Source organism: Onychomys torridus, chromosome 6 (genome assembly GCF_903995425.1).
Source record: "Onychomys torridus chromosome 6, mOncTor1.1, whole genome shotgun sequence".
Lineage (NCBI taxonomy): Eukaryota > Metazoa > Chordata > Mammalia > Rodentia > Cricetidae > Onychomys > Onychomys torridus.
The window spans coordinates 59382596-59454684 of NC_050448.1; the positions used below are offsets into that span (position 1 = coordinate 59382596).

At 40.0% G+C, this 72089-nt stretch overlaps 1 protein-coding gene across 1 annotated transcript; it reads left to right on the forward strand.

Moving 5' to 3' along the window:
• The first annotated feature begins 9784 nt into the window (after nucleotides 1-9784).
• Nucleotides 9785-39994, forward strand: Map9 (microtubule associated protein 9). The gene is made up of 14 exons (XM_036189445.1): nucleotides 9785-9959; nucleotides 10712-10862; nucleotides 11595-11679; nucleotides 15064-15387; nucleotides 18242-18462; nucleotides 21356-21449; nucleotides 23960-24210; nucleotides 26174-26244; nucleotides 27562-27730; nucleotides 28463-28552; nucleotides 29738-29899; nucleotides 30029-30174; nucleotides 30343-30475; nucleotides 35885-39994. Exons 2-14 carry the CDS (start codon nucleotides 10788-10790, stop codon nucleotides 36005-36007), a joined length of 1944 nt encoding a protein of 647 aa, XP_036045338.1. The 5' UTR covers nucleotides 9785-9959; nucleotides 10712-10787; the 3' UTR covers nucleotides 36008-39994.
• The last annotated feature ends 32095 nt before the right edge of the window (nucleotides 39995-72089 follow it).

The following is a 72089-nucleotide window of genomic DNA, read 5'->3' on the forward strand; positions in this document are numbered from 1 at the left end:
ATATAAAATACTTTCTCCAGTTTGTGAAGTGTGGCTGACAATTAGCAGAGGAAAGATCTTGGTTAACATAAAATGCTGACATTTATGGAGGAAACTCACTATTGCAGCAATGTAGATGCTGCAGTATGCAGTGGAGTGGAAAGTCTACACACAGTTCTACAGGAAACATTCATTTTCACTCTGTCTGTAACAGAAAAACCTAGCTGGCTGTGAATTGCTTACATGCCATGAGATGAAAAGTGAGGTCGACATCTGGAGCAAATCCAAAGATTAAAAGCCTCACCTTAAAATATTTACTGAAGGGCCAGAAAAGTTCATTCTGAGGCTAAGTAGCCCACATAATAGAAAACTTTTATCAAAGTTTACTCTACATCTGGCTACATCACACGTGTGTATAAAATACTTAAGTTGAATGCATGATGAGGTAGCTCACATCTTTGATGTCACATAAACTATTTGGTGGCTCCTTAGCATTCATCACGGCTTGTTCTAAACATGAAGCACTTTAATTTATGTTACTTTCAGTTCCTATGACCTAGTGTTCCTCAACAGAACTGTGTTCGGTGGTTCCTGTGAGTAATTGTTATAGAAGAAAGTAAGTTCAAAATACTGTCTTTTTACCTACAGATGACGCATTTCCCATCAAATTAGAATGATTTTCCTTCTCTTCATCCTTTAATGTTTAATTTTAGAAATTGAAGGAAAAGGTATTATATTTAAGTTTCTATTGGGTATTTAGCTTTTAATTTATGGATATCTGTAGCATTATTTCTGAAGGGGGAAATAAACTGAATTGCATAAAAAATGAGAAGAAAGTTTAGGAAAGAAATTTTATCTTCTAGAGTATGATAAGGGTACCTAGTTGGTTGATAAATTTAGATAAACACTACTCTTGTGGTATTCATGAATAATGGATAAGATTACAAATGTTTGGAAAGCATTTGTGGTGATAAGTGTAAGGTAATGGATATATACTTTGCTCCACTAATTCTGTGTATAGGATTTTATTCTAAATTCATATGAATTTATATTTATTCAAAAATTCTCATGAAAGCTCAAAACTATCCAAAGGGTAATCAATAATGATCCAAAATGTATGTAATTGTATAGCTATTAAAGGAAGCACAATTCAGTTTTTAATATACAAGGATATTTGAATGAAATAACCAGGTTAGAGAAGAGTATGCCTTATGTAAATATTTTTATGTTTTAAAAAATTTATGGAAAATAATTGTAACTATTAACACTGATTATATTTTTGTTTGGGATAATAAGGAATTGACTTGGCTAAGCTGCTGATGTAAAACTTTTAAAAAGAATTTTAAATGTTTTTTTGCTACATTAAGTAATAAGCAGTTAACTTTATAATATAAAGAAAAATTTGATCATGTCAAAAACATCATGAAGTTATTTAAAATATACAGGGTTTTAATTTTAAGTTTTTAAACATTTAAATCATTTTACTCCCAAGTTGTCCTAATTTTTGCCATCTACATAGGTGCAAATCCTTTGCTGCCATCTTCTGGAGCTTAGTAAGAGTGCATGCCAACAGGTTTCTTTCCCCTTCTAGATAAGGCTTCCCAGAGGAGACAAAGCAGGGATAAGGGCATTCACAAATGAAAGCAATGTGAAATGGAGATTGGCTTCTACAAATGTACTGTGTGAGTCACTTTATCCTATGAATCTACATTTGGCCTTGGACATTCCTTGAACATCCTGAAAATATTGATCTTTCACAAAGTTCCCTGTAGTTAGAGTTTTTCTGCCTGGCCCAGTCAGGACAAATCTCTCTCACCCGCCAGGCCCATAGATGCTCAAAACCAACCAAGTAAACACACAGAAGCTTACATTGTTTAGAAACTGTATGGCCGTGGCACGCTTCTTGTTATCTACTTCTTCTATCTTAAATTGACCCATTTCTATTAATCTATATTTTGCCACATGGCTCATGGCTTACCAGTACCTTACATCTTGTCATGGCAGTAGCTGGTGGTGTCTTTTTCCACCCAGCCTTCCACCTCCCAGAATTCTCTTCTCTCTTGTCCCGCCTATACTTCCTGCCTGGCCACTGGCCAATCAGAACTTTATTTACACAGAGTGTTATCCACAGCAGTTCCCATTTTGCATTGTCTCGGGCTTTCTTCAAAACTGGATTTTATTTCCACAGAAACTTACACACTTTAAAATGCAGAAAAATTAAAAAAGAATAAGCAGAGATACAAATGAGCAGACACTGCTTTCTGTCTCACAGCCAAATCTGACTTCAAGGGAAAGTACACAGGGCAGAAAGGCACTAAGCAACTAGCGAAAGGCCTTGGGGAACTACACACAAGAGAAGGCTGCATTTACACACTAGGAGTGGTAGGCAATCAACAAAGAAACAAAACCCTAGGTCAGCATCTTACACAACACTAATGTGTGCTTGTAAACATGAGAATTTATTAAAATGAAGGTTCCTTAAAACTTCACAATGTTGACTTGCTTTGGGATGTTCTGTATGCTGTGAATGTGTTGCACTGATTGATTGATAAATAAAATGCTGATTGGCCCATATCCAGGCAGGAAGTATAATATAGACAGGATAAGGGGAGAAGAGAATGCTGGCAAGTGGAAGGCTGAGTCAGGAGATGCTGCCAGCCGCCATCACCATGAGAAGCAAGATGTGAAGACAAAAATGGGGAAATATACCAAGAAAAAATTATGGGTTAATTTAAGGCTAAGAGCTAGTCAATAGTTAGCCTGAGCTAATGGCCAAACAGTTTCAATTAATATGAGCATCTGTGTGTTTATTTGGGTCTGAGTGGCTGCAGGCCTGGGTGGAACTGGAGAAAACTCCAGCTACATTGACGGAAACATTTCCCGGGACAATTTGTTGAAACTGTGTCTCTAAGTGTTGAGATACTTTATTCTTTTTGTCACCATTAACCTCAGGAACAAATACCAGGGATCTCTGTCCCTCCTGCCTCCTCATCCCCCATTCACCTGTAACTCACCTTATTGCTTACCAAGTTAAGTTCATCTTCTTCATTACCAAGTAAATGTTTGACTCTTGGATGGAAGTGGGTAGGGAAAGCCTTGGTTTATAGCATTGTGGTATTTGCCAACTTAAAGATCCTTCCACCATAGCTGCTTTGAAGCTGTTGCCTTGATGTCACTGAAAGTAGAACTAACTGAAAGTGTCTAAGAGACTTTGAAGGGCAGGTGTGTCTCTACCATTCCTCCCTCTGAAGCAGCAATGCTCACCTGGGCATGATGCAGACCTTCTAAAACATTCAGTTTCTCTACCATTGGACAGTGGGCAGTACTGGCCACTCCCTTATTGAAGAGCCATTCTCCTCTTCCAGTTCTCTACTTCTGCAGCAGATACTTGTCTTTTTGTGCCACATACCACGTGCCCAGTCAATGTTTCCTATGGGTTCCATTTCGGGCCCCATTCTGTGTTCTGTCTTCATTATCTTGGTCTCACGCCCCTCCCTCCCCTTGTATGCTCCAGCAAGTGTGCACACAGAGTATTTCTGTTTCTCTTTGGCTTAGCCCACATACTTTTAGCAGAATTTTCAGTTCTAACATCTTAGATTCTTTCTTCCTCATTTCCTCTGCCACTGTCTGACATTTTGATCATGTTACATCTACCTTGAGTTAATGCCATAGCTTTCCTAGATGATGTCATTCTTCCAACTTCTTTATTGGTTCTTCTCTTCTACACCAGCTTACCTCTCCCATGATAGTTAAAATTACCCTTGTTTAGAGCAATCCAGTCATAACTTCTCCCATTTTCCCTATAGACTAAAATTTTAAGTGTGTGGTTCATAATTTCTCTTGCCGTCCCACAATGTATAACACATAACAAAGGAATCCAGACATATTAGTATTAAATAATCTACCTTCTACTTAATTTTCCCATTATAAGCACAAGATCTTGACTTAAAAATCAGGTATATGAAAGAAAATATACCTCATGAATGACATCATTTCTTAGGCTCCCATAGCATGTTAAAAACACAGTTATTTACAAACAACACAAATTTACACTCTTACAGTTCACAAAATGAGAAGTTGCATAACTCTTCCCTCTAGAGTGAAACATTTCCAACTGGAGGATGGGGTAAGGCTACAGACTCACAAGAAAATCATAACCCATGAGACTTCTCTTCAATATCATCCAAGTGGTAGACAGTTGCTGGGAAAGAAGAAACCCTCTGATGTAGCTACTTGCAAATTATGAAGGGAACCATATTGATGCAGCTTTTGTGTGCCACTGTTCATGCTAGGATGGACTTTTAATGTTATGTTTGCTGGAGTCTCACATGTTCCTGTAAGAAAATCTAAGAAACCCATTGGCTCAAGAAGATAGGTATAGGGTGGATAATGTCTTTGGTCTGCTATTGGTTTTGTCTAAAATTGGAGGATAAAAGGAGAATCCATAAAAGCTGGGGCCCTGGATCACTCCAACCTCTGCCTTCCCTTTCCTCACACAGGTCACCCTCCCACTGTTCTCTTTTGAGGACTCTCATGACTACATTGATTCCTCCAGAATCATAGAGGATAGTTCCTGCTATGATTTTAAAAGCATTAAGCTAATTAATTAAAAAAATAAGGTAATGTATTTCCCAGATGCTAGGGATTAGGCTGTGGACCTTCCCCCCCCCACACACACACACCCCATGCCCACTCCCAGGAGGCAGCACACACTGCCTGCTTAAACCATTAGTTAAGAGAACCAGTTCTAGGTTAGTCTAACTGGATCCAATTTTATTTGTAGTCATTAACCACTAAAATAAATATCCTGGGAAAAATAACTACATTTTTCAGACCTTCATTTTCTCACCTATAAAATGTGGCCATACAAAATGTAGGTGTTTTATAAAGGCAGATAAAGGTTAAAATTAACAACATTAGCAAAGCATAAAGAATTATACCAGACCCAGCACGGTTAGCAACAGTCCTAGTATCCACCCAGACCATGTGTCAAACTAGAACATCATTAGTGACATATTACCTAGGACATTAACCTAACAATAAAGACAGTTTGTTCAAGATGATGAGTTCTTGTGGTGACATATTTATAATCTAAGAAATAAAACTTGCTTGAAAATCAAAGGACAGAGCCAGCCACAGAGTTAGCTGCAGAGATTAGAACAGTGGTGACACACACCTTTAATCCTAGCACTCGGGAGGCAGAGAGCTGTCTGGATTTCTGTGAGTTCAAGGCCACCCTGGAATACACTAGATTAATCCAGTTTAAAAGAGAAACAGCCAAGCAATGGTGGCTCACACCTTTAATTCTAGCACTTGGGATCACACACTTTTAATCCCAGTACTTGGGAGTCACATGCCTTTAATCCTAGCACTAGGAAGACTGGGACAGGAAGTGACATGGCTGGTCAGAGAAAGGAATATAAAGCTGGAGGAGACAGGAATTAGGCCCTTTTGGCTGAGGACTCAGAGGCATTCAGTCTGAGGATTCCTGAAGACAGGATCTTCTCTTTTTTGACTGAGGAGCTGGTGAAGTGAGAAGTGGCTGTGGCTTGGTTCCTTTATCTTTCAGCTTCTATCCCAATATCCTACTCTGGGTTTTATTGTAAGACCATTTAGTTTTGCACTTCCCTGATGATTAGGGATGTTGAGCAATTCCTTAAATGTCTTTCAGCCATTTGAGCTTCCTCTGTTGAGAATTTTCTATTTAGCTCTATAGCCCATTTCTTAATTTGACTGTTGGACATTTTGATGTCTAATTTCTTGAGTTCTTTATATATTCTGGATATCAGCCCTCTGTCAGATGTGGGGTTGGTGAAGAGACCCCATGGGAATAGGAAGAAGCAAAGTGCTAGAGAGGTCCCAGAAATCCACAAAGATACCTCCACAATAGACTGACTACTGGCAATGGTCAAGAGAAAGCCCAAACTGACCTACTCTGGTGATCTGGATGGCCAAACACCCTAACTGTCGTGGTAGAACTCTCATCCAATGACTAATGGAAGTGGATGCAGAGATCCACCGCCATGCCCCAGGTGGAGCTCCAAGAGTCTAATTGGCGAGAAAGAGGAGGAATTGTATGAGCGAGAATTGTTGGACAAATAGCCAGACTAGTGGAAACACATCAACTATGAACCAATAGCTGAGGAACCCCCAACTGGATCAGGTCCTCTGGATAAGTGAGACAGTCGATTAGCTTGAACTGTTTGGGAGGCCCCCAGGCAGTGGGACCTGGACCTGTCCTTAGTGCATGAGCTGGCTTTTTGGAACCTGGGGCTTATGCAGGGACGCTTTGCTCAGCCTGGGTGAAGGGAAGAGGGGACTGACTGGACCTGCCTCTACTGAGACTGAATCTACCAGGCTGAGCTGAATCCCCAGGGGAGTGCTTGCCCTGGAGGAGATGGGAAGAGGGGAGGGGTTGTGGGGAGGGGGGCAGGAGGAGGGAGGACAGGGGAATCCGTGGCTGATATTTAAAATTAAATTGAATTATAAAATTAAAAAATAATATAAAAAAAGAGTTGCCATGGTAATGGTATCTCTTCACAGCAATAAAACCCTAACTAACACACACACACACACACACACACACACACACACACACACACACACACATACAAAAAGACCATTTAGGATTCATGCAACAAGTCCTGTTTTAGAATAAATAATCATGTTTCTCTTGCTGTATAGTAATTCAAAAATCTCTAAATAAAATGCAATGGTGCATAGTTATATTTGACAACTTGAATTTTTGAAACAGTGAGGTTCTCCAAAAGCAAAAAGGAAATTGTTTGGCAATAGCAGAACATTGCCATGGGAACATGTACATTATAGCAAATTATGGACTTATGTAGTACTTTAACAATGTCTTTCAGTTAATGTATGATTTGGTTATTCATGAGCTTATTCACTCAACAATTATGGATCTATAACCAAGTGTGCATTAGAAAAAAATGGCACCACAATTCTGATGTTATAAAATATTGCTGTTAAAATATACAGAAGCCACTTGCAAATATTAACATAGCACTAAAATTTTAGTTGCTTAAAATGTGAAAATGACATTGTAAAAGAAGTTTTTTGGCCTGACCGCCCAGTCCCAAATAAACACAAAGACACATTTTTATTTATTTATTTATTTATTTATTTATTTATTTATTTATTCATTCATTCATTCATTCATTCATTTATTTTGATTTTTCGAGACAGGGTTTCTCTGTGTAGTTTTGGTACCTGTCTTGGATCCTCACTCTGTAGACCAGGCTGGCCTTGAACTCACAGAAATCTGCCTGGTTCTGCCTTCCAAGTGCCCCAGCATGTGCCACTGTGACCAGTATCTATCCCTGGTGCATGAGCTGGGCTTTCTGGATCCTATTACCTATGGTTGAACACCTTGCTCACCCTTGAGCCAGGCGGAGGGGCTGGGTCCTGCCTCAACTGAATGTACCAGGCTTCACTGTCACAACCATGGGAGAACTTACCCTTTTTGGAGGAGAGAAGAGGGGTGGGTCAAGGAGGATTAGGCTGGGGGTGGTGGGTGGGAGGAGGGATGAAAGAAGGATCTGTGGTTGGTATGTAAAAATGAATAAAAGCAATTTTTCTTGAATAAAAATAAATGCTCTTCCAGCAGCTCAGGCTTATTACTAACTAGCTCTTACTTTTTTTTTGTTTGTTTGTTTTGTTTTGTTTTGTTTTGTTTTTCAAGACAGGGTTTCTCTGTGTAGCTTTGAGCCTTTCCTGAATCTCGCTCGGTAGACCAGGCTGGCCTCGAACTCACAAAGATCCACCTGGCTCTGCCTCCGAGTGCTGGGATTAAAGGTGTGCAAGCTCTTACTTTTAAAGTAACCCATTTTTATTAATTTATTTATTTTCACATTGCTGGTAGCTTTACCTGTCCTCTACCATCTTGTTTACCCGGTGACTGGCTGGAGTCTTCTTGGACTCTACCCTTCTTCATCCCAGTCCTCAGTTTGATTGTCCTGTCTAACTTTATCCTGCTGTAGGCCAATCAGCTTTATTATTAACCAATGAGAGTAATACATATTCACAGAGTACGGAAGGATTATCCCACAGCAAGACATTATGCATTAGATCCTGGGGAGAAATCAATCATTTTAGGTGAACTCTTTTCATTTACTGTATTTTTCTATAGCACAACTATGTCATCTACTAATTTTTACTATCAATTAAGAAATTGAAACAAAATCAAATGTATTCTGTAGAAAAATAAGATCTTCATTGATGAACACTCTTCACTGATAATTTTGGAGATTTTAAGACTTTCTATTTATTTATTTAGTTAGTTAGTTAGTTTTTGTTTGTTTATTTATATATTTATTTATTTATTTGGTGTATGTGTGTGTGTGTATAAATGTATGCCATTATCAATGGAGATCCAAAGCAGCTGTTGGATCTCCTGCAGCTGGAGTTAGAGGTGCTTGTGAACTGCCTGATGTGGGTACTGGGAACCAAGCTAGGGTCCCCTGAAGAGCAGGACACACTCTTCACTGCTGAACCGCTGCTCCAGCCACTTCGCTGATGGTTTTGTCATTTTATTTCCATCAGTCCTGCCTAAAGTAAAATTCTATTGGCCAAATGGATTAAAAAATGAACAACGGTCTCTACTTTTTCATGACTATAATGATCTCAATATTATCTGAAAATTAGTTCTTCCCATATGAGAAAAATTTGAGTATCTGCTTGCTGAGGGTTACAGAGGCTTTAAAAGAATCATATTTGTTAATGAAACAGAGGTTAGGAAAGTTCACAGTAACTGGTGAGAATAGACAACATAATTAAGTAAACCAAATTTACCAAACAGGAACAAGTTGAAAAACAAACTGAGCTTTTAAAAAGGATCATTGCAAATATAATTCAGAAACTTTTTCTTACTAAACTTCATATTTATATTTATGCATGTTTAAATTTTTTACCTGCTAATTTATTAAATCTACTTTCCAGTGTTAATTCTTTAGAAATAATTACTAAGTAAAATATTGTGGAGATATAGAAACAAACTAGTTTAGTTACTAGTCAACGAATCAATCTTTACAAACTTGTTTCCAAGTTAAAAATAGCTGAAACCTGTGTAACTTAAAATTCTAAATGTTTTGTGTATTATTATGGATGATAATTAAGTGAAAACGATATTGATTCCTTCAGCGGTACACTGTCCTCTAGCCTACTTGCCCATTTTTATTTATTGATTTTTTTTATTTTTTATTTTATTTTTTAGCCATTATCCGCTAAACCTAGAAAGGAGAAACTTTGCATCAAAGATGTGAACCACACTCTATGGTGTACTGCATTCGTTGTAAGAAGCGCTCATATGTAATATTAACCGAATGCAACTCTAGACACTTCCCAAATACTTCACTACATATGGCATTCAGTATTCACACCAACTCTTTTAAGTCGGATATCATTATAATTACTAGTTTTCAGAAGAAATCAAAGCAGAGACCTTAATTTGCAAATGCCAAGAATCAAACATGCAGTTGGACTCCAAAGACTGTAAACGTCACTACCACGTTCTTCTGCCGGGTCTGCTGACACTGCTCAGGTTCACAGATTCCACGTTCTAGCCGGCAAAATGACGCTTTGCGTCGCGGTTACGCCATACCTGCACAACTGAGCATGAGCAATCAAGGTTCCCTGGCTCCATGGCAGAGGGCCGGTCCTGTCTCCCAGGCAACAGCCATTGCACACAGGCTGCTAGGGCACGGAGCTCCCAACACCTACACGGTGACGTCACTTCCTTTGGTCTGAGCGTTGTCCTAGCGACGCAGGCGGAAAGGCAGTGTTGGGTACCCGAGAGACCAGGAGGGTTGGAAGTCACTTCCTCCCGGGGACGCTGTTGCCTAGCAACCGCCTTCCGCCTCCATCTTTTGCCCCGCCTCCCGCTTATTCCAATACCTGGTTTCCCAGACTGCCAGGCCCTGGCCGGAGGCGACATCGGTGCTAGAGCCCAGCCGCTGGGTTCTCAGGTGGTCACAGCGGCCTGGGCGCAGGGGTCGCGGGGTGGTTGCGGGACGCACGGGCTGTGGGGCGCGGAGGAGCCGAGGGGACCGCGCCGGGCGTGCGCGGGCCTGGCGCGTGCTGGGTCGGGAGCCGCGCGGAGCTGGGGACAAGGACGCCGCCTGGCCGGCCCGGGGAACTCTGGGCGGCGGCCGGCGCTCCGAATGGGCCTCCGGTGTCGCGCGCCAGAAACAGCGACTTTAATGCAGCCCAGTGTTAATGCAGCCTGGGGTCGAGACGTCCTTTGTGTGTGTTTTTTGAGAGAGAGCAAATGGCTTAGGAAAATGTCGCTGCTGTTTGTGGTTAAGCATTGTATTTGAATACGGTTATCTGCAAGGCATTTTCCGGAGCAGGGAAGGAAGGGGTCATATAACCTTGACTCTGACAGCCCTCTTGGTCTCGTCTTGAAATAAGTCACGCTGGCATCTACAATGCTATTTTGTTTAATAATGGAAAGGTGAAAAATGTTTGGCTGCAATTTATTCATCCTTAAAATAGTTTAGAGCAGTAACTTCCTTTTGCTTTTTCTTTTCGTGAAAATGAATTTGTCGTGAGAATTTTATGTCTTTACTAAAACACCATTTATATTTTTAGGTGAACACGTAGGCCAGTGTTTAGAGTGGTTTCTCTTTATTTGGCAAGGAGGGCACTAACCCCAGGAATAGAGTATCCCGATCATGTAAAACGACTAATTCTTTTATATCTGTATATTTTTTTTCAGCCAACTTCAGTTTGAATGAATAACTCCAATTATTTATTAACAATTGTGTAAAAGTAGTGAAAAAGAATAATACACTATGTCCGATGAAATCTTCAGCACAACTTTGGCATATACCAAGAGTCCAAAAGCTACCAAGAGAACTTCATTTCAGGTAAAATATGTCAAAGCGTTTTGGTTTGCTGATTCTCGGGTGTTCTGGGAGAAGTGGGAGGAGTTCTTGCTTCTCTTTTGCTGTGTTGTAGGCGATCTGTTAACTTTGGACTTGCTGTTAAAGTACCCACCTCTGTGGCTACCCTTTCTTCAATATTGGCTTCTAAGCTGAAAGTGAAAGAGCCACTTCAGAGCCTGACTTTGTCTAGACTTCAGTTTTCTATTGTAAGCATAAAAAGGACTCGCTGTTGGATAACTACAATTTCCAACTCTTCCTCTGCATCTGCAGTATTGATTATGCCCATCTCTGCAATATGCTTAAAGTACCGTGCAAGGCTCAGAGTGAGCCTACCCTGCTCGTCAAACCCAAGCCCCTACCTCCCTCAAGATGTACAGATCGCTAACAAAATGTCAATTTCTAATAAATACTATCTACATTAATGCCCCATCATTAATTAGCATTTAGCTCAGATCGTAACCTGCAATTAATTTATCTCATACTAGCAGTCACTTCCTGTTTAATTACAAACCCCGTAGGAGACGGCTCCAATTTCAATATTCTGCAGTGAGTTTGATGACTTGGGAGCATGGGACAAAGCAGGCTTAGAGTGACTGTAGGTCGATGAAAGTTACATCTGAAAGCAGAATAATCAAGTAGTATTCGTTTAAAAATCATTTCTAGGTAGGAGGCATCTCTGCTTGGATGGGAATTGATATTCTGTTCTCATTTCAGGATGAGCTGATCAGAGCAATTACAGCCCGGTCAGCCAGGCAGAGGAGTTCTGAATACTCAGACGACTTTGACAGTGACGAGATTGGTATGTAAGGGAATTGGCAAATGAACCTGTTTCCTGTGTGTTGCTTCCTTAGTTCCATTTCACCTGCCCACTAACTTCTCAGGATAAGACAGTGCCTATGAATTCCCTAGTTTCAGAGTTCTGTGTGTGCAATGAGTTAGAAAGCCAAGCTTAACTTTCAAGAAGCTAATGAATTGTCGTTTGCTCATTTCCAAATGTGAATTTAAAGATATATAAATACACTATTACCTAGTCTACAGTAAAATGATGCCTTAGGAGAGGGGAATATTGGAAAGTAGTTTCATCTTTAAGAATTCTACATTTAGATAGCACCCCGAGCTCACAGGATGCTCATGAGGAGCACTTCGGTAATGCTTGGTGCAGGCCAGATCTGGGGTTGGAACTGTGGGGAATGCAGAGCTACTTTTCTGCTTTCTGTTGCTGGTATGAAGCATCATGACCAGAAGTGACTTGAGAGAAAGAGCTTATTTGAGTTTACAGTTTTAGAGGGATGCGAGTCCATCATGGGGGGGGGGGACAGTGAAAGCTGCAGGCACAGTGGTGGGAGCAGGGAGCTGAGACAACTCCCAAAGCAAGCATGAAGCAGAGAGCAAACTGGAACTGTGTGCTCTCACAGCCTGCCCCTAGTTATGGACTTCTTCTACAAGCTAATATCTACTCACCAAGCAATCTCACCAACCGGGGACCAAATAGTCAAGTACTTGAGCCTCTGGGGAACACTCTAAATCCGACTACCATATTCCACTTGCTGTAACCCAGGTACTCATGGTCAGTGCAAAGCACATTTAGTCCAACTTTAAAATTCACCCCCCACAGTCTTTAACATTTTCAGCACTGTTTAAAAGTCCGGTCTCTTTTGAGACTCAGGGCAATCTCTTAATTGTAACCCCTTGAAAAATCAGAAAAGCAAATTACATGCTTCCAACGGGATATATATTACCATTCCAAAAGAGAGGAATGGAGGCATAGTGAGGAAATACTGGACTAAGACAAGACGGAAAGGAACATGGCCGGGCAAATGTGAAGTCTCACATGGCTCCTTATCTAGTGGCTGGGACTCTAGTTGGCTCTGCCCCTCAAGCTTTCTCTCTGCAGCATACATCTCTCTTTTGGGCTGCTTCTAATCCTGTATGTAACTCTCTTTGACAGAGGTCTCATGGCTCTGCATCTCCAGCATCTTAGGGTCCCCACAGTTTCATTTTCATGATTGCATATAATGGTTTTTTTTGTTTTTTTTTTTCCTCTCAGGGCCTTCAAACAGTGACTTCCCTGTCACAACTTTACTAGCCTAGAGGCCTCTCTGCAGCCCAGAGGAGGAGAATCCATGATCCTCTCACATTTCTGAATTGTCAGTACCAAGTAGATGGCCCTTCCAAGTTTGGCTGTCAGCTTGGGGTGGGCTCTCACTCCCTTGAGTCACTTCTTCTTTTATTCCACTGATTTCTAGACGCGGAATTCCATATGCTCTTTCACAAGTGGAAATTTAGCTACTTAGCTGGGAGGGGTCTTTTGCCGTGAGGGCATCCTTCCCTTCGTACCATTGCGGAGCTGGGAGCCTCCAGTGACAGTGCTGACGTCATCAGCCTCCAGGGCTCTCCCAGGACGAGCTGTGCTGAAACAGTGAGCCTCCTAGGGTTCTTTCTCTCTCTAGGCTGTACTCCTGCCCCACTCACTCAGTTTTCTTATATACCTGCATAAGCAAAATAAGTAAAAACCACGCCACAGATCCAATGCTACACTGTCTCCCAGCTTCCTCTTTCAAAGGAATTAGTCCATTTCCTTTTAAGTTAGTGTACTCTTTGGCTGTGGTAAAACATTAGCCAAATCCAACTTGGTGTGGGAAGGGTTTATGTGGCTTGCACTTCCCGTAACAATCCATCATTGAGGTTTGTCAGGCAGGAACTCATTCAGGAGCTGGGATGGGAGCTGAAGCAGAGACCACGGAGGAGCAGTGCTAAGTGGCTTCCTCCTCCTTAGCTTGCTCATCTTGGTTTCCTACACTATCATATCAGGACTGCCTGCCCAGGCATAGCACCGCCCACAGTGGGCTGGACCCTCCCACATCACTCATTAATCAAGAGCATGCCTTAGATGTGCCCACAGGCCATCTGTTGGAGGCGGTTCTTCCCCAGTAGCTTCCTCTTCCCAGATACTCCAGTTTGTGTCAAGTAGACAAAAACAAACCAGCACATTTATCCTCAGGCAAGATCTTCTGACAGGGGCAGAAGGCGTCCAGATTCTTCACCAAGATATCACAGGAATGGCCTCTATCCCTGAGGCTGTTAAAGTCCTTGCTTCCTCCCGAAACTTCCTGAGCTGGACTCCACAGTCCCCATTACTCTCAGAACATCAGTCTTCCAGGCTCCTACTAGAAAGGACTTTGGAGCTCTCCTTACAATTTTTAATCGCTACTCTAATCCAGAGTTCCAGGGTATTCCACACTCCTCCAAAACCAGTATGATCAGGTTTCTGACAGCAGCAGCCCGCTCTCTGGGACTGACTTCTGCATTAGGTACTCTTTTGTTGCTGTGAAAAAAATACCATGGCCGAAATGACTAACAGAAGAGTGTATTCTGCTCTCAGAGAAATGTGAGCCCATCATGGTGGGGGCAGCATGGCAGGAAGCTGCAGGCAGAGGCAGAAGGAGCTGGGAGCTGACGGTAACATCAACAGCAGACCAGAAGCAGAGAGCACCTGGAAGTGGGTCAAGGCCGTGTGCTCCCCAAGTCTGTCCTTAGTGATGTACTCCCTCCACAAGGTAGCAGCTCCCACAAACAGCGCCACTAACTGGGCACCGAGTATTCAAGCACCCAAGCCTATGGGGGACACTCTCCTTCAAACAAGCAAAGTGGGTCACTTTGGAAAACAGACCCTTCACATGGATATGTCCACTGTTTTGGTTTAACTTGGTTTCTTTTAAGTGAGCAACATTTCACTTTAGATTTCCAGTATAAGCTTATAGAAGTCTGAATCTGAAATTGAATGTGCTACTTGGTAATTATTCACTGAATAAACATTCTCTGTAAAAGTATTCTGAGTAGCTGTTAAGTCACGTTAAGTTGGTGTTCTTCATTAGATTGTAGTATTTTGGGGTGTGTGGTACACTGAGCAGCCTTTGAGGGACACACCCCAGAATAAACTGCTATAGGAACTTGGTAAATATTTTTAATATGCTAATGAACTCAGATTTTATTTCATAAATGCCAATAAGGAGTGCCTAGATTAGATGTTTTCAAGAGTTAAAAAATAAATTTGCACTTATTTGGGGTTGTTGATTGATTTCTAGTACTTTCTCTTCCTGAAGATAGTTGCTTTTCAAAGAAATGGAATATAACCTTCGGATGTTTAAAATACACTGTTGAAATAGCCTTGTTCATATTTCAGTTTCTTTAGGTGAATTTTCAGATACCTCAACTGATGAAAGTCTAGTTAGAAAAAAGATGAATGATTTTCATATATCTGACGATGAGGAAAAGAATTCTCCAAGACTGTCTTTTTTGAAAACCAAGAAAGTAAACAGTGATATATCCAAAGATGAGCCGGAATCTGTCACACAGAACAGTGAAGACATATCACCTGATGTTCATGAAGATAGGATTGGAAATTCCTTTTCTGAATCTCAAAATGATGATCAAGAAGTTGGAAAAGAGATCATTACAATAAAGCCTAAACCCAGAATTCTTCCCATCAAAGGAAATACATCTTCAGGTAACTTGGAAAATTATTATAATTATGTTTCCAGAACATTTGTTTTAAGATAAAGTCACAGAATGCTTTTTTTATGGTAGCTTATATATTTAACTTTCCAGTTTGCCAGCTTAACTTAGTAACTATAGCTACAAAAGCCCTTTGAATATCCAATCTGGAGTCTATGCTGGCACATGAAAGAAAGCCAGAGCTGCTGTGGTCCCCCACAGATGTAGCTCCCTAACACCTGACTCATCAGCTTCAATTCCGTTTATGGGGATGGAGCTGCAGTGAATCTATTCTATTCTCCCTCCCCCATCCCCCAGATTAAAACAGTCATCTATAAGACTGAGGCTGTAGTGAGGTGGTGGACAGGTGGCTTGCATGCACAGGGCTCTGGGTTCAAGCTCAGGTCTATGGAAGCATGGAAGTATTTCTTCTACACAAGTATTTTGCTTTTATTGTTAATGAAGCTTCCAGACTCTCCTTAAGAAAAAGAATCTTTCTTTGGTCTCTTGTATGGGACTATGAGCCAAACCCAGTTTCCTGAAGGTAGCTTCCTGGGGTGATTAAGAAGGACTGGGGCACTCTCCACTAGTCTACTAAACACTTGACTTTGGGAAGAAAGGATGGAGGACAGCTGGGTGGCACCCTGAGAGCCTATGGGAGATTCAGTGGAACTAGCCTGTGGAAAGGCAAGGATTCTAGGTCTCCTTGTCATCTTATTTTTTCTGTTTTATAAAGGAAAAACTAGTTGATGCCGAGCAGCATAAAATGTTCCCCCACCATACTGTGTAGCACGGTCAGATATTTCATAGTTAACATGGTAGATGGTACCAGTAACATCAAATAAAACTTTATTTCAGGTGTATGTTAAGGAATGACTCTTCCCTCCCTGATAAGTCCTAGGAACTTTAAAAGGATAAAAGTAGAGCAGAGACCCCCAGAAAAGTGTCCGAGACACTGATTAAAAACACTGCCACATATTAGTTATGTGTGACTTGGGCTAATGGATTCAGCCACTCCAGCTTCATGAGCAGGAGGGCAAACCTGTTTCTCCTGTCCCGCCATATTGTTTTGAGACTCTTTTGAAGTGTCTAGAAAATGCCATCAAATGTAAGCAGTCAGTGTAAGGAAGCTGACTAACCCCAGCCTTCCAAGTGCAGTGGTGGAGTCATAGGTAGACAGGAGTGTAGGTGAACTTAGTTATTCAGAAAATAGGAGGACTGGGAAAACAGTATATCAATAAAGCCTTGGCCCAAGATATGTAAAGGGTCCTAAACTTGATCCCCAGAGCTGACCAGAGAAATAAGTAAAGGAAGTCAGAGAAGAAATGCGAACACAGCATATGATTACCATATTAGGGCAAGTGTCAAGCAATACTCCACCTAGTTAGTATGTCTTAAAGCTATGCTTGAGCCCGATGTGTTAATGCGGACATGAAGTCCTGTCCCTCTAGAGGGCAAGGCATCAGGACTCCTGTGAGTTTGGGGCTAGCCTGTGCTACATAGATGTGGGCTAAAAACAAGACCTCTTAGTTACTAGACAAAGCGGTGGGGAAGCTGCAGGAAGGGTAACGAAAATGAGTACGGTAATACTATGTTCTGACCACAAGGTGGCAGCAGAATTTGGAATGCCCTCTTACGGTGTGGATGCTTAAGTGTTTCCATCTAGACAGACAATCTTGTTACGGTTGAAGCAAAGCATTTCAAATGAATAGAACTTAGTTTTCTTTATGAGAATTTGACAATATTTCTGGAAATGGAATTAGGGCATAAAATATACTAAAGTTGTTAGGATCTTCTGTCTGAAGAATAAAAATTGAGGCTGGTGGTCCTGAAAAGTACCTGGCATAGAGAATTCATCCTTCAATCTAAATCATGAAGAATCAAAATGAATGGATTAATACATAGCTGATGCATTCATTAAAAAAAAAAATGTACTTCCTGGCTTTAGCTGTACCGACTAAATCTTTTTTTATTCTGTATTTAGGATGCTGGGAATTTAACTGTTTTCTTGAGGGCTGAGCACCTTTGTGTCCTACCATAACCACTGAGTGCTAAAGCACCTTGTGAACCACCATAACCACTGAGCACTAAGCACCATGTGTCCCACCATAACCACTGAGCACTAAGCACCTTGTGTCCCACCATAACCACTGAGCACTAAGCACCTTGTGTGTCACCATAACTGCTAGGGAACCTCTTAGGACGGAAGACTTGTCTAATCCGTCAACTTTGCATCTCTTCCTACAGCAAGAGACCTTCCATCCCCTGAAGGCCAGCGTCATTTTCTGCATGCTGTGACAACACTTACCTTTGTTTTGTCCCTTCCTTTATTTAGAGTCATGTGTTTTCTCTACCTACAAAGTCCTTGGATGGAGACCTTGTTGCCCAATGGTTAAAAGGGCTGGTTTTGTATGGAGGGCCTGGCTTCAGCAGAGGTTCATTTTGTAGAGGGAAGGTTGTATGATAGTTTATGTTTGGGGATTTTTTGTTTGTTTGTTTTTGTTTTTGTTTTGAGACAGGGTAGCTTTGCGCCTTTCTTGGATCTCACTCTGTAGCCCAGGCTGGCCTCGAACTCACAAAGATCCTCCTGGCTCTGCCTCCCGAGTGCTGGGATTAAAGGCGTGTGCCACCACCGCCCAGCTTGGAAATGTTTTTAATACTAAGAGAACTCACAAAAATTGAAATTAACTTTTTGTAAAACTAAATTCGACTAGCTAACTACAGGATGGCAACTGTTGTTTTAGATTTTGGTTATGAAGCCTGTGCGTGATTAGAGCTTGTGGAGAAGTGTGTGCTCGGCTGATGCTCCAAGGGCAGCTGAAGCTGAGGCCAGTTCCGCACACACTTGAAAGCATTTCCTTTTTCAGGGGAAGACAGCAGCAGGCATGAAGCGGATGGCCACATTAAGCCTTCCCCTCGGCCAAGGAGCATGAAAAAGAGCAGCCCCACGGAGGAGGGAGACAGACCAGGGGATGATAAAGGACGCTCCCCGAGTGAAGACTCTGCTCCCACGCCTTCCCTTCCAAGGCAGAATGGCACGGAGTTGGAAACTGAGGAAAAAGTACACTCTGAGAACCTTGATCTTGAGGTTGGCATAATGTGCAGCTGTTGAATTGTTCTTTAGTTCAGACCTAACGAGCGTGTGTGTGTGTGTGTATGTTACATTTTCTTTTGAAATTGTTAAAAGAGTTCTCACTGTTTTTTTTTTTGTTTGTTCATTTTTTATTTTCAGTATACTAGATTCCATTAAGTCTACTTAGACTGATTTTACATGCCACTAGAAATCTATACTACAATTATAGCAAGACTCATCCATTAAAAAAAAAGATAAAATGCTAAAATAATCTTGCTTTTCTGGGGATTTGTAGCGTTGCCTATCTTGAATTATTTATGTGATTATTTATTCGTCTTTGCTTATCTGAGTTTTGGCTAAGGGCAGTTCAGTTCCTGTCTTTCGTCTGGCTAGCTGCACTTTCAGGGTACTGTTCTGACTTCTGTGAGACTTGCTACATCCTCAGGTTTCCATGAGGAGTTATGATCTATGTCACCACAAAGAACACCTGTCCCCTCACTTTGTATTTCACGGTGAAAAGCCAACTTCCAGCTCATGTCTCCAAAAAGTACATTGTCCCCCATAATCAGCTTGAACAGACAGGGAAGATGAGTGGCCAGCAGCCTGGCCGGCTTCCTCCACTTGCCACTCAGCTGCAGGGAGGGAGGGAGGACCTGCTCCCCGGAGTGGGTGGAGAGAGACTTCGGTACCTTGAGTCCGTGGATCCCTGCCACTAAGTCAGACCCCAGAGCCACATCTCCTTTAGAGCTGACGGTTCTGATCTCACTTGTGGCTCCTCTGGCTAGTGCTTAATTTGTTCTGAAAAACCAAGAGAGGAACTGGAACAGTGACTTTATGTATTTAATACAATTACCTGCTCAATTGGATATTACATTGGTTTCCTGTAGCTGCTGGAACAAACTGCCACAAGCCGGGAGATTGACAAGAGGAGAAATTTGCTCTCCCTGTTCTGAAATCTAGATGTCAGGCCATTCTCTCTAAGGCCCTAGAGAGGGCCTTTCTTCTTGTCTCTTCCCAGTATGCCGGCTGCCATCTGCCCTCCCTGGTCTAAGGAGACATCACACTACCCTGTACTCATCACCATGCCTCGTACCTCTGACTCCCTCCTCTTTTCCTGGAACAAATACTGTCAGAGTTAGGGCAGCATGCCTTCATCTTAACTAATCACATCTGCATATAAGGCCCTTAACAAATGACGAACTCTGGGTAGACATGATTGGGGAAGTGAGCTCCACTCATTCGGGGACAGATTCTTTTTTTTAAATGTTTTATTTATTTTTTACTTTATGTGCATTGATGTTTTGATTGTATGTATGTGTGTGTCAGGGTGTCGGATCCCCTGGAACTGGAGTTAGAGATAGTTGTGAGTTGCCATGCAGGTGCTGGGAATTGAACCTGGGGCCTCTGAAAGAGCAGCCAGTGCTCTTAACCCCTGAGCCATCTCTCCAGCCCTAGGCACAGATTCTTAACTGTAAATGTTTTTTTCTTAGATGCCTTGACTTGAAATGGGATGTATGTGTGTGCTCCTTTTTTTTTTTTTCTTTTTTTTTTTTCTGTAGCAGTGTCACACTATTGCAGAAAGGCACGTATCCAGCCATAGCCCCACTGCTGAGGCAGTGGGGCTGTTCCTCCCTTCCCGGCTGCTTTCCTCGTGCTTATCATCACGCTCGTGGTGTTTTGTGTTGGACTTCTTGTTTGTAAGGCATGGAGTCTTTCCATGCTGTAAGGTGGCCTTGAAGACATATTCATGTGGTGTCCGACATAGCCCACAATGGAGAACTGCTTTCCTGTTGGACACTCTGTTTTTAACAGTTAAGCGTTCCCTGGCTCTGCTCTGACTCTCCAAGGTCGCTCTCATGGGGATTTCGAATGGCGTGTGACCAGGCCTTCTCTTCCCTGGGTGTGTGACCTTTGTCTCTTCAGTGGTCACTTCCACGGGTGTTCAGTGGTGCTCAAGCCCCTTCATCTTTGTGTGACTTAACCTCGCCTCCTCCTCTGCCTCAGTCCTGCAGATCCCACACCAGACAGGGAAGAGGTGGGAGTGAGTGACCTTCCCCCCACTACATGTCCTTCTTGCCTTTCCTCAGTGTGCATACCTGTGTGCATGACTGATGAGCATATCAGTTATACACTTTCCTGCCTCAAACCCTGATTGATCGAGACACTGTAAGTTTGGTGCTTTGGTTTCTTACTCTTTTGTTAAACCTTCCGTCTATACACGTGTGAGGATTTTTTTCAAGATGTTGTAATCAGGCTTAAATGTCAGATGGGATTACTTATCATAGTTTGTCTGTCTGTGTCTCCTCTCCATTTGCTAGAAGTTTGTTATGAAACACACAGTTATAAAAAGTTAAATTACAAGGTTCACCAATTATAGTATTTGGGACTGGAAATTTCTTTGAGGAGAGGTCTGTACCGTTAAATTTGTTTTTTTATTTCTTATTTTTATTTTGTTTTACATTTCATATACATACTAACTTTGTTTATTTGCTGCCTCTGTGAATCTGTGTATTCAGTGGTTTGCCTGTGGAGGACAGAGGACAACTTTGTGGAATTTCAAATCTTCCAGCCTTTCATGGGTTGTGGGGATTGAACTTAGGTGGTCAGGCTTGTGCAGCAAGCGCTTTATCTCCTGAGCCATCTTGCTGGCCCTTGTTTTTTTCTTCCTGATAGTTTGGCAAGTGTTTGTTGAGGGCAGAAAAGAGTGTCCCATCCCCAGGAGCTGGGGTTACAGGCAGTTGTGAGATGCCCACATTGGTTCTAGTAACTGAGCTGGGGTCCTGTGGAAGAACAGGAAACACTGTTAATCCTTGAGTCAACTTTCCAGCACACACAGACAACGTTAATGATTCTGTTGCCTCTGGGAATCCTTAGGGCTAACTTTATATGGTAAATATTTTCTTAATAGGACTCGCTCTTACAAAGTCTGACCTCGTCATTGCTCAAAGAAAGCCCTGGAAATTGCACTTCACCAGGATCTCAGGAAAAAGCATCCATAAAAGGTAGTCACACCTATTATTATACCTTGTTTGCGAACTCTCTATTACTCAGTGTCCTGTCTGCAAGGGAAACTGCATTTTGCATATTTATGGGAAAAAGTATGTTTGCTTTTGTATGAGTTTTAACCCTGATTATGCAATTGACTGGGTGACTTTACAATATGGAAGTTAATTTCCCAGTGCCTCTGATTCCCCGCTGTACTGTAGAACTGTCTCAAAAGTTAAGTGTTAAAGTCTTTTTTGTCTCCAGTAAAATCTCAAGGACAGCTGGAATGATCATTTAAGGGGAACCTGTATTACATGTTTGATGCTATAATCATGCAGATAACACAGCGTAATGGCTACCTGGACTTTTTATCCAGACATAGACAGATGGACAGAGTAGCAAGCCTCTCCGTGCCTGTGAATTGTCCTTAGAGTCATCTACCTCATGTGGTTGGGAGATTTTTAAAAATTAGTAATGCAGCTGGACGGTGGTGGCACACGCCTTTAATCCCAGCACTCGGGAGGCAGAGGCAGGCGGATCTCTGTGAGTTTGAGGCCAGCCTGGGCTACCAAGTGAGTTCCAGGAAAGGCGCAAAGCTACACAGAAACCCCATCTCGAAAAACCAAAAAAAAAAAAAAAAAAAAATTAGTAATGCATAAAAGGCCATGAGACCACTACCAGAGTAAGTGCATATTAGATGTGAGGTGTGTGTTGGTAATGTCATTTCCTTGATTAATGTTGGAGCATGTGTAGCTTGATGCAGCCAAAAAGAAGAGCTGATTGCAGGGACTGTAGTGTGGGACTTGCATTCATTAAGTGCTATGCTGGTTCATTTTAGTCAACTTGGTATACACCTAGACATGTCTCAGAAGAGGGAATCTCAGCTGAGGAGATGCCTGCTTCATCTTGGTCTTGTGGCCGGATGATGGATCATTTTCTTGATTAGCGATTCATGTGGTAAGAACCAGCCTGTTGTAGGTGATGTCACGCTTGGGCAGGTGGTCCTGAGTAGTACAAGAAAGCAAGCTGAAGAAACCACAGTCCATAATCCAGTAAACAGTGTTCCTGTTCACCCCAGTTCCTGCCCTGAGCCCCGCCCTGGCTTCCCACAGCAGTACACTTTGAACAGGTCATGCTGGCCAACAAACCCTTTCCTTCCCAAGGTGGTTTGGTTCAGTGTTTTATCATAGCAACAAAGAGGGAGACAAGGATCCCTACTTAATATGTAGTGTCATTTGTGTCATTTCACAGATTCTTAAAAACACCTGAAGTGCAGAGATATTGAGACACATAACCTAAGGTCCATGATGGAGACACAGTTTGACTTCAGCTCCTAAATTCTTGTTCTTTTCACAGCTCCAAAGATATCAATAATGAATTGAGTCATGGATGCTCTTCAGATTCAAACATAACAACTGTAATGACTAAGTGATTTTGAAACTTAGTTACTCCCCAAAATCGTCCCCCCAGATAGCGATCATGAACCTCAGAATTAAGGCCTTTCAGTGACTGGAGTTAGACCTTGGTGGAATCAAACCTGCTCTTCCACAGGGAACGCAGGCGCTTCGTTGAACATCACACAGGGATCACTGGCCTCTTTGTCATAGAGGCAGTGTAAAGAGAATCAGTTCTCCTCATGGGGAGCTTAGGCCTGTGCCAAGGAGTCCTGAGTGTCCAACAGGCCAGTCCTTGGTCCCTTCTTCATGTGAGATGATGAAGAAAATGAAGGGGTGAAGCGGGCCTGAGCCTGGCTAGATCTTTGCATACGATGAGTTCCGGGCTGCGCTTCTCTCCCCATCTGTGCAGCTCTGAGCTGCGCTGTTCCCTCCCCCTGCAGTGCTGTGGAGCTGGTCACCTCCTGCTCTCCCAGCATGCTCTCTTAGCTTTAATTGGATGCATATTTCAGTTTCAGTTACTTGATTTGTACATCCACATGTTCTCCTTTCCTTGGGGGTAATTATCCCATTCTAATTATACATATGCTGTTATTTTCTAAGTATGAGGCTTGTCAAATGTTAGGTTGAATAAGCATTTTTGCACTCATAGATCAAGTGTGTTCACATTTAACTGGATAGTTTTCATTGTGTTTTATTTTGTAAGAAAAAAAGAGATTATAGTCAGGCATCATGGCACATGCCTATAATTCTAGCACTTGGGAGGTAAAGAAAGATGGTTCAGGGGTTCAAGGCCAGCCTCACCAATAGGACACCCTGCTTACAAAAGAGGGAATTAGCAGTTAAGAGTACATACTACTGCTATTGTAGAGGACACCAGTTCAGTTCCCAGAACCCACATCACGCAGCTCACAACTACCTGTAACTCCACCTGCTGGGGGTTTTGAGCCCTCTGACCTCTGAGAAGGACACCTGCATTCATATTCACACACACACACACACACACACACACACACACACACACACACATTTTTTAAAGTTACGACAACACTCATTTGAAGGTTAGTAAACGAATCTGCCATACACCATGTAGAATCAGAAGGATTTAGTGCTGTTGCTCCGCCTCCAAACAGATCATGATGGAGAACCGACTGAAATCTGGGATTCCTTGATATCAAATGAAAATGAAGAAAATCCGGTTTTGGTAAACTATGTTACTCCTGAACTTGAGCAGCCCAAGGCAGGTCTCCCCAAGGCGGCTACAGATGACACTGAAGAAGAAAAAGAGAAAGCTGCATTTACTGATGATGACTTCACTACTGACCCACTGCTCTCCACGTCCCCGAGTGTCATAACACCCACTGAGACAGCAGAGCCAACCAAGGTACATCTGTAACGGATAGCATTGGCCCTGCAGTCTCATATAGGAAACAGAACCTGCAAGTATATCATTTCTGTCTTCACACCTCTCCAGCAGCGTGGAGAACATCCTTTGATAGTGGTACTGTATTTTCAAGTAGATGTTACTGCATCCGATTGAATTTCAGTTTCACAGAAAGTTTGCACTTGGCAGAATGAAGCCAAGTGTTCACTGGAAATTGTCAGGCATAGTAATATAATTTAAAATATTTCATAACCACATAGTATATGTGTCTCTTCATAGGTTTCTATAGATCAGATCATAAAAATACAAGTGTCTAGAACAGCTATGAAGATGTTACATCGGTGAAATTTTAATATCGCTTCAAATATAGACAACTTTCATGAAATGTTTGGCTACATAGTGAGTTCCAGGCCCATCTAAGCTATATGAGACTCTATTGAGAGAGACAGAGACAGAGAAATGGATGAGGGAGGGAGAGTACAAGGAAGGAAGGAGGGAGGGAGGGAAAGAAAAAGAGAAGGGAAGTTTTTTAAAGTGTTTTTCAATGTCTGTCCCTTTTGAAGTAGGTGAACAGGGAAGGGTGGTCAGGAAGATTATGATAATGTGTGGAGTGGATTTGTATTTTCTAGGATGATTTTGCCCTATGATAAGATTTGTCAGAGTCCAGGGCAGTGGGCAGTGAGGCACTTGAGATCTTTATTTCTCTCAAACTGCAATGTCTATGGCTGTCCATTTCCACTGGCTGAGAACTGGCTTATGTAACACAAAATCCAAAGTGATCCAACGGTACGGGGAGGCTTGTGAGCCACAGTGTAGAAGCACAGTAGTACCGCTGATCTCGGATTGAGCTCACATCCACACCCTCACTGTTCTGCTAGCCCAGCCCCACCTGTGTGGAGTAGAGAGTCCTGTCTAACAAGGAAAGGGGTCTTTTATAAAATATAGACAGGATCTGAGGCTAGGAATGCATCCAAATTAAAACACAGTTTACACACAATGATAAGGCCAGGGTCTTCTACCAAGGAGGTGAATTTTGGTTTTATTCTCATGCTCTACGGAATGATCCTTCCTACTTTGAACCCAAAAATCCCCCTGTTGCAGTTTATTTGTTGTTTCTGGGTGTCTTAGTTAGGGTTTCTATTGCTGTGAGGAGACACCATGACCACAACAACTCTTGTAGGGAAAACATTTAATTGGGGTGGCTTGCTTACAGTTTCAGAGGTTCAGTCCATTATCATCATGGCAGGGAGCGTGGCACTGTGCAGGCAGACATGGTGCTGGCAAAGTAGCTGAGAGTCCTATATCTTGTAGGCAACAAGAAATGGTCTCAGTGTCACACTGAGGGAAGCTTGAGCAATAGAGACCTCAAAGCCCACCCCGACAGTGACACACTTCCCCCAACAAGGCCATACGTGCTCCAACAAAGCCACACCTCCCAATAGTGCCACTCCCTATGAGGACCACTTTCTTTCAAACCACCACACTGGGCATGAGAATGGCATCTGTGCCCCTTACCACCATCTGATGAGCTCCCCAACTCTTCTCTGAATGTATACTCCTCTTCTGTCTCACTGAGAGTCAGCACCGTGTTTCTGTGTGTATTAACCACAGCTAGGCACCTGGGCTTGCTTTGTTTCTGTAGACCTTCACATTGTCCTTCACTCCCTCTTCCAGCTGCCACCATGCTCCCAGGGCCCTCCCCAGTCAGCTTCACCTGAGCAGCCCCTCAGCCCTTCTCTAACCACACGCTGTCCCCAGTGTTGGCTGTTTCATAGCCACAGTACTTCTTCAATGGTGTCATTCATGCTTATGATGTTTCAGAACCTTGAGAGTAACCGGGGCACTGACCCAGTGCCTAGAGTGCCTGACGCTAGATGTAGAACAGTACTGACATCTTCAGTTTTGCTTCCCAGCCTGACATAATCATGGTGAGTGATCCAGTTATGTGTTTTTCTTCTACTAGAAATCAAATGAAGACCGAAACATGAAGAATAAAAAGTCAACGACTAATAGAATATCCAGTGCCTCTGGCAGGTAAAAGTTACCAACATCATTATGTATAGGCTCACATTCTAGCAAAACACTCCTTAATCTAGAATCTATGAAACAAATTTCACTTGCTGTCATGGATTTTTCTAGTAACTTCCATTGTCAGATGGGGTAGATATCTCATGATGAAACCCTCAGTAGGTTTCATTCTTCCGTAGAAAGATCTCCACTTATTCAGTATTCTTGGGTTTTTCTCTCCAGCTGTGTTTATATTTTTTCCCTAATCTCACTGCAGAACTCCTTGACTTATGCTCCTTTTTGATGAGACTGTATAGATGGTCATGAAATCCAGCACTGTTTTTCTATTAAGTGTTTTTTTTGTCAGACACGGGGGAAAAAAAATGGACAGTCTCCAGGGGCTAAGTGGGTGTATTAAAATGATAAGCTCTGAAGCTAAGCATGTTGGCTTGTACCTGCCCTGCAACCCTCAGGAGACTGAAGCAGGAGGATTGCTGTGCATTCAGGGTCAACTTGAACTACATAGTAATACCCTGTCTCAAATCAAACCAAGTGATAAACAATCATAACACCAAATTCTGAGAATCCATAGAGCTTCCTCCCTACTCTCTGGTGTTGTCAACTCATGAGTGTTCTGAAGAACTTCTGATTCCTTTACATTATTAAGCAAATGAAGCCGGACAGCCAGCTCTGGCCAGTATGTTGATATTTTACATTTTATGAGCCATTGTTCCTGGCTCAGCCACTCAGCTCTGCCATTGCAGCTGAAGGAGGGGCAGGGAATATGCAAATGAGTAACTGAAGTTGCCACACAGTAAGCTTTCTTCACCAAATGGAAGATAGGCCAGGTTTTCCCACAAATATCTGAAATACAAGGTCCTGTTCTTCTAAATTCATAGTTAGAGTATATCAAGTAACAGAATAATACAATAATATATTCAAAGAGTGATTAAAACCTACTTTTACTGGTAGTTTTTATGTAATTTGTGTTTCCTTCAAAGGCTCTAATTATAAGTATCCTAAGGTGAGAACTATAGTTCAAAGTTATAAAGTTTAAATTATGTTAGCGAAACTAAAAAAAACATGACTGGATTATTTTCAAAGTAATTATAATTCATTGCATTCAGTCATAATTTTGTTTGTTTGAGACAGGGTCCCACACTGAACCCAGGGTAGCTTGGAACCTACTGTTTATGTCAGGCTGGCCTTGAACTCATATCCCAGCCTCCAGAATGTGGGATTATAGGTATGAGGTACCTGGTTTTAGAATGTCATTTTAAAGGTAATAATTGTATATCTGGCCGCTCTATCTCACTTGCTCTTGGTCCATTTGGAACTTTCCAGGCTTATGACCTCTGAGTTTTTAAAGAAATCTGGCCCCACAAGGAGAAGTCCATCTGCAGCTGCCTCTTCCCACTATTTAGGGTCTTTGAAAGTCTTGGACAAGAAGCCATCACGGAAGCAGAGCCTGGAGCCAGATAAAGCTGATCACATCAGGGCAGCTGTTTATCAGGTAAAGTGGAAACTATTTCTTAAAAAAGAGTTGATCATTTCCACAGGCCTGCTCATCAATTAATAACTCGGCCCTCTACAATGATAACTCGTTACTCACTGTCACTGGGGAAGATTTTTTTTTTTTTTTTTTTTTTTTTTTTTTGTAGAAGTGTGTGTGCAATCCTAAGGGTTTTGCTGAGTTATTTGCTGCCATGTTTTGTTTAAAATATAAAAATAATGTTTTTAAGGAAAGAGAAGATACTATTATAATTTATAGAAATTTAGCGAAAGCCACTTTGTTGTAAATCTACATGCATTTTATTTTTTTTTTTCTCAAAGTTTATGCTGTTCATGATCAAATTTTTTAAACATTTCTTGAGACAGACTAAGATTTTCCTGTTTTTTTTTCATAATTTCAAGAAAGATTTTTTTGTTGTTACACAGAATATAATCTCCTTTGAAAAATTTTACACTTGAATTTCAGTATAAAATGTTGACATATTTAGCCATTATATGAAATCATTGAGGTCTTACAATACAAGAAAGATAATACACAGAATATTTTTTAGACAGCAATATTCATCTTTAAATTTTACAGTATCACTGGAAAAGAATACTATTTTAGACAAAATACATAAATTTCTTTGTCTCTTTTTTAAACTTTGAACAAATATTTCAAAAGTAGATTAAAAATTATTTGTCATTTGGACACCTTATAGTATCATGTAACCTTTTTTTTTTAATTTCACAGGAGTGGTTAGAAAAGAAAAATGTGTATTTACATGAAATGCACAGAATAAAAAGAATTGAAAGTGAAAACTTAAGGATCCAAAATGAACAGGTATCATAAAAGAAAGAATTTTATGTCAGAAAAAGATCTCTGGATATTTGATGTTACCAAATGAACTGCTTTGAAGTAGTAAAAAGTGTACATGAAAGAACTGATTTCTGATTTCATTTTGGGTTCAATTTAACTTTTACTTAAAAACACATACACTTTAAGTTTCATATGAATGGGCTAGACACAGCAGGGCTTAACTTGGTGTTTGTGTGACCCCCAAATTCAGTCTCAGAAATTGACATTGGTTAGAGTTAGGCAGGGGGACATAGTCACTATACACTGGCTTCCGTTTTCCTCCTCTGTCTTCTTTGCCAGCCGCTGCTATGGCTCCTGACCCACATTCCCCTTCACTGCCCGAGACTTGTCCAGCCCTTCCTGTGATTTCACTCTGCCCCACTCACCAGCCTGAGAGCCCACAGTGCGCTCGATCTACCTTCTCTTCCCACTTCATTGGACTGATCCACACTAAAGTGGGTCGACAGGGAAATAGTCCAAAACAGAGCAGCACGGGCCGTCAGGTCTTTGTGGGTGGCTCCAGGGGCTGTGCCTCTGAGCACCTTTGTGCCCTTGTACTGCTGTGTGGGACCTGGGGTACTTTGGCTTCTGAATTATGTCACCTCCATGATGTCTTCTAAATATTGGCCTTAACGGGCTTAGAGAATAAGTTTGTAACATAGCTGCAGTACTGCCCCTACATGTTTTACAGTGTGATTTCTTTAGTTGACATTTGGTATATGATCATGTTAGAGGAATGTCATGCTTTCCTATCAAAATGGGGTTCAAACCAGATACCTGTACCCACTATGTGCCTTAGGAAACTTACCTTGCTTTAAAATCTTTTAACTTTCATCATTTTTTTTACTAAACATTTTACAGTACCAGTCAGCCTGTTGTAGCTCATTTTGAAAACACTTATGTAGCATATTTCCAAAGTCAATAGATGCTTCTTTTTCATGAATACAAAATAGGTCAACACCTGATTAGTGCTTTGACATTCTAAAGGGCAGTCAATAATTTTTGAAGATTAACTTGTCCAAGTAATTCTAAATAGATTACCTGCTTTGTAACTTCTTTGTATGGCAACTGTTGAGAGATTAAAGACAAATATATATTTGTGTGTCTGTGTCTAGGCCTGGACTCGTGTCTAGACACATTTACATCTGCCATTTTTTTTAATCAAAATAGAAAAGAGCTGCTAAGAGAGAGGAAGCATTAGCATCATTTGAGGCCTGGAAGGCTATGAAAGAAAAGGAAGCAAAGAAAATAGCTGCAAAAAAGAGGCTGGAGGAAAAGAACAAGAAGAAAACAGAAGAAGAGAATGCCGTGAGGAAAGGCGAGGCCCTGCAGGTGAGTACCCAGGCCCTGACTCTGACTGGAGTTGTTCGCGGCACTTGTGCTTGAATGAAGGATCCACTGTACTTTTACTGACCCCAGAAAAGTCGTGGCAAGTAAGAAAAACACTCTGAACTCTTTTAGGCATTTGAAAAATGGAAAGAAAAAAAGCTGGAATACCTGAAAGAGAAGACCAGGAAGGAGAAAGAATATGAAAGAGCAAAGAAACAGAAAGAAGAAGAAACAGTCGCTGAGAAAAAGAAAGACAGTCTAACTGCTTTTGAGAAATGGTAATCCTGCATGACTCGCAGTTCGGTGGTTTCAAGCTAATACTTGAGGCTTTCCTAGGACCTCCTGCTTACAGGTCTACTCAATCTCATTGCTTCCAAAGCTACATTAGGACATCTCTAGTGTACATTCTCCTTTAACTTCCCAGTGTTTCATGTTCTCCTACACAGGAGTGAAAAAAAGGAAGCCCTTCTCAAGCAAAAGGAAAAGGAGAAAATAAACGAGAGAAGAAAGGAAGAGCTGAAGAGAGCGGAGAAGAAAGACAAAGACAAGCAAGCCATCAGTGAATACGAAAAGTGGCTGGTAGGTGTTGCGTGTGATGAACTTCCTTCTTACCTGGCTCTTTATTCCTTTTCTGCTTTGTATTCTCACTCTGTTCTACCTGGAGACTGCCTTGTTGAGCTCAGCCTTCTGCAGATCAGATTCCCCCAAGGCCTCTCTTCTGTCCATGCCTCCGAGGTTGACCGAAGCATCTGAGCTTGCACCAGTTGTCATGTTCTAGGCCTGCATCCCCGCCTCAGTCCCTTCCCATCATGCCCATTCTTCCTTCTGTGCTTTTCGCCTCTGACGCCCTAGAAGGCAGACAGGTGCACTGAGGGCGCAGAGGCTTCTCGGCGGAATCAGTCATTGCATGCTGTAGCACTGACACTAATGGTGAGGAACTTACTCCATGTCTTAGACTCTTTTGATGTTGCTGATGATCTGGAAAAAGGGTCTTATTAGACATTGTCCAATGAGAGGATCGACATTGAAGTTGGAAGGTACAATATCCAGCTGCCCTTTACTAGAGGGTTGAGTAATAGTTATTTGGTTTTAATTTATATATGTTAACAGGTTATTTCTGGTACTGTCAAACAAAATATAGTCTTCTATTTTAAAACACTTTGTTAGTTTTAAATAAATAACACCCATAAATATTATACTCTGTAAAAGAAGATGACATCTTATGAATAGTTCATATAAAATTTCTCCAAAATCCTTTTAGCAGTTTTTTTAAAATCTGACTTAACAGGATTCATCTCAATCTGCCATCTAAAAACATAATTCAGAGTATTTTTTGACTTGCATACCTCAGCCTGAACTTGAGTGTGTTTTTTCTTATAAATATGTGTTACTAATGGGTAGTCTGTAAGTTTTCACTTCATAGATGCACACACTTTTCTGTTGGATTGTCTCTGTCGCACTGACTTCTAAAGTCTCTTTAGTAAGGATCCCCATCATTTCTAATGGAAGAGGCAATGTTTACACGTTCTTGCTTTCCCAACTTCATTTCTAGTGTCGCAGGCGTGCCAATTCCACTTTATTTTGGATTTCTGCCTTTTCTCTTGGTCTCTGAGTCTCAAACCAGGTGAAAAGCCCTTCCCCATTGTTGGAGCTGTTGGGTCTTTCATTCATTTACAACTCCAATATCTCAGTGTCTTAGCATTTTCTCTGCCTTCAAGTTATTTTCTTACATGATGAGAAATTTGATTGCAACTTAACTTTCCCAGGATGTGTGTTTTACAAACCATCACATCTTTTCCTGGTGGTTTAGAGCTCATCTTTACAATAGATCCTTGCATTTGGGGTTCTGTTTCTTGACCTTGTGCCCCATTGCTCAGTCTCATTATATATGTAATTTCTCTAGTACTGGTCAGTTTCCTCACGAGGTTTCACGTGTCATGTGTGGATCTGCATGTTTCCCCATCAAAGTCCCTCTTCCACAGTGTTTCTCACTGTGCTTCCCTGTTTATCATATACATTTTAGAATTGGCACTTCCTAGAGCACATAAGACCAAGTTAAACTCCTTAAAAGTGGTCCATTATACAACATTGAGGTGCAAAGTGAATAATCATGTAGGACCAACCTAAGGAACTCTGTAGAACTCTCTTGCAGGTCAAGACTTGAGGAAATGCAGCACAAAGATCTTGGATAGGAATGACCTTAAAATGGTGATATAAAGACATCCATTCTCTCCGAGTCAGCAGAGTCCTGGTTGTGAAAAACTAGTATCATTTGTCATTATGTGTGGAACAGTGTGTTGGCGTGTTCCCGTTCTCATCAGTCCATTCCGCAAAGTCTTGACAGCTGGCACACTGCCTCCTGCAGTAGGACTTCATCTGGAGTGCTTCCCAGAGCAGGATCAGATCCCACACTGGTGACCCACTCTCCATCTTCCCCATTTTTTACTTTATACTCTCTGCTGGCAGAAGAAAGTGTGGTGAAAGCGGGGAGGGAAGGACGGGAGCCCAGATGCCCACAACTGATGGAACACCTCTCTAAATTCTTGTAGTTGTTTTGATGGTGACATTGTTGACTCCTGATGCCTGATAGTGAGGGGAATGGCTGTCTACTTCTACTCCTGGCTTTTCAGCATCCTCCTAGTAAGGTCACACTTGTCTCAGGTAGAAGGTAGGTTGGAGAAAAAGAAGCATGGCTGGATCAAGTGAACTAAAGACAGCTTTTCCTTTGGAAGGTTCTAAAACATCCCCTTTGCTTCAGGAGGAGCATCAAGCATTCAGACCCTCTCATGGAGCAAGGCTATGAACCTTAAGACCTCTCCTCACTTCTCTTGCCTTGTGAATATTGTCTGCGAATGGAAATCTCACATTGCCATACTGTTTGCATGACTCTTCTCAGTCCTCATGTGTACTGATGAATGATGCAGACAGCCAACATCCACTTGTGTCTTCCCCAAGCCATCAGCCTACAGAGACAGGCTTGTCTAAGGGTCTCATGGAAACTGCTGCTTTTCTGAGCAATGTGAGGAAACACATACAGGAGGAACTTCAAAACGTTTGTTCTTAGCAGAGAAACAGAGAGACAATCCAAGTTTCAGGATGGAAGAGCAAGTGCTGTTCAGACACTAAGTAAAATGTGTCTAGATGAATGTGTAGACTTTGGATTAACCCCTAAATGCACATTTACTCAAAAGAAGTATAAATGAGAAGAGGCTCGGATTCACCTGCTGTAATAATGTAGAAACATGACTTCAACAATAATAGGAAGTGCCACTATCCTCTCTTGGAGCAATAGAATAGAAACATATCATGCCACCCCTCTGTGAAGCTGCATTCTTTCTATCTCCTTGAATTATGCCTCATGTGTCATAGAAATTAATCAGAAATAAAAACGAAGTAATTTCAATCTCTACTCAGCATCTCCTTCCAACTCTGGTCCCTCATATTCTGCTTTTCTTAATTTCGGGGATTCCTCACTCTTTACAGCCCCCTCCACCCTTGCCCTGTCCCTGTCGCCAGCACAACCAAAGCCAGGCTAGAAAAGTTCTGGGTTTTACCAAGCCACCTGATAACACAATGCTTGGTTCACTGTCCCAGTATGATGGTAGAGCGCGCACACACCCCCATGCACACACGCATGCACACACACAAACAACCTCCTTCTGTGTTCTCCGACTGCCCTCCTCCCTGATTATGTCCCTAGTTGCAGTGTTTTGCCTGGATTCTGGATGTTACCATGGCCTACTGTTACTGGTGTCCTTTTCTCATCTGGGGCCCCGGTCCCTTCCCCCAAGCCTTGGTCACAGTGGCTCCTCTTTGTTTCTTCTAGCATCACCAGCTTTTCCCCAGCTCCTTCTGAGCTGTGATACACTTCAGGCCTCTTTGCTTGAAACCTTTTCTCCCACTGAATCTACAGATGTTTTCTCTTTCCACTGCGTGTCCCTTTAGATTGACATTCCTTTAATCTACACTTCAGTGGAAGCACGTGACCCTTTGACTCTTTGTTTCAGAGAAACTCACCCAATTTTGGATCCTATGGTATTAATTTACTTGTTTCTCACCTGTCCGCTTTGAAAGTTTTCTGGGCAACAGAAACTCTGTGTGTGTGTGTGTGTGTGTGTGTGTGTGTGTGTGTGTGTGTGTGTCTGTGTGTGTGTGTCTCTGTGTCTGTGTCTGTGTCTGTGTGTGTGTCTGTGTGTGTGTGTGTCTGTGTGTCTGTGTGTCTGTGTCTGTGTGTGTGTGTGTGTCTGTGTCTGTGTGTGTGTGTGTGTGTGTGTGTGTGTGTGTGTGTGTGTGTGTTTGGATTTGATAAGCCCTTTGTGTTTGACCCCAAGTAGAAGCTGAGTGCTTGACATTTGAATGAAGAAACAAAAATCAAGGCTGCCTGGTGCCAGAAGAAAGGAGCTCCATCAACACCTGCAAACCTCTTTATGTAGGAGCGTGGTGTGTGAGGAGCAGCACGAATTAGTGGTGGCAGCCGAATTGCTATTGGGTAATTCCTTTGATATTTAGACTCCAAAGCTTTGCTTCATAGCAGAGAAAAAAAATGCCAAAAGGACTAATGCAATAAATAGGAAGTTCCAAGCAATTGGACAAACCGAAAGAAAATGTAACACTGTTCTTCCAGTCTCCCGGGAATGAAGGGGTGCTATCAAACTGAAAAGCATTATTAACTTCTAGTAATCCAGAGCTCAGTGCAGATGCTGATGGGCAAATCAGTTCCTCCAGCCACTATGGGAATAAATGGTTGTTTGGTGAAATTGAGCGTATGTAAACACTGCCAAAAGGTTGGGAAAGGGGAGATGTAATGAGGCAGCTAACACAGCCTCCAGAGTTGGGGTTGTGCTCACTGGTGATCACCTGTTGTTATATTCCACAGTTTCCTGTAGTTGAATTATTTCTTCATACATTGTGAAAAAGTTAACACTAAGAACAGTGTAAACAGAATCACACAAAACAATATTTATATTTGAAAATATTCAAACTAATGAAAATTAAAAGTACTGTTATCCATTCAGTTAGGTAAATCAAATAATTAAACAAAAAAAAATCACAGAAAGGGCAACATATTCTTTTAAAATGTACTCAAGCGCAATAAAAAATAAAAGGTGAGGCTAGTATTTCAAGAATCTATCCACAGTCAGACGTGACTCTTGCAGGTCTCCTGGAAATTCGTCCTCTGAAGGTCACCACTGTCTTTTTATAGTCATGATGTTTGTTATAAAACTGCATACTCAACCATTTTCACTTTTAGTTTTTGAAGCGGAGTCTTGCTGTGTAGACAAAGCCGGCCTCCACCTTACGATCCTCCTCTCTTAGCCTCCCAAGGGCTGGATCACGCGTGCACCAAGTGCCTCTGATTTCAACGACTGTCACATTGTTAAGCCTCCTCTCTTCTGTTCTTCCTCTCTTTCATTTCCTATCATCATCCTCAATGTCTACTCTAGACATGGTCTCACTCTGTAGCCCAGGCTGTCTGGAACTCACTCTGTAGCCCAGGCTGGCCTGTGATCCATAGCAATCCTCCTGCCTGAGCCTCCTGAGTACTGTAAGGGTAAACTTCCATAGCTAGTTGGATATTTTTACTGTAACTTTCAACATTTAAAAAAGTGAAGTCAGGCATGGCGGTTCATGCTTTTAATCCCATGAGTAGGGAAGAGGAGGCTGGCGGATTACAGTTCAAGGTCCTCCTTGACTACAGTGATTGTGATGCTAGATGAAGCTTATGAGTGTCTGCCTCAAAAACCAAGCAAACCAACAAAATGTGACATTAATACCTATTAATAGTAAATTTGTCCATGCTCATACAAATCAGCAATATTCCCTAGCTACTTTTTCTTCATAACTAATCAAGAAATTGTATACAAAGATCTTATAATGAATTATTTTCTTCCAGCAATCCAATTCAATAACAAGTTCGCTTAGTGTATATAAACTTAGAGTTTTCTGTTTTGTTTTTTGTTTTTTCTTTTATCTTTTTTTTTCCTTTAGGAAAAGAAAGAAAGGCAGGAAAGGATTGAACGGAAACAAAAGAAGCGTCATTCCTTCCTTGAAAGTGAGATACACCCTCCGTGGAGCCCTCCGAGCAGAACTCTGCCCTCAAAAGTATTTTGACAATTCCGGTTCTTGATTTATCAGTTCACCAACTTTACCCATGGATTTAAAACCATTCATCTTATTATTTCTGGTTAGAAGAATCTATTTTAATTACCTGCAGGAACTTCTGTGGAGCATGAAAGAGATACTTCACAGTTTAATCAATGGAAGCAATTATCTGAAGTGTAGATCAACTGCCTCAGACAAGAAGCCAGTCGGATTGCTGGGACAATCCAGATGCATGAAGCTTTATCATGTCCTAATCATTCCTGAAGTGGGGTGGTCTGTGGTCACTGTCACTGAGTTCTGTGTCTTTTTATAGCATGTTTGACCCCACCGATGGAAGGATGCCATCTAGGTACCACAGTCATAGGAATGATTCAGTCCCTGGAAGCTTATGCTTCTCCATTGAAGTTTGGGAATTAAGGGTCCCTGGGGAGTATGGACATGTGCCATCTAACATGAGTTTTCAGCTCAGAGCAGCATCTTGCTATGCAAGTTAGAATTGCAATCAGTTAAGGCCTCAGAGCTTTCGTCAGTAAAGTCACTTTAGTTAAGAACTTGGCCTTATGGTTTAGTCTCAGTGTGTGTTGCCTGTGTGGGACTTACCTGACAATCGAAGCCACTTCTATAATGGGCTCACTTCTGAAATTTTTCTTTCTAAGTTTGATTTCAATTTGCTCATTATTTGCTTAACACCAAAAGCCACCAGTTTGATGGTAGTGGTGTCTTATATAGTAGTTGTGAAAATTTCATAGGGGTTCAGGGTCATTATCAAAATTCTTTCTAGACTAAAGGTATAAAGATAAATGAAGGCAACTCCCACCTTCTAGACTGTTTCAACTTGTACTTAGAGGCAGCTGAATAAGAAAGTAAATTTGGAAAAATATTGAAGAACTTGTATTTATTTATATTTATTTGACTTCTTCTCCCAGTATGAACTGGTCCGATACTGGACTGGTCATCTCTTAAAACAGACCAGTTGTTGTAATGCTGCTGTAGGCAATAATGCAATGCAGAGACAATCGATGTGAAGCGTAGTTGTTACTGTTCACTAAGCTCTTATGTCATCTCTGCTGTTACAAGTATAATTTGTCAATTTTGTAACAACGATTCAGGGTAGGTGTTATTAGCTTTATTGTGCAGATAAAAAATACTGAGGCTTAGAAAGTCCAAAATAACTTGCCATACAGCTAACATATGAGTCGTGGGACCAAAACCCATTGTCTCCCTTGAGACCTTTGTGACCTCAGAGACTGTGGCTGACTTCTGACTTCAACCTTGCAAATGTTTGATACTCCCAGGGTGTAAATCATGCACTGTTGGTGAGACATGCTCCTTTCTTAGTGCCTCCAGATGCTAGACCTCCTTACATATATAAAATGAAGTGAGGATTCATGGGATTTTGTATGTTCATCTTAGTGTCAACAAAGCCAGCAGATTATGTGAAACCCAACTATAGAATGTGCACAAAACAGAAGTCATGCACTGCTTTGTAGTATTACAGAGCATATCAAATCACATGACAGACATCCACAGATGAAGCTAGAAGCCTTTGATACTGCCAGAAGTTGCCACTGAAAGATTATCAGCAGTGTGAGTTATGGGATTTAGGACTGGAATTTGTGTGATTTCCCATGAACAACCAAGCCTGCTAGAATAGATTCATATAGGCTTCTTGTGCTGAAGTAAATAGGTAGAGATAAAAAGGTTTTGCACATTGTAAGGAATGAAAAGGAAGATCAGACAAAGGTGTGGCTCTCCCATGGCCACTTTCTACAGTGTTGTATTTGTTATTGCTGTTAGCTCTTAAATCATGCAAAATGGATGATATCAGTTAACTCATGTGAAGTATTTGGAACATAAGGACTCAGCAAATATTCATTATCATATTATTTACCACAGTGCCCACTTCATGGACTTGAGATCAGTGTGGGGTGAGCAGGACAGTAGTTATTTGGCATACATTTTTAGCATACACAAGAACTCAGTCTTCTGGTCCTTCTTTGATGTACCCATCACAGTCAAGTGCTGCCAGGAAAAGGACCGTCTGAGAAGACACCTGAATACTGTTTATTTGTTTTTTAAGATTGTTTCTGAAGAGAATTAAGTGACAAGTGAAGATATTCCCAGTGGCCCAAAATGTCATTCCCTCAAATATGATTTAGGATGAGTATGTTTATATAGTAAATAAAAAGTTTTTACCAACTTACAACAACCTGTATTTAATCTGTATAGAATTTATCTAGTTCAATAAAATTTCCCCTTCTGCTGTAGCAAAAATAAAACAGAGCATTGGACAGTGAGTGAACATCCAGTTCTGTAATGTGGCAGTCTGAGTTCCAGAGGGAAGAACCTGGTAAGATTATCTTAATGTATTTGCCTGCTTAAGAAATGAGACTTTTTCATATTTCCTTTAAAAGTACCAAATATTGATATAGATATTTATAATAATGAAAAATAAAACTCTTACATCAAAGTAAGTTCCATAATAACAGCAAAAAGATATCATGCATATCAAAAGGAATAAAATGCTACTTTAGATGTGGAAGAGTTAATGTTTCCTTAAGGAAATAGGCTAAGAACAACTCGGAGTAATGGTATTCCAGTAGCCTATGTGTGTGTCACTCTGGAAGGTGCTGGTTCACTGGTTTAGATTGTAAAGATAGTTGATGTTTTTATTGTTGCCAAAGTGGTACCTCGCAGGAGCTTGGTAGCCACAGTTGGATATTCTTTGGAGTGATGTAGCTGTTAATCAACCTGGACCAGACTGTTTCTGTGCTGAATAATGTGATGTCCAACACTTTTGCCAACCTCAGATGCCTGGTGTTATCATTCAGGTCAACAGCAGGCCCTTTGCCTATCACTCCACAGTTGTGGTAGTCTGCTAAAATGCTCACGCAAAGTTTCGTTAGTGGTAGCTGGTTGTGGCTCTCTCCTGTTTCCCTTTTCTCCCCAGCCTTCCAGGAGAACAGCTGTTTGGGTGCTCACACTGCTATTGAAATCTGAGGAAATAGTGGCACTTCTTACATCCTAAGTCATAGCCTAAGATACAATAGAGACAGGAGGTCTCACAAAACAGGGAAAAGTGCATGCTAGTCAAAATCATTCTCAAAAATAAGACAGTACCAGAAACAAATTTGCCTAATTTAATCCTGATTCTTAGTTCAGTTGTACTGTTCTAAAAGGCATTTGAAAACCCGTATGTGTCCATTCTACACAAAGCAAATATGTTATTGATTTTCCTCGTCCCTAGTTACACTGACTGATAGAATAATGGAATGCTATGTAGGTGATGAACTGGAGACTCAATCCCTTTTATTTTAAAATGTCATGTGATACTGCTAGTTTGAAATGTTGTGCTACATAGAGTGGTCACTGTATAAGGGTAACCAGAGTATGTGAAATTCTTGGTGCTGAACTTAGGGTGTCTTTGGGGTTATTAGGGGAGATATATTTAATGCCTGTTCCATAGTAATACATTTTTGTTTCATACTTAATTTATTAAAGTTAACCATTCGTGGTTTATTTTATTGAGTGTTATAAATTTATTGGCTATATGCCAAGTGTTAATAAATGTGATGTATGTTTATTTCTGAGCTAACGATAAAATATGTCATGTTGATACATGTTTATTGGAAATGAATAGTGGACAGGAAGTAATTTTCAATGTAAGATTTGGATATGAAACTGATTTTACTGTACAGATTGCAAATGTGACAGAATTATTATGTGATTAGAAAACACAGATTAGTGAAGTCAATGTATTTCCATTCCTCCATGATAACTGCATTTAACCCGTTATTTCCACTCACCTGTCTTTATTTTCTAGTGAGTACACTACTGTTGCTGAATGTAAGGGATGAGGGGGGAGCTCCTTCTCTGCTCCTGGGTCCCTGTCTCTCTCCTCTCTCTCTGTCTTCTGTATTATCTAAGTGTATATACATATATGTATGCGTTTATAATCTGTATTTGATCATTGAAATAAAAATGAGATCAAGCCACCATTTGGTAACTGGAGTTTTTATTAAACAACTCCTCAAGAACATATTCCACAGGAACATACCGATAATGATTTTTTATTCTGTACCTACAATTTATTTCTAGGTAATTTGCCCTTAAAGTGTCATAGTGTGTAGCCAATATCTTTGTAGTAAATATCTATAATAATGATGGTGAACTTCAACTGAATCTATATAGTTAAGTAAAAGGTAACAATACTTATGTATTGGAATGTCAGAAAGCCCCTTGGCTGTGTGATAGAGGTGTTATACAAAGGCCTTCCCTGGCTGCAGCCCTCATGTGAGGCCCAAGTCATCACAGATCATCCAGGTCATTTAAAACAAGGTCATCAGTACTGCAGATTGAGTATGTCACCTCTCCCTGTATATTATGTCACCAAGGTTTTTCCTCATCACTGTTGAGTCACGTGTGTCATACCTTCAATACACACACACACACACACACACACACACACACACACACACACACACGGCCTCATTAAGCTTGGCAAATGTTCTACAGTTGAGTCACAGTTCCAGTCCTCTATTTACTTCACTGGTAACCCACCTGAGTGTTTTCACTCCCACCATCTAGTTTTCTGAAAATACAACTTTATTTTAGTTTTGACTTTCTTTCCTCTTCTACATGCAAAATGACCACTGTGTAGAGAGCTTCACCAGTAAAGACCACAGGCCCAAGGAGGCAGTCAGGGGCACTGGAAGGATGGATGGGAAGGGAGCTTGGCAACAGCCAGTAGTAGCCTAGGTGAATTTTCTATTTTTAAACATCTCTGTCCACATCTACTAAACAAACAGCTCTTAGCACTGACCCTGGAAGTTCCAAATGAAACAGATCTACGAAGCTTCCTGGTCCAATTTTCTTTCTCAGACATTCCCAATCGCTGAGCCAAAGGTGTGCACATGAATGAGAGCACTGATAGACACAGATTCCAAAGGCTTGGGCCTGTCCAGGCATCCAGGGGAACAGGACCAGAGTTCCTGTGGAGTCAGTCACCTCTGGCTGGGAAATGCCTCATATGAGCTTCTGGGAGGATGTCATCTGGGGGACTTGGGCTTGTTGATATGTCTCTCTATGCCTACTAATTGCTACAAAATGAGGAACGCACAGCAGTCGTCTTAGAGTCGTCTGTGACATGGAGTCTACTTTGTAGGTCACCTGCACTGGAGGTCACTTTGCATGCCTGTGACCTCTAGGAGAGCTGAATTCTAAAACACCCAAGAATTACAACTATGGGGCATTGTCCAGTTAGAAACAATGGAGGTAGGTGTTACCTGAAGACTAAAAGGAACCTCCCAACATATGCAGCTCTCTGTCTTAAAGCATATCTAGCTGCCAAAACTATGTGATTTTTTTTTTTTTGAGGGATAGACACCAGCTGCTGGAAGAGTGAAGGGGTCCCTTCATACCGCAAAGGTGACAGCCTCCAAACAGCTTGCTGATTATTTTGGCAAACTGACAAAATATTCAATGACTTTTTTTGAGTTTGGAAAAAAAAATTTAATGACTTAAAATCCATTCACTTTGTCAGAAGAAATTTTAGCATTTCAATTGCTAATAAAAGAAAAATCACTTGATTTTTTTAAAAATGTAATTACAACAGTAAGGATTTGATGATGCAAAATATGTTTTCAAAAATCTCCTTGGACTACATCAAAATAAAATACTTCTGTTCAGCAAAGGAGACAGTTACCACCTACACAGTGCCAAGAAATACTCAAACTATCATCAGATAATGGGCTCAGAAGCAAGCATCAATGGGCTCTTTCATTTTATATCATTTCATTTTACATGTTTGTTTTGCCTGTATGTGTGTCTGCACACCTTGTATATGTCTGGTGTCCATGGAGGTCAGAAGAGGGCATCACCCATAACTGGGGTTCCTGATGGTGGTGAGCTTCCATGTGGATTCTGAGAATGAAATCCAGGACTTCTAGAAGACCAGTCACTATTCTTAACTTCTAAGTCACCTCTCCAGGTCCCGTGAATATCCTTAAAGTGAGCAATAGACCTAAACCGACTTTTCTAAAAGTCAAATGGCCAAAAGGGGCAAGAAAATGGGCACTTTCACCAATCATCACAGCAAGGCAAATCCAGATCTCAATGACTCCTGGCCTGTGACAGGAAGAAGGACTGCTGTGCAAGACTAGAGAGAGAAAGTGATGGCAAGGATGTGGCTAAAACAATTCTCTCCCACTACTAATGTGTAAGCAAATTAGCATGGGCACAGTCCTCCAAACATTCACAAGTCCTACTCCTGACACGCCACCTTACGTAGCCGACACCTACACTCCTATGTTCACAGCAGCACAATTAACATTGGCCTAGATGTGCGATCAACATTAGCATCTAGCAACTGATGAATGGATAAAGAAATATTCAACTGTGAAACCCTTATACTTGTAGCAACAAGGATGGAAATAATCATTATGTTGAGTGAAATAAGCCAGGTACAGAAAATCAAGTGCCACATGGTCATATGGTTTCAATCAATGCGGCATCTACAAGAAAGTTGATTTCATTAAATTGTCAGTAAAATGAGAAGAGGTGGGAACTGAGTTAGAGCTAGACCATAGTAAGGAGTCCTGGTCCTCCAACGGACAGTAAGGCCACCAAAGCTATAATGTTCTGTGCCTTTCAGAACCTGGTAGAGAGGATTTTGAATGTTTTACCATAAAGGAATGATAAGTGCTTGAGGAGGTATGTGCCACTACCCTAATTCAAGTGTACAGTGCATTAATGTATAGAGGTTTTATGATCTTACAAGTTTAAATTTAAAATGTCTTAGCATTTGAAACATACACAACTATGCTGTGGGTAGTCTTTCTGTACTCTGAATATGTGTTGTTCCCATTGGCTAATAAATAAAGCTGCTTTGGCCTATGGCAAGTCAGAATAGATCCAGGTGGGAAATCCAAGAGAGATACAAGGAGAAGGGTGGAGTCAAGGAGATGCCAGCAAGCTGCCAGAAGCAAGATATGAAAGTATTGGTAAGCCACTGGCCATGTAACAATACATAAATTAATAGAAATAGGTTAATTTAAGATATAAGAACTAGGTAGTAATAGGCCTGACCCATAGGCCAAACAGTTTGTAATTAATATTGAGCCTTTGATTGATTATTTGGGAATAGGCGGGTGGGGGAGATTTGTCCATCTACAAGACTATGATGAGTATAGTTTAAAACAACATCGTAAATCAGTGAGAAAATAAGATTTTTAAGTCTGAAAAAGTAAAAATTTCTCCTATAAGCTTTTCTTTTACTTCCCATATTCATGTTTTTCATCAGAGTTATAAAATGGACAAGACAATATTAAAACACTTTTATTTCTTATTCAGATATACAAACTGTCTTGTCTGTGGGGATGAATATTCAAGAGGTTTTATAGTATTAAATGTGTTGGTCAGAATTCTATGCAGACACCTTAGGTAATTAAATCACATTGGAAAATGCTAAATCCAAATAGCTAATACAGAACTCTTATTATACATTTTAAATCACTTTTTTTTTTTAGCTTTTATGTGAGTTCAATATTCAATTTACTCCATAATAACTGAGTTTTTACTTTTGTGCAAGGAAAATTGAATTCTGCTGACCAAGCCTACTACAGAACCTTTTACATAGGTGGGCTCATTGGCAGTAACAAGGATTGCCTGGTGTCACGTGACACATGTTTAATGGTGCAACCTTACCTTTCCCCTCCATGATCAGAGTGCTCATGTCTCAGGATTTCACAAGCAGAGCCACACAGCTCTTTCTGAGCAATGTTTGTCCAGCTACATTTCCTTCTTCACACTAATTAGAGAGTTAGATGTCAACACAACAAATACTTTCTTTGTGAAAACACTGAATTTCACTTTGTAGTGAAGCAAAAAGGATTAACTTTAAAAGGAAAGACCCAGAGTGGAAAACTGGCCTTGCTGTGCTTTATAGGAGTGATTCTGGCCTACTCATGGTTCTGTGTCCTAGGGATGCCTAGGGCAAGCCAAAGGCTAGCCTCAACACTGAGAATAACTTATGGATGAAGCCAAGTTCCTGCCCTAATGTGGCTTATACTCCAGGAGCAAAGTGGGCCTCTGAAAGGTAAGCATGGACATGAAACACATGTGCCAGCGGTTGTAAATCTAATAACCTGCAGGCTGGGTAAGGAGACAGAAGGACAATCATTGTTGTGAAGGATTAGCACAGGTCTATAAAGAAATGAATTAGCAAAATCCTAAGAGAATTTTAACTGGGCAAACCATGTGAATTAAGTAAAGAAACCCCAAACCTTAGGGCTCCTTGGGCAAGACACAGACTTGAACACTAGCCTGCATTACAGGTAAACTCAGAACATTAACAGCAGGGACTTTTCAAGTGCTTATAATATAGACAGTGACCTTTGACTGTGGAGTATGCAATAAACATCTGAGGGCAAACATGGATGGCCATAGAGCTATAGGGCTATTAGGGAGGAGTAAGGTGGTATGGTCCTATGGGAGCCTGGTCATCAAGTTCCATGTCTATATTGAGGAAGAAGCTACAGGATCTACTGATGGATTGAGTAAAATTATAGAGAAAATAAATAGAAAAATCAAGCTTCCACTGACCAACTTGATGAATGATGAGGCCACTCATGGAAATGGGAGACACTGGGTTAAGTCAAGATTGAAAGAGAAAACAAGTTTTTGAAAATGTTAGTTACATATTGTTAACAGGTCATAAGTTAGGGTATTCAAATCACAGGAGAGAAGCTGCACAAATACAGATGTGTTTATGACACCAAAGGACTTGCTAGAATTAGGTAGCCAGTAAGTGTACACAAAGAAGAAAGGAGGGTTCTGGAAAAACATTTAGGGCAACTCAACACATATAGGCCAGAAAGAAAAGGTACCCAGCACATGGCATAAAGGAAATCTGGTGTGATTAGAGAAAGGCCAAGAGCCACAGATGCCCTCAAGTTAATTGCAAAAATGTGTTTGAAGGATAGCGCCAAATATTCATGGTAGATCAGAGACCAGGATACAGTTAGTTTGTGTATTTGGTAATATGGAAGTCAATGATGATTTAAGAGAATAAGATTTCAGCAGAGCACATCTTAGAAATGGGGAGGAGAGGAAACAGGATCAGTGGTGCATGTGAAAGCAGTACAGAGAAGGCAGAGTGGGGTCACAGGTGGAGGGAGTCTTGGGCGTCTAGGGCAGGTTTACTTGTTTCTAAGATAGAAGAATTTGTAAATGGTAATATTTAGCAAAAATAAAACAAAATTGTACCTTTTATACTTTTATAGGAGGTACATATCCTATGATTGAAGAATTCAACTAACTTAGATAAAAATTATCTCTGCTATTTGGACAATAATATTCATATTCTCTCCTTTTATTAAGTACTACCTAATGAGGAAATTGTCTTAAAGAATAAAGTGAAAATGTAATGTTTATCACCTAGATTTGACAACTGTCAAGTTCTTCCTGGTCAATCTTACTTATTTCTGCCCTGGCTAAAAATTATTTTGACCAACCATAAAGGTGGCAGTAATGAACATACTGGAGAAAAAATTACAGACGAAAATAGGTAGGCTTTTGACATGCTTAAATTTCTAGATGTAGAAAATAGTTTATTTGGAGATGCATTTAAATAATTCTAAGTATGCACATTAATATATAATAACTGAAATGTATTATGTATGTAAGCTTAGACATGATTTTTCTTATGGTGAAATGAAAAAGATAAAGAGAAAATAAACATAGTGATGCATACTGTGGTTACATATGTAGCTCATCAAAGCTCTTGGCATTTCCTGAGTGTCTCAGCTTAAATGACCCCTCATATCAAGAAAAAAAAAGAGAAATAAAATGTCATCCTTCAAATAAATGAAAATTGTTATCATCCTTGAGCCATGACAGCAAGTGAAATCTGTCACAAATATCACATACAAAAGCAACTTCTGACTGGGCCAAAGTGTATGTTTTATTTATGAGTCATTCTTCAGACTTGCTTAATTGGGAATTCCCAGCAATACAAAGCGGAAGAGAGTCAACGGATTGATTGTTCACTGTGATTACACACTCAAGCTAGATGAGAAGACTAGTACTGAATTTATTAAAATCAAAAGTAAATTAAATTCAAACATGAAAGTTGGATTGAATAAACTACTAAATGGAAGTCTTTGAGATTTTTGACCTTAGAATTTGACATTTCTCTGCTGTTTTACCCCAGTGTTTGGACAATGTTTATGCAGATATCTCATTTTCACATTTCTCATTGCTTATAATCTGGAGAATAGGAACAGGTTAAATAGAGAGCTGGGTTTTGAAGGTTTCTCCTGAATGCAATATTAATAGCCTTATTATGATACATCCAGTTCAGGCAGATAGTCATTTCTGTTGACTTTCAGAATTGTATGAAATCACCTTTATTGTTTTTCTGTGTCTTTATATCTTCTGTATAGACACACGCTCAGAGCCACAAATTAGAGGTACAGAGTTCTTTTTTATCCTTATATGTCACAGACATGGTCAGTTACATAGCCAGTTCCCTGCCTCAATTCTTGCTTGGTAATGGAGCTGTGGAAATCGGTAGGCTGCAAGGTTCCCAGTTTAAACACTGACTTTGCATCTTTCCCATGCTAGTTCCCATGGTGACAGATGATGTATTTCTATCAATATAAATAGCATTATGTGCTCATAAGCTTAGATGAGCATTGAAATTCCTGATAGAAAAAAAAGACAGACAGAATATACTTTGTTATTTTTTTCCTTGAACACAGAATAATGACTGGAGTTATAGTAATCATAGTACTTGTTACTTCTGAATCTATGTTCTCATAAAAAAGTAAGTAACTAGTTCTTCAGTTTTCTGGCAACTGGTCTTCAATGATTTGTAACCAAACAAAATGTTCCATAACAGACTCTCATTCTCTGAATGTGCACAGCTGTTGTGGAACATTTGTTTAACTAGACAAATGTGTTACATTTGTTTATGCTGAATTTGTTTAACTATGTAAAGATATGCTGCTGTTTCACCTTGTCTGCCTACGGTACCTGATTGGTCTAATAAAAAGCTGAGTGGCCAATAGCTAGGCATAGTAGGGATAGGCAGGGTTGGCAGGGAGAGAGAAAAGGGGATCCAGCCATCTGACTAGGGAGCAGCCAGAGTCCAGCCAGCTAGGGAGGGACCAGCCAGCAGGACACGGAGAAAGCAGAAAAGTAGGACATATAGAATGAAAGAAAGGTAAAAAGCCCCCAAGGAAAAACATAGATGAAGAGAAACAGGTTAAATTAAGTTATAAGAGCTAGTAGGATGTGGGGGACCAGCCCTCACTTTTATGACCCAAGGTACTCTTGAGTAGGGAGAAGTGAGAAATACTAGATAGAAAAAGATACCTAGACAATGAGAGGAAAGACAGAAAACACAGGATAGCATTGAGAGGGACTGGATCCTTATCCATCTGCCCAGAACTTTATTCCAAAGGGCTTTTTCTGAGAATGCCAAGAGGAGGAGCAAAAAACCTCCCCCTTGCTAGATACAGCCAAGTGTAGACCTTTCCAAGCACCTGGTACTCAGGCCCATGGTCCAATAATCTTCTTCATACAGACCTACTGGATAGAGCCACTAGGAAACATAAGTGGGACAAGCATATGATAAGGCTGAGCACACAACTAATAATAAGTCTCCATGGCATGATTTGGGAGCTGGCAGTCTGAGAGCCTGCTACACACAGCAACTGAATGAATCTGATTTTCCATGATACAGACAGTAGTTAGTTACTGTGGATGCTGGGAACTAAACCCAGATCTTCCAAAAGAGCAGCAAGTGCTCTTACCTGCTGAGCCATCTGATTCCTAGTAGAATACTACTGTGCACTGTACGGTATAAATCCCCAACATGTGCCTGGTTTCAGTATTTAAGATTTTGAATGAAAACACTATAAGCATCTTCATTCAGGCTTCTGGAGAACACAAGCTTCATTTCTGGTGAACAAATGCATTTGAATTGTACTGCTGGATCATGAGGCAAGTATAAGGCTAAGCATTTAAAGAAAGGATTATCAAAATTTCCAAAGAGATTATATCTCCTTTACAGCCTGTTTTTTGTTATCAGCTTCTAAGTAATGTTATTTAGGAATCTTATTCTAGAAAGGGAGTTAATGATTACAGATTTTAATATGTGTGTTCACAATGTTTGCCTCAGAGTAAATATGGATGGATTTGGGTTCTGTCACAAATAATTGTATTTAAGCCAATTAGCTAACTCAATGACTATTAACCTGTTATTTCATGAGTACCATTGCCTGCATCTGTCATGAGTAGAATATGACAAGCCATCAATATTTTTGTCTACACATTCATGAAGTGATCGAGAATAATATAGAAGACTAGGCAACACCATTGTACACTATGAGTTTTGCCTCTTTTCCTAGTGTCAAAAAACTTCAAATTGACTTTAGGGCATGGCTAGAAACAACTGAAATTTCCATGTGTAGGGCCATTTAATCATTAGCCCAATGCCACAATAAATTGTTCAAAAGAATAATACTTGGTTTCACAGCTAGATACAGAGTGTTATGATCAAGAGTGCAGTAATTGTTACATGTGTTCTCTTTAGTAATGCTGTTAAAAAGCAAAAGCAAGGGCAGTTAAAGATTTGCTTTATAATCAGAGTTTCCTACTTACCACAGTTTTCTTGTCAATAAATCAATATAGAATATTAGTAAAGGGAGAATTAGCCAAGGACTTTTTTTCACAATTCTTTTCAAAGTGTAACTACATGCAGATGAGTGCACTGCCTCAAACTGATGCACATCGATTTATAAATTCTATTAATCTATGACAGTTAAAGTGTGCCACAAGTTACAAAAACTACCAAAATGAGCAGCATATTTTAAATGAAGTCATCTTAGGAATATTTTAAAGATAGACCCATTTTTTTTTTAAAAAGAATCAATGTAAGTGGAGAATACAGATGTTAACAAGGTTAAAAATAGAAAAATGTGTAAGTTGGATATAAATAATGAAATTCAATTTTCATCTATTTAATCAGTCAGAAATAGTTTAAGTGAGATAAGAGTCAAACATTCAAACAGCCCCCTAAAATAAGAAATTTTTTTTACATTAGTTTGGAGTGGGATCATCTTTCCTCAAGAACAACCTTGTTTAAATACTCCCAGTGTTTCTTCATTCACAGGTGAGCTGCTTCTCCATGAATGACCTACATGCTCAGTATTTTAATTATTATTTTTCTAGGACTTTTTATCATAAGATGGTGATAGATTTTTGTCAAAGGGTTTCTTTATTCTACATTAATTGAAAATTTCATGTCATTTTTGACCTTGAGTCTATTTATGTGATAAGCCATGTTCATTGATGTAGGCATGTTGAACCATCCCTGCATCCCTGTGCTGAAGCTAGCTTGATCACAGGGAGTGATCTTTTGAGTGTTCTTAAATATGGTTTGTAAATAGTTGATTGTGTCTATATTCATTAGGGAGATTGATTGGCCTGTAGTTCTGATTGATTTTTGTTGAATCTTTATCTGGTTTTAGGTATCATAATCATACTGATTGACTTCATAAAGAGTTTGAAGAGTGCCTTTCTTTTATATTTTACAAAGTAATTTCAATGGTATTGGTTTTAGTTCTTCGAAGGTCTGGTAAAATTCTATGATGAATCCATCTGGCACTAACCTTTTTACAGTTGAGAGTTTTTAAAACACTGCTTCTGCCTCAGTGGTTGTTATATGCTTCATGGTAATTTTATCAGTGATGAAAATTTTCATTCATTATTTGAAGACTAAAATTATCATCTCTCTTTCCCATGTAGTTCCTACTAGACCTACACTATCATTGAAATCATCTTCATACCTAACAAACTTAGTTGTAGCCTGTGTCCTATGGTTAAATGAACCCTAGGTAAATGCTGATTCTTTTGCCTTGATTTCTCCAGTCATTATTGGGTTTACTCAGTTTTATCTGGTTTATAATATGGTATTTTATACAAAATAGTTTATAACTATGCATACTGAGTTCTTATATGCTTAAGAATTTGTAGTGTTATGACATTTGTACTTGAATGAAAATTATGCTAGATAAAATTTTGGAAGTTTTTCTCCTTTTCTTGACACACTAAAGGCTCAGCATCCTCTTCCTCTGAATGTGCCCATGAAGGGGTGTGAGCATGATAGAATTTTCATCCCTCACAGATAATTGTTATGGACTGAAAATTGAAGCTTTAACCTACAATGATGCTACTTGAAGATGAGCCCTTTGTGATTAAGTTTAGAAGAGGCCATGAGAGTAGGGCCACAGAATGAGATTAATGTGTGCAGACACCAGAGCTGGCTCCCTCTTTGCCTCATGATGACACTGTAAGATGTTGCCTTTCTGCAATCAGGGAAGAAAGCCCTCCCCAGAACCCAACCATGCCAGAACAGTCTTTGGTCTCTAGAACTATGTAAAAGTTCCTAGTATATGAGCCCAATAATACTTTTGGCTTTGTCTCCATTATATTTTTTTTTCTGAGCCAGATACCATTGTCAAAATAGATGTTAATTCACATAGTTATGGAAAGTCTTCTTAACTTGTATATGAGAATATTTTTGTCTTCCATTTGCTAAATTGTTCATTGAAGAACCCAGAGGTATAAAGAGTTCCTTGTCTGTCGTCCATATATACAACATTCTCTGTGATGTTTTATATTCTTTCCTATTACATATTACCCTCTCACTTTTCTCATTCATGTTCTCTAAGTCATTTGCTATTATGTAGGTAGTATCTCTTCTATTCTCATGTTGACTTCTGTTGTCATGTTTTTTTACAGTGTTGTCCCACTGGCATCTATGACTCTATAGTTCTATGTCCTCCTGCATTATTTCCATATCTCACCTCACATGTCTACCTCTGCCTCATGATTTGTTGTTGTTAATTTCATTATGGCTTATGTTTAATTCAGGTTAAAAAGTTGCCAATCCAGTGGAGATCATTTTTTTTCTCATTTCAAGACTTTTTACTCCTTTCCCACTAGTATTTATAGTAGTAATATTTATAAATGATAGTAATTTATTTATTATTTTGATTTTGGATGATCTAAGTCAATCCCAACTCACTTATTTTAGAAAATTTGTATTTAGAAAATTATCCCCCCAAAAAGCAGAGCTGGCACAGCTTTAACCCAATTCCCCAAGCAGCTTTTGCTGCTGTAATGTAGTGCATATGTGTATGAACTTCTATGGCACATTTTCTCACCACCCACAGAGACTGACAGCTGTGAACTGCTCACAGCATGGCACCTCAGCACTTCTCTGCCACCTTCACAGCACTTCCACCATCTGACATTTTCAGTCCCAAAAGCAACTGTCCTATTACTCTTGGGGACCACTTAGCCTTGGGGGAGGCAATCTCACTGTTAACATGAACTTTGTTCTAGTTAGCTCCTTTATTGCTAAAAGTTCTAACCTCAATGTATGCTGCTTCTGGGAAAATGATGGCATTTCAACAACTTTTGTAGATTCTGTAGTAGCAACTGCCCAGATGGTGTGCAGAGTGTTCTGTCTTGTCACATCAATGTGATCGTGGGAGCTTTTCTTCATGTGTTATTGTTTGAGCACAGATAACTCCTCAAGTCAACAAAAAAGGAATTTTGTATTTTAAATAAATTTGTTATTGTATTGCAGATCTTCACCACTCCTTCCTCTCCTTCAATTCCAGTCCCCCAGGATCATACCTAGTTCTGTAACAGACTACATATTGAGGCCTTTCCTCACTCTCTGCCCCCATTCCTAGGGAACTGAGAAGATCATGGTCAGCAACCACTCCTATCATTTCTAAATGTCAGCTTCCATTACCTAGAAAACCATTTTAACCAGATCCCTCAGTGGCCACAGCTGTTAGTATCACAAAAGAATCCCCTACCAGGCAACATACAGCCACCACACCCTTCTAAGATCAAGAGGGGGCAAAAGAAACAAAGGGGGAAGAAAACCACCCACTCAGCAGAGACAAGACAAAATATCAGCACCTAGAACCACAGTCTCCCCCAGCCCAGATGCTGAGACACCAGCATAAAACCACAATAACAGTCAGGACAATATGTCTCCACTACAACAAGTCCTGAGAATTGCAACATAGCTGAAGCACAAGACAAAGATGTTAAAACAGCCTTTATGAATGTGATAGGGGTCCTTAAAGAGGAAATGAATAAATCCCTGAAGGAAATCTATGAAAACACAAACAAACAGTAAAAGGAAATGAATAAAACAGCTCAAGACCTGAAAGCAGAAACAGAATCAATAAAGAAAATCCAAACTGAAAGAAATCTAAAATGAAACATTTAGGAACTTGAAGAAGAACATCAGAGGCTAGCCTCACCAACAGAATACAAGAGATAGAAGGACGAGTCTCAGGCACTGAAGACACAAAAGAAGAAATGGAAACCTCAGTCAGAGAAATTGTTAAACCTAAAATATCCTGGCACAAAACATTCAGAGAATATAGGACACTATAAAAAATAATCTAAGAATAATCAGAATAGATGAAGGAGAAGAAATCTAGGTCAAAGGCACAAAAAATATTTTCAACAAAACCATAGAAGAAAATTATAATCTATAATAGGAGATGCCTATTAAGATACAAGAAGCATGCATAACAACAAATAGAATGTACCAGAAAAGGAAGTCCCTTCAGTACATAATAATCAAAACACTAAATGTCCAGAAGAAAGAAAGAATATTAAAAGCTGCATGGGAAAAATAGCAAATAACATATAGTCTAACCAATTAAAATATCACCTGACAACTCAATGAAAATTCTAAAACCTAGAATGGTTTGGATAGATGTTCTACAAAATCTAGGAGACCACATATGCCAACTCAGACTAGTATGCCAAACAAAACTGTTAATCATTACAGATGGATAAAGAAAGACATTCCAGGTAAGACTGAATTCAATCAGTATTAATATACAAATCCAGCTTTAAACAAGAGGCTGGAAAGAAAAGTCCAACCTGAAGAGGTTAACTTTATTCAAAAAATACAGGAATAAATACCAGACCAGTAAGTCAAAAGAGGGGAAACAAACACACACACACACACACACACACACACACACACACACACACACTTAAATAAATAAATAAAATAAAAATAAATAAATAAAAATAAACTTATAGGAAAATAACAGAAATCAACAAACACTGCAAACATACCTCTCAACTTTATGTGGTCTTAATTCTTTAATAAAACTAACAATGGATGAGGAAATAGGATCCATCCTTCTTCACCATAAAGAAAACACACTTTAACATCAAGGAAAGACAGCATATCAAAGATGGAAAAAAATCCCAAGCAAATGGACTTAAAACCAAACTGGTGTAGTCATTTTAATATCTGACCACACCAGGCAGTGGTGGCGCACACCCTTAATCCCAGCACTCGGGAGGCAGAGCCAGGCAGATCTCTGTGAGTTCGAGGCCAGCCTGGACTACCGATTGAGTTTCAGGAAAGGCGCAAAGCTACACCGAGAAACCCTGTCTTGAAAAACCAAAAAAAAAAAGAAAAGAAAAGATTAATATCTGACCAAATAGACTTCAAACCAAAAGTAATCAAAAAGAGATAGAGAAGGGTACTACATACTCACCAAAAGAAAAATACACCAATTCTTAACATCTATATACCAAATCCAAGGGCATCCAAGTTCATCAAGGAAGCACTACTACAGCTTAAATTACATATTGACCCTCACACACTGATAGTTGAAGACTTTAATGCCCCACTCTCATCAACAGACAGGTCATCCATACAAAAACTAAATGGAGAAATGGTGGAGCTAACATGTTATGAACCAAATGGACCTAAAGATATTTGCAGAACATTTTACCCAAATACAAAAGACTATACTTTCTTCTTACCACTTCATGGAACTTTTTTCCAAAACTGACCACATACTTAGTCACAAATCAAGTCTCAACAAATACAAGAAAATGGTAACAACATCTGCATACTATCAACAACAGAAAGCCTACAATCTCACAGAAAGTGAATAACTCACTACTGGGTGAAATACGGATCAAGACAGAAATTAGTACACCAACTGAGCCACAAAAATCTTTGACCTACAATCTGTCCTACCTTCAAGATGTGCTGGGGTAAAGGTGGCGGCAAACTTGTGGGAGTGGCCAACTGATGATTTGTCCAACTTGAGACCCATACCATGAGAGGGAGCCAATGCCTGACACTGCCTGGAGGGCCAGGAACTAGAGGCTGGATACCCAGAGACCCAGGATAGAACCAAACATGACTGGCAAAAAGAAAAAAAAGTCAATGAAATGATTCCTAGTGATATTTTCTTATACTCATAGACTTGAGCCTAGTATAATCGTCATCAAAGAGGCTTCATGCAGCAACTGATATGAGCAGATATAAAGACCCACAGCCAAACATTAGGCAGAGCTTGGGGAATTCCATGGCAAAGGAGAAGGAAGGACTGTAGGAGCCAGAGGGGTCGAGAACACCTCAAGAACTCAGCCTACAGAATCTACTAATCAGGGCTCATAGGGGCTCACTGAGACTGGAGTAACAATCAGGGAGTCCCTATGGGTCTGAGTCTGAGTTAAGTTCTCTCTCTCTCTCTCATATATATATATGAATGTTGTACAGCTTGGTGCTCTTTTGGGACTCCTAACAGTGTAAGTGAGGGGCTGTTTCTGACTCTTTTGCCAGTTTGGGGGACCCTTTTCCTCCTACTGAGTTGCCTCATCCAGCTTTGATATGAGGGTATGTGTCTAGTCTTATTGTACCTTGTTACGCCATGTTTTGTTGATATCCCTGGAAGGCTTGCTCTTTCCTGAAGAGAAACAGAAGTAGAGCAGAACTGGGGGAGAGGGAAGGTGGGAGCAAGGGACTGGAAGGGAAGAAGGAAGGGGAAATTGTGGTCAGGGTGTAATATATGAGAGAAGAATAAAAACATAAATTAATGTTAAAAAGAAATGAAAGACTTTCTAGAATTTAATGAAAATAAATACACAGCACACCCAAAGGTATGGGACACAATGATGCCAGTTGAGGCAAGTTCATAACACTACATAAAACAACATAAATTGCAGTGATCTTATACTAATAACTTAACAGCACACCTAAAAGTTCTAGAACAAAAAAGAAGAAATCACACCCAAAAGGGATAGTTGTCAAGAAATAATCAATCCCAGGCATGAAATCAAATTTTAACCAATGGAAGGAAATCAAGGAAGAACCTTGATGTGAGATGGGAGTGATCTTTACACTCTCAACAAAATCCCTAAGAACGTTTGAACCAAGTGACTCCAATTGTACCTGGATTATGGATTGCCTCTCCATCCAATGGAATGGGGGAGGTTTAATTTATATTTCCATGATCTTTAATGAGAAAATAGACTTAAACCCTTGAGGTTTTTTTTTTATTTCAATCATGATTTTTGACCCTTCTGATATTGTCAGACCATGAATCCATTTAACAAAATTTTCATTAAGCACACACTTCTTAATAATACTTATAAAAGTGTTTCCAATACCAAAACTTTCTCCCATGAGCAAAAAAATTACTCTAAGCAATGAGCAAAAGCTTGGAGCAATCATCAGTATTGTATGGAGCAAGGAACAATGAAATTATGTGAATGAAGAGCCCTCTCCCCCGATAGCTGTGCATTTGCATGGCGCCGGTTATTGCAGCTCAGGGATGCTAAGACAGACACATCAGAGTAAATGAATTAGCTGAAAGTAAAGGGAAGCACACCCTTTCTCATTGGATCCGGACTGAGTCATGGAGAAAACAGTGCTTTCCGTTTTCAGAGGCACTGTGTTGAGATTTGGAAAGGCAAGCATTCTGACCGGAGAACTGGAGCTTCCCACCACTCCTAAAAAACTGATATCTGAACCCTGTCACTCAGAATCAGCAAGGGGCTTCTGCCACACAATAGCTGTCCCTGAGAATGGCAATCCAACCCTATTCTTGTGCCTCTCCCCAGGGGCATAGCCACCGAGCGTCTGCATGAGGTAAAATCGAATTAAGTTGCCATCCATCCACTTAGCTGAATACAGAGAGCTTTTTAATCTATGAGCGTTAACATCTGGTTAGGTTTTCCCCCAGACTACTCTGACTAAAGAAATCATTGAGGAATTGCATGTCCTTTGTTAATTCTCAGAGGTAGTTGCATCATTTCACCAGCTAATGAAATTCTCCTTGAGTTTCAGGCATAGCTACCTCGGAAATATTTAGGAGGTTCTCTGAGGAGAACTCAGGATATGATATGGGACTCTGAGTGCCTGACTCTTATCTCTGAGTGATCTTTATGCTGTTTTGAACTTCCACAATGATTGTTCTGTGTTGTTTTTCATGGTCCTGTCTCCCTAGGAAACTGTTTGATACTATTATGCCAACCATGATTTATGAGTGAACCCACTGACCATTCTTTCAAACACACAGCTTTGCTAGCTGTCAGTGTCACTGTAAGGATACAATAAAGATCATATATCTCTCATGATGACAATACTAGCTCACTATCTCTATAGACTCATGGAAACATCATGACAGAACATTCCCAGAAATACAACAGCTGCAGCCCAACTCCATATGAACACTGTGGGTCTACACCTACACAGGCGCACCCTAGGTCCACAGCCACTGAGGTGCTCAGATCTTCATGTCCCACGTATCACTTTTCCTTGGAAGATATGATCTGAATTTTTTCAAGTATCCATCAGAAATTCTACTTTGGGAAGATAAGATGTGGCCTAGTTAACTGTTGCTTCCTAAGCCAGAAACTACAGAACTACTGTAAACCTCGTAGTACAATTAGAAACATTTTTTTTTTTTTTAGTAGCTGTCTTAGTTAGGCTTTCTATTGCTATGAAGAGACATGACCATGGCAACTCTTATACAGGAAAACATTTGATTGAGGTGGCTTGCTTACAGTTCAGCAATTTAGGCCTTTATTGTCATGACAGGAAGCAGGGTGGCATACAGGTAGACTTGGTGCTGGAGAAGGAGCTGAGAGTTTTACATCTTGATTTGTAGGCACAGGAAGATACATTAAGCCACACTGGGAATTGCTTGAGCATCTGAAACCTGCCCCCAGTGACACACTTCTTCCAACAAGCAACACTTATTCCAACATGGCCAAACCTCCTAATAGTTCCAATCCCTATGGGCCTATGGAGGCCATTTTTATTCCAAACACCCCAATTTGTAAATTTCTCATAAACACAAGTGTTTTGAATCTCAGATTTTATTTTTTTTATTTTTGTCATATTTGCGCATACATAGTAAGATGTCTTAAGATATGATCCAAATGTAAACACAATATATACTTCATATTATACTTTGTATGTAGAGTCTGGAGGTAATATTATATAATATTTTAAATAAAATTGACCTTGAGGCATCATTTCATAGAGCTTATAGTTTGAAAACTTATGCCTATCCTTAAAAAGTTCCCTGTTTTGAAACATTCCAGCTTGTGGATTTCTGGATTAGGGGTGCTGAAACCATAGATACACAAAAGAGAAGATGGGTGAATGTGGAAATGGTGTGAAGGTTGTGGGAGCCCGTTTTTTGGGTTCCTTGTGGCTTTACCCAGCAGGTCCACATAGAGGATGATTAGGGCCACAGGCCTGAGTGCAGGTGTCTGAAATGGTCTGCACTTGGCTGTGCTGGGGGAGGAGGTCTTTTGCTCTATCCCCTTGGCGTCTCTAAAAATACCCTGGGGCAGAGACAGTCAGGGCCCATTGGAAAAGGTTCCAGGCCCTCTAGAGGCTATCCTTTATTTTCTATCTGTTTATCTCTGCAATATAAATCCTTCTATCTAATATTTCCTGCTCTCACACTCAAGAAAACTCTGGGGAGCTGTGGGGTTGGTGGGTAAATGTCCCACAGAATGGCACCATGAACAGGGACTAAAGAAAAAAGAAAAAAGGGGGACTAAAGACAAATGAACAGGGACTAAGACAAAGTAATAGAGAATAAAGAAAAAGGAAAATAATAGTTTTATTACAGAGTTTTTGGCAAAAGTGTGAGTCAGCCCTGCCAGTGGAAAGTGGCATGCCAGTGTTATATTAAAAAAAATATATATATTGAGGGGCAGGGGTTTTATCCTTGAGAGAAAAGGAAAACGGACTGGAAGGATGTCTGATGCTGCAGCAAAAGTTCTCTTCTGTCAAAATTTTCTATCTTCTATCCCGTTCTCAGTTTCTATCTGTGAAAAATATAAGGTATAGCATAGTAATATAGTGTAGGAAAAACTTAGAAATGTAAGATCATGTAGAAAAAAATTTAAAAGCAACTAGACAGAAAAACTCTTCAGTTTTCTAACTTGGGGGGCTATGAACTCAAACTTGGGGAAAAAATCTTTCTTTGGGCTTTTCGGGTAGTAAAAAGCTCTTCTTTGAGCTTATGGGGAAGAAAGTTTCCTATGGAAGCTTTTGACCTGGGGACAACTGAAATGCTAAGTCCAGGCAGGAGGAGAAAGCAATTTCTCCCTGAGGCAAAAAAGGGGGTGTAAAAAGCCAAAATTTAAAGTTGGGAAATTTTGGGAAAAATTTCTCTTCTGGGGAAAAAACCTTTCTCTTAAACCAAAAGGCATTTCTTGAAAAATTTGGGGGAAAAAATCTCTCCAAAAAGCCTTAATCTTTCTCCAAAGCTCTATTAAACTTAAAAACTAAAGCCTTTCAGAACTCTTTCTCAGAAGGACAAAAATTAGAATCACCTGAAGATATTAATTTGTATAGGAATCACCTGTGATTAGTTCTAAGGCAAAACAACAAACTTAAGACAGCAAAACCTCTCTAACTTCTCTTTCAAGCTTTAAAAATCCTCCCTGCAGTGCAAGAAGCAGGGACAAGTTCCTACAAACCTCTTCTAAGCTCTGTCTCTTCAAGCTAGTAAAAGACAGTGGGTCAGAGTACCCTGAGGGAAATGTTGGGAGAGTGTAGGTAAAAAGCTACAGAGCCCAAAGGGCAGGAAACCTTACCTGAAAAAAGCAAACAAGCCAAGCTTTTCAGTTACAGCCCAGCTGAGGCATCAAGGGTTTTGTTTCTGAGTGAGCATTTCAGAATGAAAAGGTGCTCCTAATTGCCCTAATGCAAAGATCCCCTGAAGTGATACAAACTGTTAGCATGGTATCCTCACTTCTGAGCAAAAACCCAGAGGCGACTGGCCAGAGTCTGAGTTGGAGTACATTTCAGGGATACCAGGGTTCCCGCAATTGTAAACTTCCTGGAGCACAGAGCTGAGGCAGGAAGGTGCAGGACCCAGGGAAAGATTGCTAATGAACAAACAAAGCTAAAGCCGGTGGGAAGGGCACAAGTGTCCACTTTCCTACAAGTCCCGGGTTGACAGGTCCACAGCTGCAAAAAGAAATCTGAGAAAAGCGTTCCTACCAGAGAAAGGACCTTCCTGGGAAAGCAGTGAAGCTGAACTGTGTCTGAAGCAGTTGTGCTGCTGAGTCAGAATGCTGTCTGGGGAAAGAGCTGAGCCAGGGCAGAACAGAACTATCCAGGAGTAAAGCTCTCTTTTCTGTCAGAGAAAGCATCTCTTTTGAGAAAAGCTTTGTTTCAACTGACTCCCAGTGAGAGTAGGTAGTGTAGCCCTAAAGGGGTGATTGTCTCTGGCATAAGCTCTGTCCTTGAGCACCCAGACAAACACAACCCAATGGGGGATTGGACCAGGTGAAGGCCTGATGAGGCAAAACACCTGTCCTAATGGGAGTTTAGAAATGGCAAAAACCTCCCTTGCTAAGCTTTATTTATGAACACAAACCTCAGACCCCAAAAACAAACAGACTAAAGCTCCTACCATCAAAGCAAAAAAGCTGTCACTGTGGTGTTGGAAAATGTTTCTGGGGTAGAAGGGATAACTTAAGACCAAACTGGGAACTGTCTGGGAAAAAGGCTATGAAGAAACAGAAGGGACAGATTCCTCCCCAGAAAATGTATGACCTGTGAAAGCTGCTAAGAGTTTGAGGCAGATTGGGGGGGGGAGAAAGCCCCTACCTCCAAAGGCAGCTAGCAGAAGTACAGAGCTGCAAACAGATACCTGAAGCTCTGCATCTGGGGGGAAAGGAACAAGCACAATGAGAATAAAATCAGTGGGAGAAAAATCTCTCCAAAGGAGCTATGGAAAAGCTCTGTTATAAACATTTTTTCACTGACTGGCTAAGGCAAACACAAGCCTCAAGGAAAGTTGCTATCAGAAATTGCCCACCTAATGTGTGCTAACGAGGCAGGTGCAGTTCTGATTTGGGGGCCAGTGTCAAATGAAGAAGAGACAAGAAATCTCCCAATGTCCCATCTCCCATTGCAAAAGCAAAAACCTTGGTTCAAACCTCCCGGGCCTGAATTTGTAAGTAAGTCTGGCAAAAAAAAAAAAAAAAGTACCTGAAGTTAACTCAGGGACCCAAAAAGAACTATGGGAAATGAAGTCCAAAACCTAGCTTGCAATAAGGGACTGATATAAGGGAAATGCATTCTGGGAAATGTATTTCAGCTAAAGATGACGATACTGTCCAAAAACTTTTCAGCTCAGAATCAAGTTTCTTCTCAAAGCAATGCTAGAAACCTTAATCTTACCTCTTGAGAACTCGGATCAGAAAAAAAAGCTACCTATAAGAGAAAACAAGCCACTTTAAAATCCTTAAAACAAGGGAAAGCATTCTATAAACTGAACGTTGTCTTAGATATGAAGAAACTTACGTTGAAATTTAAAAAGTTCTTTGCCTTTTGAACAAACTGCCTGCAATGAGTAATTCCTTTGCAAATCTAATAAGGGAGACAAGGAAACAGGCATTCAAAAAGAAATGACTGCTTTATAGACTGGAAACAAACTTCAGAAAATCTAGCTGTCTTACAAAAGAGTTGCTTCACCTGAAAGTTCCTTATAAGAAATCAATGCTTAATATCACAGCTGCTAATAATATCAGGAGTTAAAGCTAATGAAGTGAAAATACTAAATCCTGAAAATGTTTTTTCTCAGAGTAAGCTAATGAAAGATAAGTTTCATGAAAGAACATCTATTCTTGACTCCTTTGAATAGTAGTTTTGGTGAAAATATTGGAACTAACAATAATCAAGTCAAAATGTTTCAACAAATTCAATGTGCTATTCACAAAAGAAAGCTGCCATGCTTTGTGGGCCATATTAGAGCTCACTCCAATCTTCCTGGTCCTTTATTTAGCTGAGGGTAATGCAATGGCTGATAAGTTAAAGATAGTAGCATTACCCCAAGTGGAAATGGCTCAACAGTCACATGCTTTTCATCATCAAAATAGCAAAAGCTTAAGAAAGCTATTCAATCCTACCAAAGAAGCAGCTCATCAAATAGTTAAATGATGTGGGATATGTCAAATATTTTCCTGTCTCTCACCTAGGGGTAAACCCTTGAGGTCTTCTTTGTAACTATCCATGGCAAATGGATGTTACTCATATTGCAGAATTTGGCAAATCAAAATATGTACATGTAACCATTTACACTTATTCAGGATTTTTAATGGCTAGTGCACAACCTGGGGAAGCTACAAAACCATGTAATTGTGCACTGCTTGAAGTGTTTTTCATATAGGATATACCAAAAATTATTAAAACTGATAATGATTCTGGATATAGTACTAAGGCATTTCAACAATTTTGTACCCAATGGGAAATCATACATAAAACAGGTATTCCTTATAATCCTCAGGGACAAGGTATTGTGGAAAGGGCTCATAGCAGTCTTAAAATACACCTTCAAAAAATAAAAATAGAAAAGGAAGAAATTTACCCTCAATTGCCCATAATGCATTAAATCATGCTCTTTTTGTTCTGAATTTTTGAATATGGAGGTCCGTGAGCAGTCTGCTGCAGAGAGATTTTTTTGGTACAGTGGCACCCAAGCGACTTTTGCTCAAGTGAAATGGAAAGATTCCTCCTCAGGATAATGGAAGGGTCCTGATCCTGTTTTAATATGGGGTCCAGGACATGTATGTGTTTTTTCACAAGAGGAGAATGAAGTTCGGTGGTTACCAGAGTGTTTGGTAAGGAGCATGGAACTAAGGAATGTCAGCTCCTATGATGTTCCTATAAAGGAACCAGAATGAATGTGGCTCGATTAGTGTTTCTGAGGTTTTGTCACTGGAAATAGAGTTCGGAACTGTGCTGCTTTTGGCTTTATGAGCTCCTTTAGAAAAATACTTTATATCACCTAATAGCTGTGCAGTATTTTGTAAAGAGCTTTACAGCAGCTGAATATGGTAATTTCACCTTCGGAGTCAAGTGAAGTTTTTCAGTAGAACAAACCAAAAGTACTGCTGCAATAGAAATTAAATTTGTCTGAATTAAAGCACTTAGGGTAGCTATTATGAATTTGAGTGAAGGGACAGCCTCTAGTTAAAAACAGTTTACCGCTGACAGTGTATCTCTGCCAGTTCTGGAATGGCTGAGAGAACTGGGCAACTTTAGGGTGTGGCTTGGTCCTGAGAATGTTACAGTTCCCTAGCAACAAGTATCACAACTCTATAACGACAACACTCACTAGATCCCAGTGCTGTATAGCAAAGCTGACTCTAAACTCTAAACTTTAGAAATGATGTACGTACTTCCTGTCTAGTTAGGAGAATCTTTCTAATAGAGATAGTGATGATAATTAAGAGTAAGAGGTTGAAAAAGGTGAAAAGATATGTGAGTTTGTAGAAATTATTCTGTTGTTAGATCTGTGTTAAGAAATCTTTAGGTGTTTGCTAGGTTAAATATGTGCTAATGTTAGCCCTATATAAGTTTGTAAAATAGATCTATAGAGTTCCTTTAAGAATATAAGCTTGCAAGAAGTATCTAAGGTAGTCTGAATAAGCTTGTAAGAAGTAAAGATGCTAGTTGTAAATGCTAAGTTTAAGAAATAAGATGGAATTAATATAAGTATATAAGAAGTAATAAGAAATATATTTGCTAAAGTAGTTCTATAGTTTCCTTAAAGAGTATAAATAAATGTTACTATGTTATATGTGAGTTTGTAAAAATGTATAAATGTTGAGTGAGTTTATGCTTAAGCACATGTTATATGTGAGTTTGTGAAAAAGTATAAATATTAAGTGTGAATCTATGCTTAATGTATATTGTAAAAGAACCTGAAACACAGAAGGTAGTGTCCTAGTAGACTGCAAAGCAGGCAGTCTGAGCAGTTTTCAGAAAGCTCCAGAAGCTGCTAAGAAGCTAAGAATGGCAGATGCCAGAACCAGCACAACAAGGCATCTGTAGCTGAGATCCATGGAAAATCAATGCTTAGCATGCCAGCTAAGCATTTTCATTCTCACAACCCTATTCAAGCTGGAGTCGTACCTACTTCTCAGGAGTGACTCTGTGCAACATTTTTTGGCCTCCTGAAATTCATTTAGCCCCCTTTGAAGATACCTTAAAATTTGTGAGTCTGAATGTAGTCATTATGAGACCATTAGTTCTGTTCCTTGTGAGCTGCCTGTTTTTTCTTTATGGTTCTTAGTTGTTCTTTTACAGAGCTAAAAGCTTGGGTTGTGCTGGGATCAAGAATAATGGGCCTTAGCAGTTCCTGTTCCTGGAGTTGCATCCATGACAATGGATACCCACATGCTCCAGAAGAGAAATTGACATCGCTGCTGCCATTGTTGCTGTTATAACAGTGGCGACCACTGCTACTACTGTTTCTGGGATTGCCATTTCATAATTGGTTACTACAGCTAGCACAGTGGAGACCCTGGCAGCAAAAGTAGTTACCACAGTTAATTAATCTTTCATTCTACTGGGCATGACAATTGAAATCAATAGTTATATACATTTCAATTGGCCTTGAAAGCTACAAATTTACAAACCCAAGTTCCACTTGCTCTCAGGATACCATCTTACAAGGTCTCCAATATGCAGTAAGACTCATTAAGGAAGGGAATGGCTCAGTTGCCTTTAGCCTACTGGCTATGGGTGGGTTAAGACTTCTGTTGGTCTTTTCTGTGTCAAACACACAGATTGCAAGCCCAGCACCACTTAGAGATCTTTGGCAACAGTTAACTCTGCAGCTCTCACACAATTGAGCCTGTATGATAATGAGTATTCAGAGATGGGTAATTCCTGGGGTGTGCTCACCAACCTAAGACAGAACACCTGTGTGGCCCGGACAGGAGTGTCCATGACGGGTAAGGTGACCTGCTGACGTCCCATGCAACCTAAGACAGAAGCTCATTTTTTAGTAAAAGATGGTGGTGGTGGGGGGACCTGTAGGTCTCTAGCCCCTGTTTTGGGTAACTGTTGCCTTCCTTGCTTACCTTGACCTTGATATCCTCCCTATGCTAATTCCCTGCAAGATTACACCCTCCTGAATGCTTAAGGGAAGCTCCCTGACTGTGAATCCAGCATATTGGGCGTTAACTGCTTAGATGCAAGATTGTAAAACATCAGGAGCAGGGGGGTGGGGATTTACCTCAATGGTAGAGTGCTTGCCTAGCAAGCTCAAGGCCCTGGGTTCGATCCTCAGCTTAAAAAAAAAAATCAGAAGAAAACTTCTGCCATCCGGGGTTCCCCCATTGTACTGTAAGCCTGTATTTAAGACCTCCTCCCTCCTTCAATAAATGACATTCAACATTAAAAAAAAAAAAAAAAAAAAGAATACAACTGTAACTAAAAAGATCTCTGTGAGAACAAAAGTTGCAGAGATGCTTGTTTGAACTAAAATTGTTAACTGCAAAAAGTTTTGCTTGTAAAATGTCTCTTCATATTTGGAAGTGAAAAGCTTGATACCAGAATTTATTCTTTTTTTTAACTTTTTGAACTTAAAATAATGAGATAAAAGTACAAAAAGGTTTTGGTTATGGATTTCTTCATATTTGGAAGGCTAGTACCAGAATTTATCATTTGAATTTTGGGACTTAAGAAATGAAATTGCAATGGGATATTTTAAATTTATTTATAGTAATGACCTGGGAACTGTTTTCTGGAATTTGTGTTGAAAATGGAACTGTTTAAATGAAGAAATTTGTTTCTACCTAGAGTCAAGATGAAGTTTTGTGTATGCATGTATGCTTTATTAACTGGTGATTCATAAATTGTTTTATGGAACTGTTTATGTAAAAATGGAATTACTTATGGAACTGGTTTTGTTACAAATGGAAAAGTTTGGGTTTTCTAACTAGGCTTGAGACTTTTGCTTAAAAAGTTATAAAGAAAAGGAAGAATTAATATTCCTTAGTCTATTTAATTTAAAAAATATTTTCTTGTTTGAGTGGATTAATGTCATGTTTTAGTAAGAAATGCAAATGGGGTATATTAAGAGACTACTTTTAAAGTGTAAAGAGTTTGATTAAGAAACTGCTTTTGAATATTTTGCTAAGCTTTCAGTGTTAATGGTTAGATTGAGAATATTGCTTTTCAATATGGGTTTATAGGAATTGTATTAGTTTGGGTTTTTTCTAACCAGGTTTGAGATTTTGTTTAAAAAGTCACAAAGAAAAGGAGGAATTATAAGTGAATTGAGGTTGAATTACGTTTGCAGAAATTATGTTTAAACTATTGGTATTAATGCACTCTGGTTTTGTGGAATTAAGGCAATATTTAAGTTTGTTGTGAATACATCAGAAGTTTTTCCTATGTTCTGTTAGCAAGAAATTCAAATGATTCTATTAACAGTTAAAGTTGTAAGACTGAGAAAATTGTTAACTATATATAGCACCATTTATGTTAATTCAAATGGTTCTGTAAAGAGTTTGCTTTGAGTTGTAAGATTGCGAGAATTGTGACTCTGTATAGCAATATTTATGTTAAGCTGTTATTGGTAATGATGAAGTTAAGGGATTCTTTAAGTTTGTGATTGCATTTTAAGTTTTTGGTTTAGAAAGGGCTTGAGGCAGCTAAGACTGCTGTAGTCACCTTGGCCCTAATTAAAAAAAGAAATGCCATCTATATCACCCTCTACTCCTATACTGGGAGGTGTAACAGCTATGGAGATTGCTGTAAGCTATTAATAATGAGGTTTTTTTTTTTATATATTAAGAAAGGGGGGCCTGTGGGAGCCCGTTTTCAGGTTCCTCGTGGCTTTACCCAGCAGGTCCACATAGAGGATGATTAGGGCCATGGACCTGAGTGCAGGTGTCTGAGATGGTCTGCACTTGGCTGTGCTGGGGGAGAAGGTCTTTTGCTCCACTCACTTGGCGTCTCTATAAATACCCTGGGGCAGAGACAGTCAGAGCCCATTGGAAAAGATTCCAGGCCCTCTTGAGGCTATCCTTTATTTTCTATCTGTTTATCTCTGCAATATAAATCCTTCTAATATTTCCTGCTGCTCACACTCAAGAAAACTCTGGGGAGCTGTGGGGTTGGTGGGTAAACACCCCACGAAGGAAAATTCCCTACTGAATTTTAATTATAATTTTTAATCAAATAGAGAAACTTAAAGGAAACAAGCTAAAACAGTAAATATTCTACAATAGAACAGAGTAATATTTGTCAAGTTTCAGTCTGATATCTGAAGATACCTATGCTTTCTGTGAAAAAAAAAAAAAAAGACAGACATGGAACTTAGATTCAACCCCCCCCCATTCACAGGAAAACAACTGGGCTCAGTTATTAAGACCCAACAATGGAAATACAACTAAAAAGAGTAGAGGCTTTGAAAGTACAGTGATCTACCTTCTCATCTCAGCTCTCCTGCTTAATACTTAGGCAGCCCGAACAAGAATCTCTAAGCCTCAGCTTTTTCTGTAAAACAGAGACTTTGTAATGCTTCTGCAAGGATGTAAACATAATAGTGTAGCATAATCAGTAGAAGGGGTCCCCTGCTGGAGATGTTCATTTTCCATTGCTTCAATGATTATGCAAGAGGTGTGTTGCTGTCCGTGGTGCTGAAAAATATTTTGCACCTACAGAAATACTAAGCGGGGGAACAGTGCATGAACTAATTCTTAGGTCTCTCAAAAAATAAGACAGACTTGAAACGGATGTGGATAAGAAGTCCAGAGTGTAGGGTTTTTTTTTTGTTTTGTTTTGTTTTTTTGTTTTGTTTTTTACTTTTTGGGGAATCTACCACCCAGCTCCCAAATAAATACACATAGAGGCTTAATCTTTATTATAAATGTCTGGCCATAGCTTAGCTAATTTCCAGCCAGCTTTTTAAAAGAACTTATCCCATCTACCTTTTGACTTTGAGTTTTTACCTTTCTCGACTTCTGTTTTTCTTTTCTTCTTATTTCGTGACTGGCTGTGTAGCTGGGTGGCTGGCTCCTTCTTTTCTTGTTCTTTTATCTTGATCCTCCCAGATTTTCCCTCCTATTCATTCTCTCTGCCTGCCAGCATTGCCTATCTTTTCTCCTGCCTTGCTACTGGCCATTCAGCTGTTTTAGACAGGCAAAGAAACACAGCTTCACAGAGTTAAATAAATGCAACATAAAGGAATGCAGCACATCTTTGCATCATTAAACAAATATTCCACAGCATAAACAAATATAACACATCTTAAAATAATATTCTACAACACCAGAGAATAAGGGGTTGTCTCTCAGGAATATAAAAAGTTGTCTCTGCAAGCTACCCAAGAGGACAAGGCAAGAAGATTGTGGATTTGAGGCCTCCCTGTGCAACATAACAAGTGTTAGGCCACCCTGAGAAATGTTGAGAAAGCCTTTCACAAAATGAAAAGTAAAGGGGTGGTGAGACTACAGTCTAGTGTTAGCTTAGCATGGATGACACCATGTATTCAATATCCAGTGGAAGGAAACAATAAAACAGACAGTTATAATAAGGTTCTTAGATTGAAAGAGCCAGAAGCTTAGATATGTGGGAAGATGATTGAGGTGATCAACAGTAGGACATTTTGTGAAACAAAGTTAATGATGGGCTCTGGGACCAGACTATCTAGCCTGCAACAAAGTTTTAGTAAAGACCAGACCTATAGTTATGTTATTTGTATAAGGATATGTTTTCCCTAATTCTAAATTGTGACTTTATAAGTCAAGAGTCCCCAAGATCTGTATAGTTCATGCAAATCATGCAATAAGCAATAAAACATCAACCTCATTCCAGTATCTGTCTGGTATAATCCAATGATGCATTCTTGCCTCTCTCCCAACGTGGATGGCCTTAATGTTCTCTATAACTTGAACAGACTTTAAACAAGTTTCTTCCAGACTAAAGAAATCTCACCTCCATTATCTTAAGGCAATTATCTCTAGGCTTTCATGGATTCAATAACCAGAGCCCTTCACAACAACTTGGAAGCCATTCCTTTATAAGATGATCATCAAGAAAGATTGTGCTTTATATCCCAAGCTCTGTGAACTTCCAATTCAATAAGTGACAGCTAGCTAATGGGAATGCCAATGATAACATTGTCTTTCTAATGTCCTTCAGTTCTTCTCCAGGAGATTACTTCAGTACTTGAAAACTCTAAATTGCAAGTGTTCCTCTCTTTGATTGCAACAGTCAAGAAAAAAACTGTCCTTTGTCTTCTTTGTGTGTTTGATATTGGGGGTTATACTTAGGGCTATATTCAGGGAAGGCAAGCTCTTGACCACTAAACTATTGTTTAACTCTTTACTTTGACAAAGTATCTAGCTATGTAACCCAGGCTGGTCTTGAATTTTTTATCTACTAAATCAGCCTCTAGAAGAGCTGTGATTATAGACCTGCACTACTGGGACTGACCCCTTTTGTCTACTTAACTTGTCCTATGCAATGTTTCTTTTATGAACATATGAAATTAAGGTCCACAAAATTAGAGATGAATGATTATTCTGTCATGTTATTGCTGTGTCTCTAGTATCTACAGTTTTAATTACTATGTTTGGATCAATAAACTGTTTTATGGAGTCAGTTGGAACAAACTTCGCCTCTTACCTTTTATTATCTATGATACCTTGAACAAGTCACTAATCTTCTAAATATTAATGTCTACTGGTAAAAATGAAGAAAATGTAAATATTTTAGTGTCATAGATTGGCTATAAACACTGAATCTGGATATAAAGCCTTAGAAATATGTAAGGCCTTTTGAACTTATTATTGTGTTTTCATCTATCAGACTTAAAACAATATTTTTAAGTCATTGCTTTTAGAAAAACAGAAATAAATAAATAGCTTAAAGAAATTTAAAAAATGGAGAATCTGGAAAAGGGAGAAAGAGGAAGGAAGAAAAGAAGGGAAGAGAAAAGAAAGTGAGAGGAAAAAGGAGAGAAAAGAAGGAAAGAAGGATGAAAGGTGAGTGAGATTTGGAATAGGCTTCAAGGGTGAGGATGTAAGAACATGTGATAGTAAAAGGTGAGCAGAAATACTACAGCACTATTGTGCTTTTTGTTTTTGTGATTTTGCTAAGTCTTGAACCCAGGGCCTCATGTAGCAAGCACTCTACATTGAGTTATATCCACAGACTTATTGTGTTGGTTTATCAGGTAGAAAGAGACAGTATTCCTCATGCCAGTTGTTATCATATCTTAGATATGATCTGAGGTTTATTTTGTAATCTAATAAATTTTTAAATTCATTTTACATACCAACCACAGATCCCATGCTCATCCCCCCCTGCTACTCCCCACTAGCCTTACCTGCCTCCACCCAACCCTCAACCCCTCCTGAAAGGATAAAGTCTTCCATGGGGAGGCAGCAATGCCTGGTACATTCAGTTGAGGCAGGACTAAGTCCCTTCCCCCAGCATCAAGACTGAGAAAAGTGTCCCACCACAGATAACGGGCTCAAATAAGCCAGCTCATGCACCAGGGATAGACCTTACCCGACTGCCAGAGGCTCCTTGAACAGACCAAGCTACACAACTGTCTCCCATATGCAGAGGGCTTAGTCTGGTCCCATGCAGGCTCCAAAGCTGATGGTTTAGAGGCTGTGAGCTCCCACAAGCTCGAGTCAGCTGTCTCTATGGGTTTTGCCATCATAATTTTGATACCCCTTGATCATATAATCCCTCTTCCCTCTTTTTGACTGGACTGGCAGAGCTTGACCTGGTATTTGGCTGTGGATCTCTGCATTTGCTTCTATCAGTTACTGGATGAAGGCTCTATGATGACAGTTAGTGTGTTCACCAATCTGATTACAGAGGTAAGCCAGTTCAGGCACCCTCTCCACTACTGCTATTAGTCTAAGCTTGGATCTTTCTTGTAGATTCCTATGAATTTTCCTTCCACCAGGTTTCTCCCTAACCACATAATGTCTCCCTCTTTCAAGATATCTTTCATTGCTCTCCCACTCCATCCTTCCCCTAGCTCAACCATTCTATCCCTGATGTTCTCATCCCCATCCCCTCCCCTCAATGCCCCCCTCACTCCCAGTTTACTAAGGAAATCTCATCTGTTTCCCCTTCCCAGGGGCAATCAATATGTCACTCTTAGAGTCCACCTTGTTAGCTAGCTTTACTGGAGCTGTGGGTTGTAGTCTGGTTATCCTTTGCTTTACATCTAGTACCTACTTATGAGTGAGTACATATCATGCTTGTCTTTCTGAGTCTGTGTTACCTCACTCAGGATGATATTTTCTGGTTCCATCCATTTGCCTGCAAATTTCATGATGTCATTTGTTTTTAATTGCTGAGTTATACTCCACTGTGTGTATGTACCACATTTTCTTAATCCATTCTTCAGTTGAGGGGCATCTAGGTTGTTTCCAGGTTCTGGCTATTATGAATAATGCTGCTTTGAACATAATTGAGCAAGTGCCCTTGTGTTATGATTGAGAATTCCTTGGATATGCAGCAGATTGACTCCCAATTTTCTTGGAAACCGCCATACTGATTTCCAAAGTGGCTGTACAAGTTTGCACTCCCAACAACAGTGGAGGAGTGTTCCCCTTGTTCCACATCCTCTCCAACAGAAGTTGTCCTCAGTTTTTTTTTTTATCTTAGCCATTCTGACAGGTGTAGAGGGTATCTTGGAGATGTTTTGATTTGCATTTCCCTGATGACTATGGATGCTGAGCAATTCCTTAAATGTCTTTGTCCATTTGAGATTCTTCTGTTGAGAATTCTCTGTTTAACTCTGTAGCCCATTTTTAATTGGATTGTTCAGTAACTTGCTGTCTAGTTTCTTGAGTTCTTTATATATTTTGGAGATCAGCCCTCTGTCAGATGTGGGGTTGATGAAGATCTTTTCCCATTCTGTAGGCTGTCATTTTGCCCTATTTACAATGTCCTTTGCCTTACAGAAGCTTCTCAGTTTCAGGAGGTCCCATTTATTATTAGTTGTTGTTCACAGTGTCTGTGCTACTAGTGTTAGATTTAGGAAGAAGTCTCCTGTGTCAATACGTTCAAGGCTGCTTCCTACTTTCTCTTCTATTAGGTTCAGTGTAACTGGATTTATGTTGCGATCTTTGATCAATTTGGACTTCAGTTTTGTGCATGGCAATAGATATGGATCTATTTGCAATCTTCTACATGTTGATGTCCAGTTATGCCATCACCATTTGTTGAAAATGCTTTCTGTTTTCCATTGTACAGTTTTGGCTTCTTTCTCAAAAATCAAGTGTTCATAGGTGTATGGTTAAAGTCAGGGTCTTCAGTTTGATTCCATTGCTCCACGTGTTGGTTTATACTAATATAGTTCTGTAGTAGAGCTTCAAGTCAGGGATGGTGATGCCTCCAGAAGTTTCTTTATTGTACAGGTTTGCTTTAGCTATTCTGTTTTTTTTTTCTTTTTTTTCCATATGAAGTTGAGTGTTCTTTCCAGGTCTGTAAAGAATTGTTTTTGAATTTTGATGGAGATTGCATAGAATTTGTAGATTACTTTTGGTGGGATTGCCATTTTTTTTTATTATGTTCTACCTATCCATGAGCATGAGAGATCTTTTTGTTTTCTGGTATCTTCTTCAATTTCTCTCTTCAAAGATTTAAAGTTCTTTTCATACGGGTCTTTCACTTGCTTGGTAGGAGTTATCCCAAGATATTTTATACTATTTGTTGCTATTGTGAAGGGTGATGTTTCTCTGATTTCCTTCTTGGTCTGTTTATCATTTGTATACAGGATGGCTACTGATTTTTTGAGGTAATCTTTTATCCTGCCACATTGCTGAAGGTGTTTATCAGCTGTAGGAGTTTCCTGGTAGAATTTTTGGGGTCACTTGTGTATACTATCATATTATCTGCAAATAGCAAAAGTTTTACTTC

Excerpts from the sequence above, each read along its gene's own strand:
- Map9 (XM_036189445.1), top strand. The coding sequence starts at position 10,788 with ATGTCCGATGAAATCTTCAGCACAACTTTGGCATATACCAAGAGTCCA. Across the intron at positions 15,388-18,241 it reads CAAAGGAAATACATCTTCAG|GGGAAGACAGCAGCAGGCAT; the intron begins GTAACTTGGAAA and ends TTCCTTTTTCAG. Across the intron at positions 30,175-30,342 it reads CTAACTGCTTTTGAGAAATG|GAGTGAAAAAAAGGAAGCCC; the intron begins GTAATCCTGCAT and ends TCTCCTACACAG.